Source organism: Rhinolophus sinicus, linkage group LG15, assembly GCF_036562045.2.
Source record: "Rhinolophus sinicus isolate RSC01 linkage group LG15, ASM3656204v1, whole genome shotgun sequence".
NCBI lineage: Eukaryota > Metazoa > Chordata > Mammalia > Chiroptera > Rhinolophidae > Rhinolophus > Rhinolophus sinicus.
The window spans coordinates 45,512,430-45,581,022 of NC_133764.1; the positions used below are offsets into that span (position 1 = coordinate 45,512,430).

Below are 68,593 nucleotides of genomic sequence, written 5' to 3' on the forward strand. Positions count from 1 at the left end.
CTAGCCACAGCTGATTGCCATCCAATCACAGTTGATGGCCATTTACTACCTGAGCCAGCACCTTTCTATGTGAGGCTGAGAGCCTAGAAACTGCTTTCTGGGGCTCTGTCCCCACATTTCACCCCTACAGGCTCTCGCCTCACAATCTACGCGACAAGTGTCTTCCGCGAGGGGCCCTGTGCGAGGAGCCTGGAGGTGAATGCAATATCCTGGACACAGCCAGGCTCTCTGGGCACAGCTAGGGTTTCTCAGGGCACCACCAGTGCTTCTGGGCACAGGCAGACTTCCTGGGCTTCTTAGGGTACCACCAGTCTCCCCGGGCACAGCCAGGGCCTCTTAGGGCACTGCCACTCTCCCTGGGCTCAGCCAGACTTCCTGGACTCAGCCAGGGCTCTCAGGGCACTGCCACTCTCTCTGGGCCTCTCGGGGTACCCTGCTGGAACAACAGCGACTCACAGTCAAGGTGCTTACATATTCTCGATGGCGGCCGGTCAAGACACAAAAGCAAACATCTGCCAGTTCCACTACATGGTGGTATGTTCCCAAGCAAACAGTCAAGCGGTCCATTAAATTAGGGATGGAAGGCAATTCCCCATAGTCCATAGTCATTCACCAGGGCTGTCCTGGGGGTGAGGGATGACCTTGACCTCACCTGCATCTCCCACGGAGGACTCAGCAAGCGTTTCCTCCTAGAACTACAAGTCCTGCATCCGGGCTGCCTCAGCAAGAACTTCCCAGCCCACAGGGCCGCAACGACCTTCGCTTTGTCCGGCCTTTGCTGGTTGGGGAACCGTCCACGTCTTTCCACCCCTCCACGGGGGTCCAGCTCTCCGGCAGCTGCTCCTCCTGGTCTTCCTGAGACTGAGTGTTCACACACACAAACTGCTACACAGTCCTTCGGAGAGCTTCAGCCAGCACCGGCACTGTACCCTGCTCGCTGTGCCATTTGACATGCAGGGAGGCCTGTGGGGTCTCTGCTCCCGCTCCCCACATAAGAACGCAGGATATGGTGAGGCCAAAAAGGAACACCCACGGAGCCATAGGTAGGGGAGTCATACCACTATACTCTCGCTGGCGGCTGGGTGGGAGACACAGGAAACAGGAGCCACACTGTTTGCAACCCTCACTGCACCACTTGCAGGCTCAGCCACCATATTCTTGCTAGCCACCATTTTTTCTGCTAGCGTAGCCACAGCAGTTATATTAGTGGCCAATGGCTCACTGGTTACAGCTGACGGCTAACTAGCCACAGCTGATGGCCATCCAATCACAGTTGATGGCCATTTACTACCTGAGCCAGCACCTTCCTACGTGAGGCCAAGAGCCTGGAAACTGCTTTGTGGGGCTTTGTCCCCACAGCTGGTTATGGAGATGGTTTATAGAGGGAAATGACCTACACCTCCTGGTCTGATCACTTTTTTTTTCTTTTAAAGATTTTACTGGGGAAGGGGAACAGGACTTTATCGGGGAACAGTGTGTACTTCCAGGACTTTTTTCCAAGTCACGTTGTTGTCCTTTCAATCTTAGTTGTGGAGGGTGCCGTTCAGCTTCAAGTTGTTGTCCTTTCAGTCTTAGTTGTGGAGGGTGCAGCTCAGCTCCAGGTCTAGTTGCTGTTGCTAGTTGCAGGGGGCACAGCCCACCATCCCTTGCGGGAGTCGAACCAGCAGCCTTCGGAGTTAGGAGCATGGAGCTCTAACTGCCTGAGCCCCGGGGCCGGCCTCTGATCACTTTTATAGATCTTATTGGGGAGGTGGGTGGGCACCAGCCTGGAACTGTGCCTTTGGAATTCAAACCAGGGCACAAGTAGCTGAGGTTCTATCTTAATCTCCAGGTGTCCCAGCAGTCCCAGCTCTCTATTAAACAAGGCCGGTTTTTCTTTCCTCCCTTTCCACGTGGGCTCCCTTCTACCTCCAGCTCCCACTCCCTACAGTGATCCCCACTGGCGCTGATTCGCAGTCTTTATCCGGCCTGAAAGCTGCTCCCTGGAAGGGCAGGCAGCCAGGCAGGTCTTGGGAGTCCGCTCCACTCCAAGAAGTGGTGCTGGCCTGCGCCCTAGTGGTAGACAGCGGAACTGCAAGTGCTCGGTTCCGGCTCCGCCCCTGTGGGTCAAGGCCTTCTAGGTCACCTGGGAGCCTCTGTCCAATGGGAGGGACCTGTCCCTAAACGGAAGCAGTGGAGCCCGGGACTAAGCTGGGGATCTTGGAGGGAGAAAGGGTGAGGAACATAGAGTATTAGGGAAGCCAGACCAGTGTACAGAAAGGGGGCGTGGGACTCTTGGAGAGGGGCGTGATAGCTAGGAGATCCCACGAAGGGCCAGGACTCTCAGTAGGGCAGGCCCCCGGAGCATGCAGGGTCTGTGCCCTCCTGCTGACTCCCAAGCCTGGAGTTTGGGGAGAGAGTGGGTGCCTTCGTTAGCACACGGCGCATCGAGTGTGTGTGGGGTGCTGAACATCCAGAACTTGAGGGAAGTGTCTTCCCTGAGTGTCTGTTTGCACATGTTGGGAGAGGAGTTCCCTAGGACTGAGTCCTGCCCAGGATGGTGGAGAGGTGTCATGAGAGGGACACACTCATCCCCATTTCTCCCCAGATGGCATTGTGGAGCCCTGACACCCCATGTTCCTGCGACTGCTTTGTCTCGGTGCCTCCGGCCTCCGCCATCCCAGCTGTGATTTTTGCCAAGAACTCAGACCGACCCAGAGACGAGGTTCAGGAGGTGGTGTTTGTACCAGCAGGCACTCACACCCCTGGGAGCCGACTCCAGGTGGGTTAGGCCTTATGGGGTGCCAGGAGGTGGCAGATACAGGCATTCTTCTAAGAACTTTCTCCTCTCCTCTCCACACCTGGGAAACTGCCAGATGTGGTAGAAAGAGCATGAGCTTCAAGTCTACCAGCCTGGACCTAGCCTATTTAACTTTTGTCAGCCTCAGTTTCCTCATCTGCAAAATGGGGATAATAAGACCTTCCTTAAAGGGCTGTGTAGGCCAGCACTTTGTTGTTACCTCCTCCTTTCTAAGTGGACTCTCCCTTTCTCCTCCCTTACTTGCAGTGCACCTACATTGAGGTGGAACAGGTGTCGAAGACCCATGCTGTGATCCTGAGCCGCCCTTCTTGGCTGTGGGGGGCTGAGATGGGCGCCAATGAGCATGGTGTCTGCATTGGCAACGAGGCCGTGTGGACCAAGGAACCAGTTGGGGAGGGGGAAGCCCTGCTGGGCATGGATCTACTCAGGTGTGGCCCCTGCCCTCCCTCATCCTGTGGACACACCAGAAGTCTGGGGCTGAGTACTGACCCAGGCTATTCTCTCCTCCAAGCCAGGTTCACAAGGGCCTCCTTTATGCCCACCTTGCCTTGGTGTCATTGCCAGGAAGGCTGCCCCTGTCCCTCCTCTCTCCTGGCCCCATCCACAGTCTAGTAAAGAGCTCCCAAATGTGGCCACCTCTGGGCCTCTCCTGGCCCAGAAATAGGGCAGTGGTTTTAAATTTCAATAGAAGTAAAGTGTTTGTCACATAGAGTCCAGATTTATAAAACCAATAAAAGTGGAGCAGCTCTGAATGAAGAGAGGTTGGGGGGGCACAACAGTCTCTCTGAGACTGTTTCAGGCCTTTTCATGGAACCCTCGGAGATAGCTTGAAAACCACTGGAATAATTGTGCAATGTTGGCAAATTCTCTATGTGACTTGTGTCTGTCACCAAATCTCTTTGGGTCTCTTTGGTCCACAGTAGTTTCTGCCACCAGCCACTAATATCCCATTGCCCTCTCTTTGTGTCAGGCTGGCTTTAGAACGGAGCAGCTCAGCTCAGGAGGCCTTGCACGTGATCACAGGCTTGCTGGAACACTATGGGCAGGGGGGTAGCTGCCGGGAGGACACCACGCCATTCTGCTACCATAACACCTTCTTGCTGGCTGACCGGACTGAGGCATGGGTGCTGGAGACGGCGGGGAGGCTGTGGGCTGCACAGAGGATCCAGGGTAAGGGGCCCAGTGCTGGGGCCTGTCTCCTAAAAGTGTACCCTTCTCCTAGCCTTGGGGTGGGGGTGGGAAAGAGGGTGGTGACAGGGAAGGCCCAATCCAGATGTAAACCTCTCATGTGGCAGGGCCATCCAGGGAGATGGGAAATGAGCCCACTGGAGAACTTATCCTCCCCCATCACTTAGTTAAGTCTCCTTGTGCTCCAGCCTGCTGCTTCCTCTGGGAAGCCTTCCTGGACTCCCGTGTGGTCAAGTTTCCCCCTTATATGCAAGCAGGGGCCTCTTCATTGCACTCACCAGTTGCAGATTCACATTTATTTCTGTGATTCTTTTGTCTGTCTCCCCCTCCACGAGGGTAGGTTTGTTCTCTTCACCATTGTGTTCTCAGCTCTTCGCTGAGCGCTTGGCTCAGAGTAGGTGTTTAACGATAAATGAGTGACCCCCACCTCCTCCACAGAGGGGGCTCGCAACATCTCCAACCAGTTGAGCATTGGCACAGACATCTCAGCCGAACACCCGGAGCTTCGGACCCATGCCCAGGCCCAGGGCTGGTGGGGTGGCCAGGGCACATTTGACTTCGCTCAGGTCTTCTCCCTGACCCAGCAGCCCGTGCGCATGGAGGCTGCCAAGGCCCGCTTCCGGGCTGGGCAGGAGCTGCTTCAGCAACAGCAAGGTCAGAGAGTGAACGGGATGAGGGCCAGGAGGGCTATGGCAGTGCCAGACTCTCTCCCCTCCTACAGATTCTAGGGGCTTGGTCTGAGGCCGGAGGTCCCCCTTCTGCCCTGGGGGCCCCCTTATCCTGTCCTCCTTGGCAGGGGGCATCACGGCAGAGGTGATGATGGGCATCCTCAGGAACAAGGAGAGTGGCATCTGTATGGACTCTGGGGGCTTCCGCACCACAGCCAGCATGGTGTCCATTCTGCCCCGGGATCCCACACAGCCCTGCATCCATTTCCTCACTGCCACACCGGACCCATCCAGGTGAGAGAATGGGGCTGGGGAGAGTGTGCCAGGCAGGGGAGATGGAGGGACGTGATAGCCCTCAATCCTTCCATCTGTGTCCCATTAGGTCAGTTTTTAAACCTTTCATCTTCGGGGTAGGAGTGGCCCAGGCCCCCCAGGTGCTGTCCCCCACTTTTGGAGCACAGGACCCTGTTCGGACCGTGCCCCGATTCCAGACTCAGGTGGATCGCCGGCACACTCTCTACCGTGGACACCAGGAGGCCCTGGGGCTGATGGAGCGTGACCAGGTAACCCCAAGGGAATAGGAGCCGCCCTGGAGGGATAACTCACCTTCCCCACCCCCTAATGGGACTCTGGAAATATGAAGGGACCTGGAAACGGAGAGACTCCAGGCTGGGGAGTCCCTTCAAAGCCATTTGCCCGGGAGGATGTCCAGCGGTCTGTCCTTTCTCCGGCTCTGTGAGAGAGCAGACATGCCTCCCTTAATCAGGAGGGAAGCCTGTCCTTGGGCCTCATCTCTGCCTTTCCCGGGCAGGATCAGGGGCAGCAGCTGCAGCAGAAGCAGCAGGATCTGGAACAGGAAGGCCTGGAGGCTGTGCGGGGTCTGTTGGCTGGGGAGTGGGCCCCACCCCCCCAGGAGCTGGGTGGCCTCTTCCAGGCCTTTGTGGAGAGGGAGAGTCAGGCGTATGCCTGAGCACCGCCATCCCTCCCAGCCTGCAGTGGGGTGAAGAGGCTGGGGGTGAGCCTTGGTCCCCTGGGGTAGTGGGATCAGAGCTCTCTTCATGCCCCCAGCCTTTTTCTGAGGGGCCAGCTTGGCCTTTGCCTTAATAAATGTGTTTTATTTATTACATGTTTTACTGATTGCTCCCCCTGAGATGCCCCAGTGAGGTGAAAGACATCCTCAGGGCCTGGAGACACTTTATTGGGACAGGCTCCTGCCTCGGATGAGGGCTCTGAGGAGGAGGCAAGGCCCACTCCGCTCCTTGTTCTGGCCCAGTCCTTGTTCCTGTGGCTGCACTTCATTTCTTGATTCTTCTGGTCATAGTTTTGGTTGTGCTAGGGGCCCCAGCCAGAGAGGCCTTGGGGGCTGCAGCTGCTCTGGCCCCCTTCCTTGTCTGGACAGTGCTTTGGGGGCCACTGGAAACCAGACGGCACAGTTTCTTGGTGGCACAGGAGGCTTGTGGCAAGGAGGTGGGCTCATGGGATGTCTCCTTGCTCTGCCTGGGAGTGACTATAGGGCTGCTGTCCCCAGCCATGGACCTCCCGGGCAGCAGGGGGAGCTCAGTGAGGACAGGCTGTGTCTCCATCCTCAGGAGGTGCTCCGTCAGGGCTGCTTGCTGCCTCTGTTCCTTGTGCCTGCTCATGTCCTGCTCTAGCTCCTTGAGGAAGCCTGTGAGGGCCAGGATGGTGGGTGTCAGATAGAGCCTGGTCCCGGCGGGAGGGCCCCTGGGCTGAGGGAGAAGGTCTCTGGCTGAGCTGAGCAAACTGCCATCCCTAACAGGAAGGCACCTGAGGCTGAGGTGGGGAGGACGAGTCACCTGCGTGCCCAGGCTGACACCTGGCCCTGGCATTGTCCTCCTCCAGCCCAGATGCTGATCTGGGCTTGGGGCCACTTTCCCAGACCCCACAGGGCAAGGGTAAGCTCTGGGGAGGCTGCAAGCCTTAGAAATCAGCGTCACCTCGCTCTGAGCAGAACGGGCCACTCAGCTCCGGGAACTCCTCATCCGAGGCTTCATCCTCCTCGTCCGAGGTCCAGCGCTCCGACACAGGCTGCCCGTCCAGGTCCAGGAGCAGTGGCAGGGCTCTTGTCACCAGCTTCCTGCAGAGAAGAAAGCAGAGGTTACGCTGGAGGGCACACAGGGTGTGGAGCCTGGGAGGAGGCGCAGACACAGTTACAGCACCCACAGTGTTCCCCACAGTGAGAGGGAAGATGGGCCTGTGGTCATCCCCAAAGAGCTAAGGGCTGGCTCCATTTGGAGTTACGGGGGTGTAAGAGAAAAAGTGGCTGACTTGAGCTGGGGTGGGGGTGGAGAAGGTGCCATGCGCCAGGACTACACGTTTGTAGGCTGAGAAGGAGCCCACACAGAGATAGTAAGAGGAGTTCAGCCATCACCCCTTTTTTCCCACCTCACCTGTAGCCATCCTGGTTGGTGCAGCAGTTTCCAGCCAGGTTGAGGATGAGAAGGCTCTGGGGGAACTCATCTGCTCACACCAAAGTGGGGGAATAATGAGGTCCTCATACCCACCGTCCAGCCCAAAGCCACTGTCTCTGCACAGCCCCCAGAACCCCTGGAGGTTGTGCCGTTAGTGCAAGCACAGGGAGATGGGGGCAGAGAGGAAGGAGGGCTCTGCATGGAGCCAGGGTGAGGGCATTCCTACCCAGCTTGAGTTGTTCTATCAGGTTCTTAGAAAGGTCCAGAAACTGGAGGTGTAGCAGGTCACGGAGGTTTTCCACCTGCCTGATTTGGTTTCCTGCCAGAGACAGGAAGCTGTAGGGGAAGGGAGGGGTGCAGAGAAAGAGCTGAGTCACAGAACAGCTGAGGAAAGGAAGAGGGCACCAGGCACTTGGGCCCCTGGGTAGGCAGCTGGATGACAAGGTGGGACACATGGCCTTCTGGGATGAGAAGCAGAGCTAGGCTCACTGGATCCTCAGCTGATAAGCTAGGCTTGGAGAGGTTTGAACCAGTTATATGGGGTGTTACCAGGTTTCTTCCCCTTCACCCTCTCCCTTCTCCCCACCACCCTGCCTGAATCTTGGCACCACATACCGCAAGGAGGGGATGCAGGCCAGGTTCTCAATTTGCTGGATCTTATTCTGCGGGAAGAAACCAAGGTGGGGAAACCAAGCTGAGGTTAGCTGGGTGGGGGAACCTTTAAAGGGACAAAGCCCCAAGACCATGTCTACTCTAGCACTGGGGAATGATGACCCAAGTCCCTGAACTGGTTGTCACTGCCTCGATATGATTTGCTTTCTCCAGGTGGATGGTTAAGGGCGTAAACTTGGGGCTAGCTAAACTTGATTAAAATATACCCTGCTCACCCCACAACCAAAGAGTGACCTAGAAATAAGAGAAGGAAACCAAAGCTCCACAGGGAAATGGAAAAGGCCTTGGTAGGGGGAAGATTGCATACACGGAGGGAACAAGGAACATATAACATTTCGATTTGTAAAGTGTCTCTGGGGAAAGTTTCAGGGAGCTGGGTATATTCAACCTGGGTGAGGCAGAAAGGTCAATCAACACCCCACCCCCACTGACAAACAGCCTTCAAGGTTCTGAAGGTTCTGGTTCCCTCTTCTTCAAAATAGGAAATGGGCTTGAGCTAGATAACGAGAGATTTATGGTAGACACCAAAAAGAGCTTTTAGACTAAGAAAAGTGTCTGACAAAAAAACAGTGACTCAAGAACATGATCAAGATCTGTTTTGGGAGGATTGGTCTTTCAATTCAGGAGAATTCCTTGTTTATCTGGGAACGATTTCTATGACAGTCTGCCTGTCCAAACACCAGGGAATGGGCAAGATGACCTGGTTGGCTCCTTTCAGATTAGACAGACTTGAACCACAGGGAGCAAGTGGGGAGGAAGGGCAGGGGGCAAGAAATTACCGCTTGCAGATAGAGGCTATGAAGATTCTGGAGGCCTTCTAGGTTCCTGATACTGGTAATCCCCTCCCGGTCCAGGCGGACAGTCTGTAGTTCAGCGAGAGTGTGAAACCTGGGGGAAGGGGCAGTAGGGTGACAGTGCCACTTGTGTGGTCTCTTAGCAGGGAAGATGGGAAGAGGGGAAGAGAGGTGTTTCAAGGAGGACTGGATGGCTAAGTGACTTTGATCAGATGTCAGGAACACCTTCTTGACTCATGAGCTGGTGCCCAGATCATGAAATTGGATTGATTTGGAGACCTGGGTCTCTGTCAGTAGCACTGGAAGGATCAGAGTGAGAGAGAAGTCAGGGCCCTTTAACTGGGAACCTCGGTGATGGCAGCTTATAGTTCCTGGAGAGACTCGGAGGCAAAGGAAGCCTTCCTCGATGGTGGAGGCAGGGGCTGGGATGAGATGAGACAATCTTTGCAGGAAGACCCTTTCTCACCTCCCTTTTGAGTGGTCCATGGAGGGAAAAATCAGTTGTTCCATCCACCCATTCATTAATTCTACAACATTTACTGAGTGCTCACTAGAGATAAATGAGAGAGCCCCTGCCCATTACTATTAGGGAAGCAGGCCAAACATCTATGACAAGTGGATGACAGAGCCAAATACAAGAGACTAAGGTAATACATAGTCTGTACACTGAGTCCAGAGTAGGGGAATCAGGGAATACTTCCTGGAGGAGGTGACTCGAGTAGGAGTTAGCCAGCAAGATGAGAGGGGGATGAGGAGAAAGCATTTCAAACAGAAGGAATAGTATGTGCGAATCCAGCCCTTCTCGAACTTTAATGTGCCCATGAATCCCTTGGGGGTCTTGTTAAAATGCAAATTCTGATTCAGTAGGTCTGGCATAGGTCTGAGGGCTTTCATTTCTAACAAGCTCCCAGGTGATGCTGATGTTGCTGTGCCCCTCCCTCCCCTCCAGCACCACTCTGAGTAGTAAGGTACTAAGGTGTGAGAACATGGGGTCTTAGAGGAATTGCACACTTGTGGAGAATGGCAAGAAATAAGGCTGAACGGGGAGTAGGGTCAACTCATGCTAAGGTGTTTGAATTTTATTTTGGAAGGTTCTATCAGGGAGTGCCTGATCAGATTTGTCATGTGAAAGGATCACTTTGGCAACAGTGAGGGGAGCCTAGACTATGCTCAGGGAGGCGAATTAGGAGTTTCTCAAGAGGTGATGACAGCCTTATTTAAGGCAGTTGAGTGGGCATGGTGGAAAAGAAATAGAACGATTTTTAAGGAGGGAAAATCAATTGGACATTACCACCGATTAGATGTGGAGTAAGAGAGGGACAAAGATTAGCTGGCAAGACAGCACAGCTCAGGGGACTGGTCATGCTGTGTTTCAATCTTCCAGCACTCTTATCTCGCCCGTGCACTCACATCTTCTCTGACAGATCCTCATCCTCAGGGAAGGTTAAGTTACGTTTCGTGATAAGGGCTTCAGTAATGCACACGCCCCCTTCCTCTGGACCCTGGGCAAGCTTGGCTGTGAAAAGATGGGTCCAACGGTTACATTTCCTTATTCTTGGAGACCTGACCCGACTGTTATCCAACTGTTCTACTCACCATCCCGCCTCTCTACTCACCTCCGGGCATGATGGCCTGGGTCGGGATTGGAACGAAGAGCAGAGCAGCTTGGACAGCTCCTGGGGATGGAATCCAGGATGATATGAAGAGAGAAGCTCAGAAACTTAGGGGACAGGGGTTGATTTAGAGCGAATTATTGAGGTGGGGTAGAAGACAAAAGTAAATCGAAGAGGAGAGTCTGGAGTTTGAGGGGTGTAGAGGGGCTCTGCTGGCCGCAGGCTGCGGGAGGGTGGTGTACGCAGTTGCAGGAGAGCAGCTCAGTGGATTCAGGCGTCGTTGCTAGGAGACAGGACGCCAGGTGGGGCGTGGGGGGAGGGCTCTCAGTTGCGGGGCTCAGCGCATGCGGATTACTGCTCCAGGCGGCGGGTCCGCCCACTACTTCCGGCCCCACAATCCTTAGCCCCTTCCGTCTCGCTGGACTCGTCTATTCTTCCGGTGGCAATGGCTGCGTCGGTGGCTGGGATGCTGCGAGGGGGTCTCCTGCCCCAGGCGGGTAAGGAGCGGCCCAGGTCATCACGGCACGTTACGGCTGGTGCTCTCTAATCCTCGTCTCCCCATTTCTACGACTGATCCCCTCCGTAATCTCTGACCCCAGACAACTCCCGATGACCTCAGCTGGATCGCCGGCCTCCTTCCCCAATCTAATTCCCTGTGACTCCACAGACTCTAGTAATAACCGCGACACAGCAGCAGCGTCGACAACCACATTTGTCGACAACCGTATTTTCTACGCCGCAGTCCCCCTGCCTTCTTTGGGTTTTTGTAACCCACCACCCAGGTTTTGCTCGCTTCCAGTTTGCTTAGACCACTCCCCGCCCCGACCTGTCTTTTTAAGGTCTCAGCCTAAATGTCACCTCAGTCCTGCCCTCGCCACCCTCTGCAAAGCAGGTTTCCCCTGTTAAATTCCTTGTACCCTGTTTATTGACCCCTTAGCCCATCACAAGCTATAATTTTGCATTTGTTTATCTCTCCATTAGCATTTTAACTCCATCAGGGCAGAACCATGTTCATTCAGCATAGCTAACAGGTGTATTCGTGCCTGACATTTGGCATACAATAGGTATTTGTTTAATGAATGATATTGAGCACTTATTACAGGCCAGGCATAGTGATAAACGCTTTACATGTATTATCTCATTTAAATCTTAAGCATCTTATGAAGAGGGCGTTCTCATCCCCTTTTTACAGATGAAGAAACTCAAATTTAGACCAGTCAAGTGACTGGTCAAGGTCACAGCTAGTAAGTGGCAGAAGAGAGATTAAAATATGATTCCACCCGATCTACAGCCTGTGCTCTTAACAGTTAGGTTTTGTGACCGCTGGTACTCTCCAGACTCTCTGACTGTTAGAGCCACCTTCTAGCTGAACTTTTCCCAGAGATCCCACCCTAGTCTTGGGAAGGACTGAAAGGGGGAAGCTCTAGCTTGGGTTTTTTTGTCGAGGATGAAGGGGTCACTTTGGCTCAGTACTTTGCAGCGGTTCCTTTGTCTTTTGAAGGGTGCTCTCCAGCAATGCCTGCAAACAAGTAGAGTGGAGGGAAGGGAGACTTGTTTGGGGGAGCTGTGAGGGCGGCGTAACTTTTTTTCCCTTTTGCTTCAAATCATGGGAGAAGACTTCAGAGCAATGCTTAGAGAAGTGTTTTTCCAACTTCAGCATCAGCATCACCTGGAGGGCCTGTTCAAACACTGTTTGCTGGGCTCCACTCCAGAGCTCCTGATTCAGGAAGTCTAGAATGGGGCCTGAGAACTGGTATTTCTAAGACTTTCCCGGTTGTTGCTGATGTTGCTGGTTGGGGGTGGGGGCACACTTTGAGAACCACTGATTTAGACCAGAGGTTGGCAGATTATGGCAGGGCTAGTCCATGGGTTTTTTTTGTGTGTTTTTTTTTCAGATTGTATTGGTGAAGGGTAACAGGACTTTATTGGGGAACAGTGTGTACTTCCAGGACTTTTATTTCCAAGTCAAGTTGTTGTCCTTTCAATCTTAGTTGCGGAGGGCGCAGCTCCAGGTCCAGTTGCCGTTGCTAGTTGCAGGGGGCAGAACCCACCATTCCTTGCAGGACTCAAGGAGTTGGGACTCGAGGAGTTGAACCGGCAACCTTGTGGTTGAGAGCCCACTGGCCCATGTGGGAATTGAACCGGCAACCTTCGGAGTTAGGAGCATGGAGCTCCAACCGCCTGAGCCACCGGGCCAGCCCTAGTCCATGTTTTATAAATAGAATTTTATTGGAACTTAGCCACATCTATTTGTTTATATATTACCTATGGCTGCTTTTGTGATACAGTAGCAGAGTTGAGTAGTAGTGACAGAGACTGTTTGGCTCTGAAACTTAAAATATTAGCTATTTGGTCATTTAAGAAAAAGTTTGCTCAATTCTCTCCCCATCTCCCTTTTTTTAATGTGTTCAAAATACTTTCTCTTTGGTTCTCATCTTTTTTCCTCATCTCTGTGCATAAAGAAGCACTGGAGTGATGGGAACCTCAAAGGATCAAGCAACTGACCTACGGTCATCCATTAAAAGAGAAGGTTTGGGGGTTCAGTATTTCTGGCAGGAAATGTTTCATCTCACTCTAACGCTGAGTCTAGCTCTGTGAGCCATGGTTATTTCTGCCTAGAGGATGGGCTTTGTCTCCATCTGGGGCGGACTGGATCTCATTGCACTAGCATTTCTCCTAGGCCGGCTGCCCACCCTTCAGACTGTCCGTTGTGGCTCCAAGGCTGTTACCCGCCACCGTCGTGTGATGCACTTTGAACGGCAAAAGCTGATGGCTGTGACTGAGTATATCCCCCCCAAACCTGCTGTCAATCCAAGATGCCTAACACGTCCTTCCAGGCCCCCACAGGAGGTGAGGAGGAGAGTGGTCATGTCACTTGATGGTGGGATGGTGGATTAAAGTGATCTTGTCTCTGTGGCCGTAATGAAGTAGGACTGTAGGACACAATCGTCCACATCATTACTTACTTACTTTGACCCCCGTGACCCAGATGCTTTAAAATGGAATTTGCGCTTGATTTGGCATTAGTCTTTGGGCTCTGTGGATTGGATGGGCCTCCTAAATTTCTTTCAGTCTTTACTTGTCTCCAGAAATATGTGTGTGAAAGCTATCCAAGCAGGTGGAGGGAGGGGATAGTATCTCTGTCCCCTCTTGAAGTACTTGAAGTTTCCATGTTTTCCTAGAAGAATGATAGGGATTTTTCTGTTCTTATAATAGAACAGAAAGACCAGTGGGGAATTTGTGACTTTACGGTGGTTCCTGTTATTGTAGTAACTAAGAAATTCTAGTTTTTGTTTGGCTACTGTTGCATAAGGACTATTTGGCTGTCCTCTCCAGCAGTGGATGGGATGTGGGTAGGTGAGCAGCAACTGCAGCCTGAGTGATTTAGGTCAGATGTCAGACACTGATGCAAGAGGTTAATGAGTTGTTTGGCCGAGATTCCTCAAGGACTTAATGGTTGGCCAGAACCCACGCATCTGGGTTTTCTCCCCATGAAAGCAAAGAGCTATCTGAAATGAGCCCTGAAAGGTCAACCTGTAGAGTGCTTGACAAACCATGTTTTAATGTCTGGAATTCTTTCAGCAGGATTTAGCTATTGCCCAACCAGAAGTGACTGATAGAAAAATGGATTGATAGCCCCCAACTCAGACAACAGTGAAGTCATTAGGTGGAATTTTCCTACACGTTTTCCCCCCCATAATTTTTCTTAAGCCAATAGTGCTTGCTACCTCATAATTATAGAAGACTAGAACAGCACCATGCAGTAGAACTTTCTGGGATGATATTCTACATTTGACTGTCTATTGAGCACTTGAAATGGGGCTAGTGTGACGGAGGATCTGAATTCTTAATTGTATTTAATTTTAATTAATTTAAATGTAAATAGCCACATGTGGCAAGCAGCTACTGCATTGGACAGGGAAGATCTAGAGTCTAGATTTAGCACAATAGTGAATCTTCCATATTTTACCTTGTATGTATTAATATTTTCATGGAATTCTGCAAAGAGCACCATGACTTCCAGGTACTCCACTGGTTCAGTAAATTTTAGAATCATTGCTGTGGTACGAAAATAAATCTCTTACACAGCGTTTATGGAGATCTGTGAATATATTCTCAGGTTCACAAGTTCTCAACTTTGAGAAACAGTGTCTTAAGAAAATGAAGTCTTGTTCTGTGAAAATGCCTCAATTTTGAATTAACACTGCAAAGGAGTTATTTTGTATTTATAGTTGGTAAAGTAACTCAACATGAGTATAGTGTCAGAGGGATAATTGAAGTAATTTTGACAACATTATTGTCAAATAATGTTGACTGGGTCAGACTACTGACCAGTTTGGGGGGACTGAGTGTTCTCAAGTTTGAGAAACCCCATTCTAAAGACTGCAGTTATCAAACGAAAGTGAAAGGATAGAGAGGGAGATGGAACGTGTCTCAGAGTCAGGGGCCCAACTGTCCTGCCTGTACCCTGATCTGCCCCACATTTTGGCATCACTGGAAGTCCAGCACCCAACCCCGAGGGAGTAAGGGGTGCAAGGAGAAGAGGCAGCTTACGTCCCCTTGGTCATCCCTTCCTGACTTCAGGAGACTGGCCTCATCCGGCTCCTCCGTCGGGAGATCGCAGCTGTTTTCCGAGACAACCGAATGATAGCTGTCTGCCAGAATGTGGCCCTCAGTGCAGAGGACAAGCTTCTTATGCGGCACCGGCTACGGAAACACAAGATCTTGATGAAGGTCTTCCCTAACCAGGTAGGGAGCGGCCCTACTCATGGGCCCTGCCCGTGTCCCGCCCCCCGCCAGCTCAGACCCCAGCATCTCTCCCTCCATAGGGCACTTCAGCTGCTCCACTGTACCAGCAAACGTCTAGTCTGGGGCCTAAACTGCAATCCGGGAGGAGACCTTCAGCCTGATACCGTCTGTGACCATGGTGGGCGGTTCTTCCTCCCACTCATCCCCAGTAAACCCTTCTTTCCTGGCCTTCCAGGTGCTGAAGCCCTTCCTGGAAAGTTCCAAGTACCAAAACCTGCTTCCCCTTTTTGTGGGGCACAACCTCCTGCTGGTCAGTGAAGAGCCCAAGGTCAAGGAGATGATGCGAATCTTGAAGGGTGTGCCTTTCCTGCCACTGCTAGGTGAGTAAGCACCCTGCCGCCGGTTGGTGAGGTAAAGGGAGCAGGTGCTACAGGAGCCGGGTGCCTGCTGTCTGCTGGGCATGAGTGAGTGAAACCGTGGACATCCTCTCACAGAGGGGACCTGAGCCCACAGCACCATTTGTCAGGGCGGCCTGTGTCATTCTTACACCTGTGTTGGCTCAGCTGCCTGGCATCACTTCTGCACTGGAGGGAAGATTAGGGAAAGGAGAGAGGGCTCTACTGGGGGGAGGCAGTTCAGACTCTTTGAGTCTAGCAGTGAGGTAGTAGGTGCAGAAACCCACACAAAGATACTTAAAACAGATAGCCCAAGTAAAGGGTGCTGAAGGACAGTGAGCAATGTTCTCCAGAACCCCCTGATTCTAAGAGTCCCCAGAGGTGCTGCTTCTCTCTAGAAGACTGATTTTGTCGGCCTCTGTGGGAGGAGGCAGGAATCTGTGCTTATAATGCCCCAATCTCCCAGACACAGACAAACGCACACTCCATGGTTCTTTAAGAAAGTTTAGGAAACAGTGACTTAGTGGGGGTCAGGCCAGGTAGATGCTTCCTGTAAGGGTGTTCTAGGGCAGAGTTAGGAAGAAGGGGAGGGGATCAGTGCTGGAGTAGGCCTGGGGCAGGGCACTGTGGGAACGAGATGGCGGAAGGCGGGGAGCTAGAGAAGGGCAGTGCCAACGGTCCCTGGGTTGGAATGCTGTTTTCAGAGAAGGGCATTTGCGGGGCGCCCAGCTGACCCTGTGTTCTTCCAGGTGGCTGCATCGATGACACCATCCTCAGCAGGCAGGGCTTCATCATTTACTCCAAGCTTCCCAGCCTGGCCTTGGTGCAGGGCGAGCTGGTAGGAGGGCTCAGCTTCCTGATGGCCCACACCCACTCCCTGCTTCAGTACCAGCCCCTCCAGCTGACGGCCCTGTTGGATCAGTACGTCAGACAGCAACACGAGGGGGACCCCGTCATGCCAGCCAGTGGGCAGCCCAGTCCTCCTGACCCTGTTCCGGACTCATAGCCAGCCGTGTACCCAGCCTGCCCATAAGCACACCCTGCCCCATGGGCTGTGCTGTCCTTCCGGAGATGTGGAAGAACTTGGGGTGGGGGTGGCGTGTGTTCCCTGCCTTCTACTGACGATGACCTCCTCAGACACGGGGCCACTTGGAGATAAAGAAGGAGTCCATTTCCTTGGAGGCTTTTAATCACTGTCTCCGTCCTTACATTTTCCATCTTGGGACCTGACAAGAGCGAAGTCTCAGCTCTCCATGTCCAAGGCAGAGAAGCTGAAGAGATGAGGACATCGCCCCTTCACTGTCCCTTGCACATGTCTCTCCAGCCTGTCCCCTCATGTGTCAAAATAGCAAAACTGAATAATTGTGCTAAGAATGGCTACTTTGGGGAGCCTATTGTGGCAGGCTGCATGCTAACCACTTTCCATATTAGTTCTTTTCTTTCTCACCATGTTAGCCCCATTTCACAGAGAAGAAAACTTAAGAGGCAGAAAAGTTAGAGCCTGTCCAAGGTCGTACCGTTGGTAAGTGGCAGATCAAGGACCTGAACCTGGCTCTCTGCTCTGAAGCTCATGCCCTGGATTTCTACACTAGAGGAAGCTCTCCACCCTGTGCCATGTTGTGGAAACATTGGGAACATTGCTTTATAATAAAAAGAAATGCAGGTTACTTTAGTCTGTTTTTCTGTTTATCAGCTTATTCTCCCTGTAGACTTATTCTCAGGGTCGTCTCTGATTCTCACTTCCCTTAGAAAATCCTCCTTCCCATGTCCAAGCCTTTTACTTCCTTGTCCCTACTTTCACAGATGACATTGCTTCATGCTTGTCCTTTTGAAGGCAGCTGCCAGCTTTGCACAGTAGCTAACATGTCTCAGCTGGTTCTGAGCAAAGGAGCTGGGGAAAAACCGGGATTCTATATTAATGAGGGGGTCTGACGGCTCTCAAGTAGAAGGCCTCGTCGAAGTCTTGGGGAACAAAAGTTCCTGATGAAGGAGAGGGCGTTGAACTAGAAGCCCACCCTCGTCCTTGGAGCTCTGGGTGGGAATGGGCGATGTGGGGAGAGTGGCTGTTGAGCATTCCTCCTGGACTTGGAGCAATGCCTCAGTCCTGGACAGGCACCTGCCTGGCAGTGGTGACCAGCAGCTCTTCCGTGGCCTGGTCCGGGGCCAACCGCCCACAGTGCCCAGCTCCGTGCCGGACACCCAATGTGATGTGAAATGGCGCCTGAGATGCCAGAGTCAGTGTGGCCAGTGCTTCCCGGTGCTCTCCCTGACCCCCAGAATCATCAGTGCTGACAGCATCCTCTTGGGGTAGTCAGAGCAGTGCTGAGGTTCTGAAAGGCACAGAGAGCAAGCAGGCTCTCCTGAGAGATGTGTAAGATCCCAGAGGGTCAGCCAAGGCCATGTGGGGATGAAATGGATGGGGGGAGTAGCCTAAGTCATTTCTGGATCAAGGAAAAACCCCACATTGCACCCTTCCCTGCTGGTGGTGCTTGAGGCCCCACCACTAAAATCCCTTTTTCCAGAAAGTGGCTTCACAGCACTTAAAGCTGTTTGTTTCACATTCGTTTGAATGAATTTTAGACCTTTCTCAAGAGCTGACTTTGAAAATGAGAATGGAGCAGCTGAACACAGTACTCCAGCAGAAGGGCAGAAGTGCTCAGAATGGGAGGGTACCCAAATTGGCTCCAGCTAGCCCTTTAACAGCCAGCTGCTTCCTGCCCCAGACCGGCTCCTGGTGCAGAGACTCAGCAGGTTGGGGTTTTGTCTTACTGCATAGGTGCTTCCAGCCCCCCCACGCCATCAGGCCTGACCAGTGACAGCCTCTGTAGGGGCCACCAGCTGCCCCATTTGAGCCTTGACTGCACTGCTGACTGCTCTTGGCACTGTCTATTGTGGTCCCAAAGGGGCATCCATCCTTTCCCATCAACTTGATACCTATGCTGGTTCCAAATTTTGCAATCTATTTTCAGATGTAAAACGAGAGGCAGGAGTTAATAAGGAAGTGGCCTTGGGTACTAACTGGGGTCAAGGCCATGCTAGTCTGAGTAAACGCTTTACCGTCACTGGCTTGAGGCCAGCAGCTCCCCAGTCCTCTGTGATCCCTTTGGAACTGTGCCCAGTGGGGACTCTGCCCCCATTCCCAAGCTTTGGCGTTGGGGAGTCACTCAGCTCTGAGTCCTCCGGGGAGCAGGGGGGCAGAGCTGAGCGGCCGCCCGGAGCTTGGCGGGAGGAGGGACGGGGGAGGGGAAGGTTGGGGAGATCCGGCTAGAGGGGAGGCTCCACCGTCTCCTTCCTTCCTGGTTCCTGCAGCAGCTGCTGCCACTGCTCAGCTCTGTGAGGAGGGAGCGGGCGACTCGGAGAGGGTGACTCAGAGGCAGACCGGCGCGCGCGGGCCAAGGAGCATTGGCGTCCATGGACCCTGGGGTAAGGGGGCCACGCTGGCATCAGCTGACATTCCTGGCTAGGGCTTCCTCCTACCTGAAGCTGGCCGGTCTGCTCCTCCGGAGACTGGGGGCGGGAATGGAGGTGGAGAGGGGGCACCCACCTGGTTTATCTCGACCCTGCACCCTCTAATGACAGAGCCTTCCCCTCTACCCTCAAGCAGTGAGAGGCCGAGGTCCCACAGGGCAGGAAAAGGGCACAGGGATACCCAAACGCCAGGAGAGTTTCGGAACTTTCAATGGCTGAATGCAGGAGTTTCCTCACCTGGATCGGCTTCTGGCAGCATGGGCCCCTCTGCCCTGATCTCCTGGCCATGCCTGCCCCACCAGTCCCTGTTCCCTCTAGCTTCAATTCCTCAGGTGCTTACAAGCTCCCTCGGACGATCTGAGCTGTTTCCCCAGGCTCTGGCCAACCTTGCCCCTTCCGTCCCCTCCCCCATCACACACACACACACACACACACACACACACACACACACAGTCTCATGCATTATTGATCTCCCTGTGGAGCCAGGATGGCCAGGGCTGGTGCCAAGGGTGCCTGTGGGCACCACTGCAGGACCTGTGTGGACCTCGGCATGTTCTTAGCCGCTTCTCCACCCTACAGTGTCTCCATCAGCTTAGTCCCCTCCCCTCTCTGGGTGGGTGCCCCAAGGAATGGGATGGTAGAAAGGCAATAGTGAGGTTTTGGGGGGGACACTGAGGGTCCAAAGTGGGTATCCTAAGGGGATGTTTGATGGGAGGAGGCACAGGGAAAAATGGGGGCTGTCTCAGCCCTCAGTTTCCCTGTGTAGAAAATGGGAGCCCAAGAACTGGAGGATATGGGGGCCAACTGGTGGGGAGTTGGGATGAAGGGGTTGGGAGTTTCTGCAGGGGAGCCATGACAGGGGAGACTCCAAGCCGTGGTGGTGGGGGTACAGGGGTCTTGAAAGAAGAGCAGCTGGTTTGAGACCTTGCTTTATCTAGTCTCTGAATTCCTCTTCACTCTCCTGCCTCACCTCTGATCACCCCCAGGGGATCCTCCAGAGATAACACCAAGTGTTTCCTGGAGCCCAGGAATGTGTGTTTAGGGTGGGGCTGGGTGGACTTTTCCTGGTTTTCCCTCAGGTCTACCTTTCAGTGAACTAGCACACAGTGGCTGCAGCGGGAGGGTCTAGACTGGGAGGCCCACCCAAGGTGGGGTAGGGACAGACTCAGGAGAGGCGAGACCGGGGAGCAGATGTGTTGGTGAGCTCATCTCAGAGGATGGTGGTGAAGGTGATAGCAGGGTCTATGCTAATGGGGTCTCTTTCTTGCTTTAAGAGCCCCTTCGGGACAAGGTGACATCCTTCCCCGGCACCCGCTCTGGTCCTCAGAGGGAGTAGCCTCTCCCTTCTCCATGGACTTCCAAGAGAGAGACCCTCCCTCGCTGGTGGAGAGAACTCAATCTGCAAAACCCAGTGGTGCTCAGCAGGTCTGAGGGTAGGAAGCAGGCAGTGGGTGGGCCTCACTTGGCCCAAGGGGGCCTCACCAGCGGCTCCCCGACTCTGTCCTGGACTGCAGGCCTCCGAGCTGTGGGAGGTGATGGAGGAGCCTCGGGGCCGGAGGGGTGCAGAGGGTATCATGCCTGAGAGGCAGGAAGGCCACCTGCTCAAGAAGAGAAAGTGGCCTTTGAAGGGCTGGCACAAGGTAGGGTGGGCAGATGCTGGTGGGTTGGGCAGTACAGGGATGGAGTGGGGTGGGGTGGGTGTGTTGCGAAGAAGAAAAGTCCATGTGAGGGGTTGCTCTCTCCCCACACTCTTTCCTCTTGGCTATCCTGGTCCTGTACCTCCTGGGCAACGTCGCAGAGATACTTTGTGCTGGAGGACGGGATCCTTCGCTATGCAACCACTCAGCAAGATGTGAGTCAGGCCCTGGCCTGGGGTGGTGGGAGGAGTCTGGCCCCAGAATGCTCTGGGCAGGCAGGGGGTTTCTGGAATCCTCCAGAGCAGGGCCTGAATCCCAGGCAAACCATTCCTGGGTGTGGGGTCTTGAGCAAGTGTCTTCCTTAGCCCTCAGCTCCCTCGTCTCTAAGCTGAGGAGAGTGTCATCACCCACTTGTAGGGTCATTTTCTTGGCAAGGGCCCTCAGGACTGTGCCTGGCACAAAAGTGTCCACAAAGGGGAGTTGTATTATCCTTGTCCCGTTCTCATGCTGGGAATGAGAAACCGAAGGCCTAGCCTCCTGGGTTCTCTCTTCCTCAGCCTGGATGACGCCTGACGGTGGGGATAGTTTTCCCTGCTCTGTGACTCCCTTGAGCTCAGAATGTGACTTCTGAATTCTGTGCACAGGAGGACAACTGACAAGTCCCTGCAGATACTGTTACTTGGGCATGAGGGTGAACCTACTGCCTGGCCCTGGGCCTAGAGTGGCCTCAGGGAGATGGTAGCTCTGTGGCCCAGGGATCTAAAAGCAGCCCCCTCCTCCCCCCCACCCTTCCACCCCAGATCACCAAGGGGAAGCTCCATGGCTCCATTGATGTCCGACTATCTGTCATGTCCATCAACAAAAAGGCCCAGCGCATTGACCTTGACACCGAAGACAATATCTACCACCTCAAGGTGACATCTCTGGGAGCCAGGTGGTGGCTTGGCCCCCAGCCTGGCAGAGGCACTGGGGCACACAAGAGAGGGGGATGGGCTGAGGGTTTTACCCCTGAGTTTGACAAGAAGGGAATCGTATCTAGTAGCCAATGGCAAACCGCCCGTTGGTTTTGATGTGAACAGGCACAGAGCTAAGGGCTCCGACACTTGGGGAAGCTGGGCACTAAAGGGAGCGAGCCTGCGAGCCTGGGGACCAGAGCCCCGACTTCTTGTCCCTGGAGAGCAGTCCTCCTTTCATGTAGCCTCCCCCTACTCTGTCACCTCTGCAGATCAAATCCCAGGACCTGTTCCAGAGCTGGGTGGCCCAGCTGCGTGCCCACCGCCTGGCCCAGCGCCTGGACATGCCCCGCGGCCCACTGCCTAGCACCGCTCACCAGAAGGTAAGATGGGTCCTGGGCCAGGAGATGTGGGGATTCAGGGGTGGCGGCTTCAGGGAACTGTGACAGCCAGGGAGGCAGGTACCATCCTTCTTGACCCTCGACTTACCCCGCAGGTTCCGGGTGCCCAGCTTCCCACAGTGGTTAATGCCTCAGCTCTTCCTGGGGTTGGACCTCGTGAGAAAGTGTCTTCCTGGCTGAGGGGCAGTGATGGCCTAGACCGCTGCTCTCATGGTGAGGGGCCCCTGGCACCAAGCCTCGATGGGAAGGGTCCACGTTGTCAGGTCTAGGTGACATCTGCAGTCACAAGGAGGAGAAATTGTTACCTTCATCCCTGCCTCAGGGTGCCCCAGGCTGATGGGGGGAACAGCCTCTGTCTCCAATCTGATAGGGTCTACCCCGGCTCTGCCCTGGGAGCCCTAATCTTACAGAGGGCAACTGGGCTCGTGCCCTCAGCGCATGGACAGACACGGACACAGGGCCAGGCTTCATGAAACAGCACAGAATGCCAATGCAGGGAGGGGTCCTGAGGAGTAGTACCTGGGAAGGGTGCTCTGGCATCGGGTTCCTGGAGTAGGGGCTGTGACGTTGGCTGGGGGGAGTGCTGACCAAGTGTTGAGAGAGAATGAGACCCCTCTCCCACCTGTGGGGAGATAGCAGAGGTAAGGTGTAGTCTGGAGACAGTGGAGACTGGGGTGCTGGCCCTCTTGGGAAACCAGTGTGAGGCCAGACCCAGAGGTGGGAACTGGGGACTGCTTTGGGTTCACAAGCAGGGGATGGGGAGATAGTATCAGGATTTCTCTGGTTGCTGGATGAAGTCTTTGGAGGAAGGTAAGCTAGGCGACAGACTTTGGGGTGCTTGGCCAGTGTTGCGAGAGGGTCTTCCTCATTCATTCTTCCCGCAGAGCTCTCTGAGTGTCAGGGGAAGCTCCAGGAACTACACAGACTCCTCCAGAGCCTGGAGTCCCTGCACCGAATCCCCTCAGCCCCCGTTATCCCCACACACCAGGTGAGGTCCAGGGGAGGAGGCAGGCTCCTGCCCAGGGGTCTCTCTCCTGCTTGCTGCCTTCATTCCATCACTTTCCTGGGACAGGTCCCCAGTCCCCCTTATATCACTGCTGTTTTCAGGAGAGCCACATATCTTCCTAGTTGCCTCTCTTTCCATGTCCAGACTGCCTCAGGGTTGTCTCTCTGCTCCGTTGGAATGACCCCTTCCTCTTGGGCCCATGCTTCTGCCAGGGGGGTGGTCTTCTTCCTCTGGGATGTCAGTTGTCTCTGTGCACTCCTCTGTGGCCATCTGCCTCTCTCCAGCTTTGATGGTTGCTGCCCTTTTCCCCACCCTAAGATTGAAACTCCCCTCACCTTGACTTGCCAGGCCTCGGTGACGACCGAGAGACCCAAAAAGGGGAAACGGACCAGCCGTATGTGGTGCACACAGAGCTTTGCCAAGGATGACACCATTGGACGGGTGAGGTGGGGTGTGGACTCGAGTGACGGGGGGTGAGACGCTCTGAAGGAGGCTTCTCCTTCAACCCCTCCCTTTTACCCACAGGTTGGGCGTCTCCATGGCTCTGTTCCCAACCTGTCTCGCTACCTGGAGTCCCGGGACCACTCAGGATCCCGTGGGCTGCCACCCCCAGACTATGCCCACCTGCAGCGCAATTTCTGGGCCCTGGCCCAGAAGGGTGAGTGTGTGAGGGAGGGAGACGAGGGGCAGGCAGGGGGAGGGGGAGGGACAGGAGTGTGACGGCCTGCCCCTGCCCCCACAGTGCACAGCTCCCTCAGCAGCGTCTTGGCTGCCCTCACCGCTGAACGAGACCAACTGAGGGAACTGCACCAGGATTCAGAGCTGTCCAGGATGGGGGTGAGGCCTGGGGACAAGGTGGCCAGTGGGAGGAGAGGCCTTGAAGTTGAGTACTGCAAGCCTGGGGGTGATTGTGGATCTGGGCCAGGAAGGGGGGTTGACAGAGGTAGCCTCTGCATGGCAGGGCAGGGAAGGGCTTCATCCTCCTGGTACCCTGTCCCCTCCCCCTCCCCCGACAGGTCTCTGAGGCCTCAGCTGGCCCAAGACGCCTCCATTCGCTGTCCATCTCCTCGGACACTACGGCAGACTCTTTCAGTTCCCTCAACCCTGAGGAGGTAGGAGCCGGGTGGGCAGTGGGGACCATTTCTGTCCTAGCAGGAGTGAAGGCATGGTTTTCAGACCTGAAACAGCCCAGAAATCCTAGCTCATAACATTGGCAGCAGCTGCGTCTCGGTCATTCCTTCACAGTGTGCAGATTGCTTTTACTTTTAATTCAGAGGCCTGTGGACAGTAATTCCTACTCTCAAGTTCATAGACCAGGAAACAGAGACTCAAAGAGTCTAATTGTTGGGCTCAGCCTCCCACATTTGTGGACCGGCTGAGCTGGGACTCAGGGATTCTGAGCACAGACTCGGGGGCCCTATTCCATGGGTTTGCACTTGGCTTCACTGCATGCCAACTTTGTGACCCTGAGCCTAATCTGCAAAGTGGGGGTAATAAGTACACCTACTTCATAGGATGAGTAGCAGGATTAATTGAGTTAATGCAAGCAAAGGGCTCGGAGCTGGACTCAGAATCAGCACTCAGGAAGTGTAAGCACTTATATGGAACCTGTGTCTCCTTACTCCCAGGCTGGTGCTCATTCCACTATGCTCGCCTCCCCTGCATCTTCTCCTGCTCAACAGGTTTCAGACTCAGACAGTGAAAGTCCTGGTTATGCATCCCTCTCAAGGGAGCTGTCAGGCAAGGGGAGCCCTGCCTGACTCTCCTGGCTTGGCCTCTGGGATCTGACCTGTCCTATTTCCACAGCAAGAAGCTCTGTACATGAAGGGGCGAGAGCTGACCCCCCAGCTGTCCCAGAGCAGCGTCTTGTCTCTCGCTGATTCCCACACAGAGTTCTTTGATGCCTGCGAGGTTCTCCTGTCTGCCAGCTCTTCTGAGAATGAGGTGAGGGAGGAGGGAAGCTGGCAGTGAGCGAGAGGAACCCCGTGAATATAGGGTGGGGGTGGGGCTCAGAGAGACTAGAATGTGTAGATTCCCAAATCCTTTCTATCCGCCTCAGCCGCTATCTCTGGGAACATGTCTAACCCTGCTGGGTTTGAGTGGCCCTGCTCAGGAATCTTTGCTGGCGACCCTTCTTCCAGTTTAATGTGCTTTATCTTTGTTGGGTTCTCCTGAAACTGCTGCCTCAGCTCCACCCCAGCCATCTTCCTGTGACCCCATTTCAGATCTAAATCTCCCTTGATCCCTAACCCCCATCCCTGCTGAATCTTGGTAACTCCCAACTTCCCGTTCCTTTGTCTCACCAAGTCCCTGATCTTTCTGTCGCAGTCGCAGTCGTAGGGCCAGGCCCTCCTTCTCCCAAGGTGGCAGGTGGTGCCAGGCCTTTTGGGGCAGTGTCTTAGGGCTCAGACCCCCCCCAAATATGTTCTCTTCCCCTTCCCACCAAAGGGCTAGCTGGGCAGAGTCTTGCCAGGCCCTGGGCACTGCCCAGCTGCCCGGGGAAGGCCCAGTATGCCCGGCCTGTCATCTTCCCGGCCCAGGGCTCAGAGGAAGAGGAGTCGTGCACCAGTGAAATCACCACCAGCCTGTCCGAGGAGGTGCTGGACCTCAGGGGAGCTGAGCGCTATCAGAAAGGTGCCAGCCAGGTGTTTGGGCAGGGGAGGCTGGAGGTGGGTAGAGAGATAGTGTTGTCCATGGCCCAGGCCCTTTGGGGAGGCAGTCCCTTGTGGTAACTGGTGGGGTAAGGGCTTTGGATGCTGACTCCAGAGGTGACCCCAGGAGGTAAGGAAGGCTAAGCTGTGAGGTACAGAATGTTCCAGCAGTGGCTGCAGAGGTGGGTCAGGCTCAGGCCTCGAGGCTAGCTGGTCTTCTGAGAAGGCTTGCATAGGGCCTGATAGAGAGGGAAAAGATCCCACTTTGGCACTTATTAGCATTGTGGCTTTGGAGATGTCATTTTACTTTTTGGAGCCTGTTTCCTCATCTATAAAGTGGATGGAATAATCTGCATCCTGACTTTGATTTCTGTGTTTATGAAAGGAACGGAAAGCAAGGGTGGGGACTAGGGAAGGGATTTTGGAGTGCAGTTTCCCTGCTGCCCATCAGGGAGCTCATTGAGAATTAGATCCCCAGCTGTCCTGCCCCACAGTGAGTTGAGACTGGGTCTTGGCTGGGAGGCAATAGGGCTGTGGGCCAGCCTGAGGGCCTGCTGTGTCTGGATGCTGGGAGAGTGATGGCTGTGGTGGGCCCCAGGGGTGTGTGTTCCAGGGAGAGCTCCGGGGCCACCCCGTCGCCGCTGCCTGCCTGCGGCCAGCGGGCCTGGGGCTGACGTGAGCCTGTGGAACATACTGCGTAACAACATCGGCAAGGACCTGTCGAAGGTGTCAATGCCTGTGCAGCTCAACGAGCCACTCAACACTCTGCAGCGGCTCTGTGAGGAGCTTGAGTACAGCAGCCTCCTGGACCAGGCCAGCCGCATCGCCGACCCCTGCGAGCGCATGGTACTGGCCCCCACCCACCCTTGTGCCCAGCCAGGCTACCTCTTCCTCCTGAGGGCCCCTGCCTCCCAGAAAATCCTGGCTGGGCTGCTGCTGAAGTTCCACCCCAGTTCCCCAGTCCTTGCTTGCGGTGGGACAGTGTCTCCTTCTCTGATCCCCACCCCCACCCCCATTAGCAGTCTTCCTGCCCTTCCGCCCACAGGTGTACATTGCAGCCTTTGCTGTCTCTGCCTACTCCTCCACGTACCACCGAGCGGGCTGCAAACCCTTCAACCCTGTCCTGGGGGAGACCTACGAGTGTGAGCGGCCTGACCGAGGCTTCCGCTTCATCAGTGAGCAGGTGTGGGCCCTGGAGAACAGGGCTGGCCTCATGGGTGTCTGGGGCAGGATTAGCACCTGGGCTCCAGAGGGGCCAGTGCATGGGAGAGAACACAGGACAGTTGGCTCAGTGCTAGACACTGGGCCGTATGCGGGAAGTGCAGAGGGCTCTACTCGAAGGAGCTCCCCATTTAGTGTGGGAGACTGACTTGAAATAAGGAGTTACTGTGCCATGATCTAGAGCTGGGATCATGGAGGCTTACAGGCGGCTAGTCAGCTCCCCTGGGAAGGCATGCTCTAGGGGGTGATCTTGAACTAAGTCTTGAAGGCTGAATTGGAGTTCGCCAGGAGTGCAAGGTGGTGGGGAAAATGTGATGTCCCAGACAGTGTAAGGAACAGATGAGCATGTTTGGGAGGAGCTAGACACGCGGCTGGAAGACAAGGCAGGGCCAGACGCCGAGGAGCCCCGTAGGTAACGGTAAGGAGGAGTTTGTTTGTTTTTTAAATCCTGAAGGCTATGGGGAGTCATTGAAGGGTTTTAAGTAACAGAGTGACATGCTCAGAATTATAAAGAACACTCGGGCAGTGGTGTACGGACAGGTCAGAGAAGCCCATTAGGAGGCCATTTCAGTCACCTCCCTGAGAGCTGATGAGGACCTGCATTTAGGCCGTGGCAGCTGGATTGGGTGGACGGAGGATTCAAGAGCTATTTATGTGTTGCCCTTGACAGAACTCAGTGGTCAACAGAATGTTCTTACAAGTAAGGAGTCGGGGAGGTGGTTGATGAGAGGGAGAAGTCTGGGGTGGCCTCGAATTTCTGGATTGGGGGATTTGGTGGGTGTGTGGTGGTGCCAGTCAGCAAGATGGAGAGAATGTGAGGACAGTCACTGCGTTAGGGAGGCTCTTTGTCATGGGGACTTGACTTCCAAGGAGAGATGTCCAGTAGGCCCTGGGGGATGTGGGCCTGGAGCTCCCTGGAGAGCTCTGGGTGGGGCTGACAGATCACGGAGTCACCAGTGTAGATGGCGGGGAAAGTCATGGACTGCTCCCAGGAGAGGGTCTGGAGAGGAGGGCAGGCAGGAAAGCTGGAGGAGCTCTGAGGCAAAGGGGGGGCGCTTAGTGGGGTGTCATTGGCTTCCTGACAAGGGAGATTTCAGACAAAGGCTGGGGGCTGAGGCTGGATTACAGTTGGTGTAAATTGGAAGTAAAAAACAAATGATAATAAAATAGAGAAAAATGAAGATTATTTCCAAAAAATTTTACCCTGAGGGAAAAAAGAGGGAGAGAGAGTGGCAGCCAGAGGGGGAGATAAAGGGTTGAGGCATTTTGTTTGTTTGTTTAGATGTTTTTGAAAACAGGGTGACAAGTTTACACAGTCCAATAGTGTACAATAGAAAAATGACCCTCCACCTTACTCCTCTGAGGGGACAGCTGCTGCCACTGTTTGTTTTACTCTTTTTTAAGATAGAAGAAACAGGAGATACTTCTATCCAGAGCGAAAGAGAAATGTAGAGGGAAAGACTAAAGTGCAGGGGGGTGGGGGGAGGAGTGAGGGGCCTGCAGGAAGGGGTGGTGGGCAGCATGGAGGAGGAGGGGGTCCTTGCCTGGCAGCGGGTCGGGGTGGGAGCCCATAAGTTGCTTGAAGGAATTGGCCTCTGTCCTCCCTCTGACTATGCGAGGGAGAGTTCTGCTTTAAGAGGATGGCTTGGGTATCAACCCTCAGAGGAGGGTTATAGGTGATGTGAGGGCCCAGTATAGACATGATGCAGAATTAGAAGTTTCCCAGCGGGTGCTGTGTCTCTGCTACATGGAGGTGGTGATGGGGGGGGTGGTGTTCTGAAGAGCGTGGAGTTGGGGCAGCATGGAGGCGGCCAGTCAGTGCTGGGAGTCGTGGCAAGTGGTGGCAGCAGGTTGTTGAGGGTGCTGGGAGAGGGCTGGACGTGACTGAGCAGTCTCAGCTGGGTGGGAAGGAGATGGAGCCGGTAACAGGCCATGGCAAAGCAGAGCAGTCGGAAGTCTTGGCAGGAGCCACGGGCAACAGTGAACGGAGAAAGAGGCAAGGCAGGCAGGCTTGTGGATGCAGGAGGTCAAGAGTCCAGATGTGGAGCCGTTCATTTCCAAGAGCACAAGGCGAGGGTTTTCCAAGGGGTTGTGTGGAGGAGGTTGCAGGGTGATGATCAGCTTTGGGGGAGAAGGTGGGAGAAGAGGGTACTCGTGAGAGTGTTGGACCCCGCCTGTCACTGCCAGAGGACTTTATAGGCTTGAGCAGGGGCTCTGGAAGGCTCCATAGACAGGGGTGGCAAGGAGGCGAGTGAGTGAGAAGGGAGAATAGAGGGACCTTGTGAAAACAGAGAGAATGATGGAATTTGGGTGGTGGCCAAGGATGACAGGGACAAGAGACCTGCAACTAACTGATCTTCTGATTCTTAGGGGGACTGGGGCTGGAGGTAAGGGACTCTGAGGGGCCCTGGGGTCAGGAGCAGACCTCATGGTCTTTAGGGGCAGCCTCAAAAGAACTTCCTTGCTCACCAAGGTCTCCCACCACCCCCCTATCTCGGCGTGCCATGCAGAGTCTGAGAACTTCATCTTCTGGCAAGGTGAGGTAGGGTCATGGTGGGGTGGGCCTGGGGATGAAGGGCAGATGGCAGAGGGGCTGGAACACTCTGGTCTTATCTCTGCTGTCGTTCTCCTTCTCCCAACCTAACTCCAGACATGAAGTGGAAGAACAAGTTCTGGGGCAAATCCCTGGAGATTGTGCCTGTGGGAACAGTCAATGTCAGCCTACCCAGGTGAGTGTTCCTAAGCGCTCAGCCCCCGGGCCCAGTCTACAGGCCATCCTCCAGACTGGGATGGGGAGGTGGGAGGGATAGGATAGAAAGATCTTGCCTGAAGTGGCTTGGAGTGGGCAGTGTCTGTACACTTTGTACCCAAATTTTCAGCAGTTGCCAATGAAGAAAGGTGAAAAATCTTAGCATGGTAGAGCTGGAAGGGCTCACTGAGGTCATCTGGTGCAGTGGCTTTCACATGTTTTTGACCATGACTCACAGTAAGAAATGCATTTGAGACTTCATGGCAGCGCGCACACACACACACACACACACACACACACACACCTAAATTGATCTCAGGACTGGTCACAAACCACATTTGAAACCCCTTCATCCAGCTCACCTTACAGGTGGGGATTGCAGCCAGAGAAGAGGGACTTACCCAGCGTGGTCCAGGAGTTAGCCAGAGGCCAGTGCAGGGGTCAGGGTCAGGGAGAGCCTGGGCTTCAGGGTCAGACGTCCTGGCTGGGAGTCCTGGTTCTGCCACTTAGTAGCCATGCAGGCGGCAAAAAGACTTGATGCCTCAGAGCCTCAAGTTTGCTCTTCTATAAAATAAGAGTAACGAGTAACACGGATGTGGTCATAGAACAGGCCTACCACCGTTCTGCCCCTCGAGGCATGGGCCCTGTTTGTGTTTTTTATCCCCATGACTTAGGCACTTAGGAGCTTGTGTTAGCTGAGCACTTTCTGGGGAGGCTGCTCTGTGTTATAAATACGATATGTCACCCTTCATGGTATAGCCAGAACCAGGACCATTGTGACCTGTGCCAGTGAGACAGGCTTTCTCTGGCTCAGGGTTGTACTAGGGCCAGCCAGCTGCCCTCCCATGCTCTGTCTCTCTCAGGTTTGGGGACCACTTTGAATGGAACAAGGTGACATCCTGCATTCACAACATCCTGAGTGGCCAGCGCTGGATCGAGCACTATGGGGAGGTGCTCATCCGGAACACGAAGGACAGCTCCTGCCACTGCAAGATCACCTTCTGCAAGGTGGCCATGCGTCCCTGCCCCTGCCCAGCCGCCCCCAGCAGCTCACCCTGGGGAAGGGGAGGGGACACCTCCCTAAGCCCCCCACCCTCACCCCCACCTCCACCACAGGCCAAATACTGGAGTTCCAACATCCACGAGGTGCAGGGGGCTGTGTTCAGTCGCAGTGGTCGTGTTCTCCACCGTCTCTTTGGGAAGTGGAACGAGGGGCTGTACCGGGGACCCCCACACGGTGGTCAGTGCATCTGGAAACCCAGTAAGTGGGGTGGTCATGGAGGGCTGGGCAGGGTGAGGGCAGCTACAGCACAGTCCACCTGCCCCAGTCCCTGCCTTCCCCCCAGACTCAATGCCCCCAGACTATGAGCGAAACTTCGGCTTCACTCAGTTTGCCTTGGAGCTGAATGAGCTGACGGCAGAGCTGAAACGGTCACTGCCTTCTACAGACACACGGCTCCGGCCAGACCAGAGGTTAGTGCCAGGCGGGCGCTGCCCTAGAACTGCCAGGCTTCTCCCCTACGTGGGTGGGTTTCTGTGTAGAGCTGGGACGGTGTCCTTCCTTCCTCGCATTGCCTCAGGGAAATGGGGCCTGTTTGGGGGCAGAGCTGGGCAGGGGACAGAGGCCTTGGATTTGGGGGCTCCTGAGGGGACAGTTCTGCTGACGGCAGTCTGGATGCTCAGGTATCTGGAGGAGGGGAACGTACAGGCCGCTGAAGCCCAGAAGAGAAGGATTGAGCAGCTTCAGCGAGACAGGCGCAAAGTGATGGAGGAGAACAATATCATCCACCAGGCTCGCTTCTTCAGGTGCCTTTGCCTTCACCCTGGGTCTCTGCAATGCAGGCCCCCCACCCGTCCTCCCCCCTGGACCCTCCTGCTTTGAGCGAGGCCAGCAGCAGGAGGTAGCATCTCTGGATCAGTCTTAATTCTGGATATTCACCCTTCTCCCTCCATGGTTCTCTTTCCTCAGGCGGCAGACAGATGGCAGCGGGAAGGAGTGGTGGGTGACTAACAACACGTACTGGCGGCTGCGGGCCGAGCCTGGCTATGGGAATCTGGATGGGGCTGTGCTCTGGTAGCCCTGGCCCCAGGGGCAGTAGGCTCCGGTTCCTCCATCCTGCCCCCACCCCCGCCACGGACACATGGGTGAGGCCAGGCTCCCCCACTTACTGCCCTGGGGACCAGAGGAGCAACCCTGGCTCTAGCCCTCTCCCCTCTGCTGGCCAGAGGGGCTACATCTCAGTGTATCACCCACCCTGTGTTTAGGGTGAGAAGCAGGATTCGTGCTTCCCCAGTCTTGTTGCCCCCATAACCGGCATGTAAGACCCTTCTTGCTCTTCCACCCCCTATCTTCCCCCTTGGGGTACTTGGGGGAGATTCCAGGCTCTCCTGGATCTGCTCCCCATTTCAGTGCCTTCCTAAGACACAGGGAACCCCTTGATGTTCCCCAGGCTTCCTATGCCCAGGGCTCGGGCCCCAGCTGTGTGGACGGGGTGAGGGAAGGAGAGGAGACAGCCTTTTCTTTCACCCTGTCCCTCCCAAACTCCTCTCCAGCATCTTCTCCCCGCTGCCCTGGTCCAGCAGGCCTTCCTTTGCTTGGTCCCTGGTAATCTCTCCCGTACTCCTGGATCCCCTTCTCCCAAACTGCAAAATGCCTGCAGCTTCCCGCTCCTTCGGCCCTGGTCCTCAAGTCGTTTCCTTCAGGATCCCCCCAGAGCAGATAAGTCCTCTCCAAGAGATGGAGAGCAGACTGAGCAGGCAGGGAGCCTGGCCTCAGACCCACCGGGAGTGAGTGAGCACGCGTGAGAGTGTAAGTTTGTGTAGAAGTGTGTGTGTGTGTGTGTGCCTGTGTACTGCTTGCTGGCGAGCAGGATTCCTAATGTAGCCTGGACCTGGGTGTCCACAACTGTTGCTGCTCATTTTCACACAGTCTGCCTCTGACTAAGGTGAATTGCTGACATTCCGAGCCCCAATAAAGACTGTCCCAAACTTTGGCCTGTGACTATTCACTTAAACACACGTGTGCTCAAGTTCAAAGGCGCACAGCTACCCACTCACCTGGGCTAAAAATCCGGTATTGTCTCTCTCCCGTGATCCTCACATCCTGTCAGTACTACCTCAAGTCCCCTGCAGCTCTGGCCCTTCTCTCGACTGTACCTGTCCTAGGCTGGGCCCTTACCAACCCTTGCTTGGGTCCAACGCTTGCAGTAGCTTTGAAGCCCCCAGTCACTCCATTTTAATGCTGGCTTTCAAGGTGAGATTTTAAAAGAGAAAAGATGAGCACCTTGTGCCTACTTCAAATACATCCATCACTCTGAGTGCCTAGAGGAAAACTCCAAACACTTCAACCAGAGAACTGGTCCCTGTCATGCAGGGTGTCAGGTGGGGTCTCTGGTCCCGCTCCCCACAGAAGAACGCAGGACATGGTGAGGCCAAAAAGGAACGCCCACGGAGCCATAGATAGGGGAGTCATACCATTATAGTCTCGCTGGCAGCTGGGTTGGAGACACAGGAAGCAGGAGCCACACAATCCGCAACCTGCCGTCCACTTCTCTGACAACCAACCTCACTTGCTAACTGCAATCCGCTCTTGCTAGCTCAGCCACCATCTTCTTGTTAGCCCCCATTTTCTGCTAGCGTAGCCATGGCAGTTATATTAGTGGCCAATGGCTCACTGGTTACAGCTGACGGCCAACTAGCCACAGCTGATGGCCATCCAATCACAGTTAATGGCCATTTACTACCTGAGCCAGCACCTTTCCACGTGAGTGGGAGAACCTGGAAACTCCTGGCTCTGTCACCACAGTCCCTGTCCTGCTCTAGCAGCGCTGACCCCTATACCCAGCCTCCCTGGTCAGGTCTGTGCCCCGACCCCCACCCCCTAGATGAGTGAGTGTTCAGGAAAAGGTGGGAGGGACTAGAAGGCACTGGAGAACGGGGCAAGTTGCAGTTTCTCCTGCTCCCCCATCACCTAGGCTGAGACAAGCTGTTATTCCAAAGCTGTGTGATCTTCAAGTGCCTTACCTCTTTGTTCAGAGAATTCACTCTCTCATTTAGCTTCTTTTGTGTCTTAGAGGAGACTATATATGGAGTGGCCCAGGCTCCTGAATTCATTAGTTGTCTCTTAGCCCCTGACTCCACCCCACTGCAACAGCAAGCCCCAGACCCAGCCCTGGTTTGATGGATGTCCCAAGAGTAAGTTGTGCTTTCTCTGGGCAGGTAGCAAGAACAGAGGGGACCCCTGAGCTATGGCAGCCCTTCCAATCCTAGTCTTTTTCTTTTCCTCCCTCTCCCAGCCCCTGGGGTGGGGCGGAGGTCCACATTTCCACATTTTATTTACAGAGAGTGTTAAAATGAACACGCTTGCTCTGGCACCACATGCCAGAAATAACCTATGAGGCCTCCAAGAATCTGGCAGTGGCTTGGGCCCAGCTCAGCAGTGATAAATGACAGCAGCAGACACCACTTATCAGCTCACATTCCTGTGGATTGCCAATGTACTCAACTTTTGCCCACCTTCACTTTTCAGAGCAGTCACTGGGTCGGGAAAGCCCTTCTCTGGGAGACCCAGGTGTCCCCAACTACTCCCAGAAGCTGCCCAGGTATTCTGGAAGAGGGTGGTCAGGCCCCCTTTAGTGGTGTCTCCTCACTGCCAGGTAACAGCACCCCGAGGACAGCTGGTCCAGGACCCCCACATACACTTACACACATGGAGCTCTCATAAGAGAACTTTTCCCTAAGTTTCCACTAATACCTCTCCTGTTTGTGTACTGCTTCCCTAGCCATCACACTGGGGGAGGAACACTGAATTTTGTCTTGTACCCTAACTTTGAACTTCCAAAGAGAAAGGCAGGTGGAGTGGAGCGTAGGAAGAAGACCACCCTTAGGTCCAGACAAGAAGTGCCCGTGCCAGGACCCTCTGCTTTAAAAGTTCTTTTTTCTAGCCTTCCTCTGACAATGCCCCACCTCACAGGGCCAGAAATTGGTGGGGTTGAGGAAATGTGGTATCTGACCCCTCACAGAACATTTTGGGTAACTGGGACCTTGGAATCCCTGACCAATTGGCTTCTAGACCACTGTGCAGGCATTTCCCAGGCACTCCTTGTTGAGGGTTGACTGTGCCTGCCAGTGTGCGTGCTCCCTCCCAGTGCATGACAGACCTGGGGGTCAGCCATTGGTGTAGGGCCAGGTCGCCCTACACTGGTGAAGAACTCGGAGGATTCTGAGAATTCCAAATTCAAACCTGGTGTTTCAGGTCATAATAAAGTTATATTTTGTCAAGGCTGGAAGATAAAACATCTTATTGAAGGTGTTAGTTTGGTTTATAATTTAAGTATTTAACATATGTATGGGCCTCTGTTTGTACTCCTGGGCCCTCTAACTGGTAGGGGGGCCCAAGAAGATTCCTTGTGTTGTGCTTCTGAAGGGTGTATGCCTGTGTGTGTGTGTGTCAAGGGGACGTGCATTAAAGGCTAAAATTAAAAAGACATAATATGAAGTGTGCCCTCCTGGGAATGATGAGAATGGGGATGAGAAGGAAGCTAGGCCAGTGCCAGTTTAGCTAGAAATCTTGGCAGATGGGGGAGGCCATCTCACCTAGGACCCCTGGAGAGAGCTAGAGAAGGTGGGAGTTGGGGAGAGCAGGTCGTATTTGCCTGCCTTCCCTTCTCTGCCACTTAGCAAGGTATTACAGACTCGGGGCAACCTCCCTCCTCCAAGCGAGGCCATCAGAGACCAGCATACTCCCCTCTACCCCCTGTGAGGCAGGGTAGACAGGGACCGGCCCTGAACTAAGAGCCAGGAAGTATGAGTTCTGGGCCTGGCTCTGCTGTTTATTCCCTTCCTTTGGTTTTGCCTCTGTAGAGTGGGTGTGGTGATAACCTCCCAGCTCCCTCACAGTTTACCTCCTTTATCAAAGGAGATAGTGGGACTTGGCATTGTCCAAGCAATGATGCATCAGACAAGGGTGGCTTCACATGACCTGGGCAGAGTCACCACCAGCTCTACTGTCCCCATACCTGGGGCCTCCCAGTAAAGCAGCAAGTCCTCCCTGAGAGAGGGAAGCAGAGCTCCGGGGTGCATGTGCAGACACAGTGGGGGCCCTAAGTTTCCCAATGCTTTTGCCAGGAAAAGGAGGATACAGAGCATCTTCACAAAACATGGGGGCCTCAGGCATGCCTCAAGGGGGAGGGGGCCGCCCGCCTCATCTCCGTGGTTCCCCTCTCCATCAATCCCTGAGACCGACACAGCATCTTTATGTCCTTAGCTGACTGACCTCCCTCCCCAACTGAGAGTTCCTGCCCCACCCACCTGAGACACACAGAAACCTGGCCAAAAAAAGGCCAGAAATTTCCGGAAGGGCAGGAATCCCAGGCTGGCAAAGAGGAGGGTAGTGGGGACAGAAATGGGCACCAGTCCTAGGCGTCACCTTCAGCGCGCGCTCTGGCACCGACACGAGGTGGCCCGAGATGAGAGGTGGCCGGGGCGCGTGGGGACAGCCTGCTTCGCAGGAGCATCGGAAGCAGAGCCGCGCCGGCCAGTCAGGCAGCTCGGGTGCAGCTGTCCGGGTGGCCGCGGGGCGGAGCCCGAGGACCGGAGACGCCGGAGCGCGAGCCTTGGTAGGACAGGAGGGACTTGGCGCACCTCAGCCCGGAGCGGCGCGGACCCAGTAAGCCACTGGTGGGGAAACCCTGCTGGGATGCGGGAGGAAGGGCTTGGGGACCCAGGCGCCAGGGCCGGCAGAGGGACAGCTGGAGTCCCTGAGCCCTCCCTCCGCGCACACGAATGCGGGTCCCTTCCCCAACAAGGACACCAGGGCGCTGCCCAACCTGGGACTTTGGCCCCCAGCCTGTAGCCCCTGAAGAGAGGGCAGGCCCAGGGCGCCCCAAACCTGGACAGCCTTTCGCAACAGCCTCGACCACTCTCCCGCTCCATGTCAAGGGGTGTCGGGTTGCCCCAGAATGAACATCTGGAAAAGGGTGTCCCGAGGGAAAAAAGGATGGAAAAAAGGGCATCATGGGCTGGAAGAGTGGCAAAGGGTGAGAACAAGAGGAAGGAGGCAGGGATGTCTGAAGGCAGAATAATTTAGAACCCCTTTGTCATGGAAAGGAGGTGGTGACCGAGTTCTCTTTCTAGGTTGTCTTTCTAGGTTGTCTGTTTCTCCTTGAAGTTCTTTAAAATGACAACAGCATAACACAAGGCTTTTTGTTTTATCCCCTCTTCACACCTATTCAAACAGCGTATTGTTCATTGTTGTAAAATTGACAAATAACAACAACAAAAACCCCATATTACTTTAAAAGTATGCATAATATTCCATTGTAGAATAGGAGGTTTAGATTTATAACCTCTAAAATACATCATAATGACATAACGCAGCAACGGAAATCCTTGAAACATTGTCTACATCTGATTTTTTTTAAGGCTAAATTACTAAACATGAAATTATTAGATCTAATGCAGTGGGTTTCAAGCCCCGCGGCACATTCTATTGCTCTGGGAAGTTTAACCAAACACCCTGGGCCCCGTGGTGCAGTCATTGCTAACCTTCACCACACACTTCTAGACCCTTCTAACTGAAACAGACTCACTCAAACTATCTACTCACTCAGACTACCTACCTTGTGTCGTATTTGACAATAATTTTATTTGTTCAATATTACTCAAATAATAATTGTTTTTCTTTCATCTCTAGTGGATTTTGCTCCTCTGTATTCTGAGAAAATTGCTCATTTAATCCACATTTCCAAGTCAGTATGTAGTTGTATGTGTTGTTCACTCATAATTATTTTCATTAACCTAGTAACTGTTATTATATCCCATTCTTATTTCTCAAAATTTATTTCTGTCTGAAGACTAAAATTAAAAAGACATAATATGAAGTGTTGGAAAGGATATAGAACAATAGATCTCTCATACCTTGCTGGTGGGAGTGTAAATTGGTACAACCATGTGGGAAGCTGTCAATACCTTTTAAAACTAAAATTCATATGCCCTAGGATGAGCAGTTCCACTCCTAGTCATATTCCCAACAGAAATGAATGCATATGTTCCCCAAAGGACATATACAAGAATACTTGTGACATTCATTATTCATTATTACCAAAATACTAGATACATCCCAAATGTTCATCAAGAGGAGACTGGATAAATAAATTGTGGTATGTTTATACAGTGGAAATCAACAATAGAGCAGGGCCGGCCCGGTGGCTCAGGTGGTTGGAGCTCCGTGCTCCTAACGCCGAAGGCTGCCTGTTTGATTCCCACATGGGCCAGTGGGTTCTCAACCACAAGGTTGCTGGGTTAGACTCCTCCACTCCTGCAAGGGATGGTGGGCTCTGCCCCCTGCAACTAACAATGGCAACTGGACCTGGAGCTGAGCTGTGCCCTCCACAACTAAGATTGAAAAGACAACAGCTTGACTTGGAAAAAGTCCTGGAAGTACACACTGTTCCCCAATAAAGTCCTGTTCCCCTTCCCCAATAAAAACAAAACAAAACAAAAAACATATCACCCAGTAACATTTTAAAAAAGCCAAAACAAAACAATAGAGCAATGAAAAAAGAAAGTACTGCTACTTACAACAACATGAATGAATATCACAGACATAATATTGAGCAAAGCCATACTACATAATGAATGACATAGAACTATAGAAAGTTCTATGGTGACAGAAAACCAATTAATGGTAACCTTTACATAGAAGGATATTGTCTGAGAGGGGTTCCAATGGAAGCTTCTGGGGTGCTGGAAATGTTCTAAATTCACCAAGCTATCTATACACTTAAGATTCGTGCACTTAACTGTGTATAATTTTACCTCAATACAAAGTAAAAAAGAAAAATTTGGAAAAAAGTACTTCTGTTTTACAGTGTTTTCCCCAAATATGAATTTCCTTTCTTGTGACCTCTTCATATCCTCCCTTTTGTTTCATATTTTAATAGATACCATTTGGTTATTTTTAAAACTTTATTATTTCTAGAGTGAGCATAATTAAATAACACATGTGCTGTTTGCCCAGAATTGTCATGGCTGGATTTTCCTAGGGTTTTCTCAACTATTACTTGAGGATTATTATGAACCTTCTCTCTAAGTTTTGAAAAATGCAAATAGTAATTTTATGTTATTATTTTTTTCTGAATTTCCTATGATTTCTTACAGATTACATAATGAGTTAACTGAAGTAAAACAGCAAAAGGAAGAGAAAGCAAAGCAAGATGCTTATGCCCAGAACAGAGAAAGGGAAAAGGATTTCATCAGATGAACAGGGTCCTCTACAATTATTTATGTCAAAGGTACAATACAACTGTTAACTGCTAAATTTTATTTTTATTCCCACCACAGAAAACACTAGAGAAACTTTGAGCCAAAAATACATGATGACTTTCTACAAAAAGTGTAAAGTTTTGGTTGTATTTTACGTGTAACATAGGCACAATTATTTTAAGTTAATAAATTTTTATTTAAGGAATTTCTCATGCTGTGATTCCTTCCACTGCCTTAGTTCCTCCTGAGTTTGAGTCTTAATCTCTTTTAAAAATAATTTTTGCTCAATCCACAGTTGTCAAGTCAATCAGTGCCATAATCACTGGGACCCAATTTCTTCAAGCAGTTTACTTTAGGTCCCTAGAAGTTAAAATGTAAAAAGTACATTGCTATTTTGACAAATGATCTAAAATATATTATTCCTTAATTGTTTCTAATATTGAAGTCTTATTACATCCAATTTTTACTCATTGAGCATAGCAAAAAATGTTACAGGTCTCATTGTCACCACTGCAATAAACTTACTGTGATGGAAGCATAACCTGTGTCTCAGAATAGCCACATTATTATTATGTTATTTTTAATTGTGGTAAAATACACAGAACATAAAAATTGTATACTTGTGCAACCATCGCCACTATTTAGCTCCAGAACTTTTTTCATTTTCCCAAACTATAATTCTGTACCCATTAAACAATAATGCCCCATTCTCCTCTCCCCCACGCCATGGCAACTACCATTCTATTTTCTGTCTCTGAATTTGACCACTCCAAGTACCTATATATAGGTGGAATTCCACAGTATTTTGAAGAGGTCATTGTTACCTTAAATATGAATGTTACATGGGGAAACATATGTTTCAGACACTAGAAAATCACAATGGCAACACTGAAAGAAAATAAAATATTTTCTTCTATATTTTTATAAGGCTGCAGAAAGCTTAAGATGACCCTGATCTGTCCAGGGTGCTGATAACTCACAAGCCATCCTGCCAAACAGGTTGGAAAGATTTGATGCTAATTATGATATTAGCTCCAGTGGCTTTATGGCTTCCAGCCTCGAGGAGAACTGAGGATCCAGACTCTTCTCTCTCCATCCTCACCCTGGAGAAAAGTAAGTCAGAGACATCCTGTCTTGAACCCAATAGATTAGAATCCCAAGGAAACTTGAAAGGAGTTACAAAGCTCAAAATAAAGCACAACAAAATGATACCTTGGAGAAGAGTATATGAACATTGGATTGAAAATTTTAAACCAAGAGTTATAGCAATAAACTCACAACTCAGGATAATGGTAAACTCTGGGGGAGACCAAGGTAATTGGGTAGGGAAGGAGGACACAGATAGATGCAAAATTATTGGTATTGTTTGGATCTTAATTTGTGTTTTATTCATAGGCATTTGTTTCAATATTACACTTTAAATCATAGGTATATGCCATATGTATTTTTATATGCACCAAAAATGCAATATAAAAGATCATGAAAATTAATAAGATTCCTTAAAGGAATCTTGAAAAGAGATAAAGCCTAGGGAGGTGTGTATATGCTGCAGGAAGAATTGGGCCACTCAAAGAAATGAAAGTTTTTGGGTTCTCATCTCCCACGTTGTTTGCTACTCTTGAAAACATGTGAATTGTTACTCTTACTACATTTTTATATTGAAAATGACACTACATAAAATAATACAATATTTTATAGATGAGTTTAGAAATACTGCTTTGTCACTCTTTCATTTTATGAGACTATTTGATCCAAATTGCTCCTTTGGTATCTTATGCTTGTTTTCACTACTGGTACTGTTTGAGCACTTCCATCTGAGCTACTTGAGGATAAAAAATTTTTGCATCATGTGTGATTATGTCCCTGGAAATTTTATCCCAAGTTACCTGTTTGCTATTCATGATCTTCACAATATAACCACCTATTGTATGAAATTTCCCTTTTTATTATGAAAATATAAAAGACACTGTAAAGAGCACATACAATGAACCCCTATATTCTAATCCCCTAGAATTAACAATTATCAAACTTTTTGTGAACATGTTTTCACTTCTTTAGGATAAATGCCCAGGAGTGCAATTGCTGAATCCTATGTTAGTTGCATCATCCAGATGTTTTTGCACGTGCAAACTACACATACACACACATATATGTATATATATATACATATATATTTAAAAACAGCGAGCATTGTATAAACATCCTTCTGTGACTTTCCTTTTGTTTCTTTTTTCCCCCTTTTGTTTCTTTTTGAACCTAGACTATATTTGGGCACTTTTCATTTGCATATGTATAGAACTACATCATTCACCTTAACAGGTTCATAATATGTTCCATTGCGTGGATTTACAGAAAATGTGGCCTGCACTGAACAAGACCCTCGGAAGCTGCCACTGTCATCCGCTGCCAAGAACATGACCACTGCTGCTGCCCACTCCCACACTGCGAAACCTGGGGGGTGTTCTCCAGGGCATTACTTTTTTCCCCTTGTTACCAACAATTACTTAGACTTAACTATAAGGATACTAATTTCTTTGCCTTCTACTCTTTACCCACATCTTGCCCTTTTGTGGCTTCACTATTTTTTCTTCCCAAACACATTCTCAAATCATTCAGAGAGAGTCTGTGGGTGATAAAGTTTCTTAGGGTTTGCACATCTAAAATCTTTCTTTCACCTTCTCACTTGAACGTTAGTTTGGATGCATTTAGGATTTCAAGTTTACAATTCTGGGCTGTCCTCAGCGCTGCCCTTTACTACACCTCAGATCAGGCTCCAATTCCCTCTGGTGGTCAGGCAGAGATCTCAACCCTGGCTCCATCACTGTGCACTCCACAGACAAAACACAGTATCATTGTAACATCTATATCTAACAGCCTATGTCTGATCCCCTCCCCAATTAGGGAGCCCCGGGCTGTGGGTAGTACCACTTCAGACACGCAGAGAAACCTGGCTAAATGGGACCAGGTAGTTAGTTCTAGAAGGGCAAGAAGTCTCAGGCTGACAAAAATGAAGGTTGAGGAGGCAGAAATGGGCACCAGCCCCAGGCATCACCTTCAGCGCACGCTGGGGCACCAACGCAGGGTGGCTGGGGATGGGAGGTGGCCGGGGCGGGCACATAGGGACAGTCAGCTTCGCACAAGCATCGGGCGAGAGCCGCGCAGCCCGGCCAGGGTGCAGCTGGCCCGGTGGCCACGGAGCGGAGCCCGAGGACCACAGACGCGGGAGCTCGGGCCTCTGCGGGGCGGGAGAGACCCTGCACTCCATGTCCTCGGTCGCCTCTGCCCAGAGCGGTGCGAAGGTCCCCACCCCTCCGGCTCCCGGAGCGCGAGGGAGGTACGGGGTCCACTGCCATCCTCAGAACGGGTCACCCTCTGGTGAGAAGACCCCGCTGGGATGCGGGAGGGAGGGCAAGGGTACCCAGGCGTAGGGGGTCTCAGGCACCTTACAGGACTTTTTTTTTCTAATCCTTGTAACAACCTATATGGTGAACACTACTGCCCCGTATTACAGGAGAGAAAAGTAGAAATCAAGACGCCTGACTCCCAGGCCAATGTTCTCAAGCCCAGGACTACTTCATCTTTCTGTATTGATAACTATCTTGCCTCCTCATTGATAACTATCTTGCCTCCTCACCAGAATACAAGCCCTGGGTGGCAGGGCTCTGACATCCCTGAGGCCACAGCTGATGCTGTCCCAGCTGTGATTCTAAGTGACAGAAGTCTTACTGAACCCCCCATCCTGAGCCAGGACTGGGCGGGAGCACCTGGAACATGGTGGATAATGTGACTCAGTGGAGGCTTCCAAAAGGATTTCTGGCCTGAAGGGCATGGTCAGAGCTTAGAGAGCTTCATAGGACACTGCCCTTGATACTGGCACAGGGAGTGAGGCCTCAGGGGCCAGTAATGCTGAGACCATGCTAGGCTCAGCTCTCAAACTTTCCAGAGCCAAGCATTCCTTACACACACACACACACACACACACACACACACACACACAGAGCATGTCAGAAAGCCCAGACTTGCCTGTGAGAAGGGGGGGGGGTCCACCTGAACTGACACACCAAGTTCAGAGGGCTGGGTGGCCCTGGCTGACCCTCTGGGTATCTCCGTCTGTCCCCAGTCCTTGATGTAGTTCCTCGAGGACAGTTCTGAGTTTGATAGCCTGGGGGTCCCCTTCACTGGTGGCGCATTGGTGCAGCCTTCCCCAGGACCCTCTTATTCAAGCTGTCATTCAGACTACTGAGTCATCTTAAATGACCTGTAACCTTTCTTTGCCCACATATGCCAAGCCCTGTGGTTTCTCAGCTTGCTGGTCGGGTGGCTGGCATTTCATTGTTCTGTGGGTTGAAGTAGAGGAGTGTGTCTCCGCCCGAAGAGGGTAAAGGAAGCCTCTGGGCCCTGAGACTCCTACAAGAGGGTGTGAGGAGAGCAGTTCCTTCCCAGCTTCATGGAAGAGAGCAATTCAGCCCAAACAACACCACTTGGGTCAGGGGTAGCCATGTCATAGCAGGGAAGACCCTTCAGTTCTGGAAGGCCAGGCCCCCGCCAGGCAGGCCAAGGACCTACAAGTCTTTGTCCCAGGTCCCACCAAAGAAGCTATTCCTTCCCCAGGGCCTTGGGCCCCCTGTCTTCCCAAACTGTAATGGTGCTGGGATGATAGCTTCCAGCCAATCTGCACCAGCCCACTCTGGGGTCTCCCCTCCAGCACCACAGCTTCAGGCCCTCACAGGGAGTGGGCCAGGCTTTGATCACTGTGACCACCAAAGCAGACATGGGAACACTGGGAGGCAGGAACAGACACTCAGGCCCCATCTTTCCCAACTCTGCTTTCTTTCCTAATGTTATTTGATTAGTTGTGGTTGTTTTTACAATGAATGTGGGTTGTTGTTTTTTTGTATTTTTAACAATGTGAATTTTTCTTACAATGACTTATTTGATTTTGAAAAGAGGAAGAAAGGATTATAAGTGTGCTCTGCTGGTCCCCCATTATATACAAATATACACCTTAGGGTATGTGTATCTGTCAATGCACATAGGAAAATCTTGAACAGATTTTACGAAAGTGTGAATGGTGTCACCTCCCAGGAGTTGGGCAAAGAGTAGGGGCTGGACTTGTGTTCTCTTTTGTACCCTTTAGAATTGCTTATATATTTTGCAAGGAGTTAATACTTCTTTTAGAACTAAAATAAATTGGAGAAAAAGTACTCGTATATTTCACTCAATGCTTCAACTCTTAGTTCTTATCCTAAAAGAACAGGCATATGAAATAAAAAAGAAGAACAAGCATATGTTGGCACAGATTCATGTGTAAGGATGTTGGCTGCCGCATGATTTAGAGACTATTTAGAGATTGACAACCTAACTTTACATCAATAAAGAATTGGCTAAATAAGTTGTGATCTACTCTGCCAATTAAATATAAATCATGCTTTTTATAAATTATTTGATGATATGGGAAAATGATCTTGCTATAATGTTAAGTTTTAAAAGCAGGATACAAATTTAAATACAGTAATATATATATTATATATATAATAGATTAGGAGCAATTGACAATTATCTTAATTTTGTTGTAAATATTTCATCTGTACGAAAAAAACAACAGTGATTTAAATAAATACAAAGAGCATTTAAGCCTGGAAAGGGTTGATGGTCCCGCCAACCCCTCCCCCATAAAATGACGTCTGCAGTGGCTTGTGTCTCCAACCCCCACCCCACCTTTACATTCCGACTCCCCTCTCCCTTAATCCAACCACCTCTTGGCCCTCAATCCTTTAATTTATGGAACCTAAGGTACCTCTTTCGTCGTCATCCTATAGCCTCCCCACGTCCCTTAGTAATTAACTATAAGTGATAGAGGGCCACCCTGGGCCTACCCTCTCTGCAGGGGAAGGGCTGCAGGCTGGGGGCCACGGTTCTGGCTCCAGCCCGGGGCAGGTGTTGGGGGAGGGACGCGAATTTGTATGCGTGGAGGGAACACACGGAGACCCCACCAAAGCATTGCCTGGCCCAGAGCCCGCTCCCCAACCCCCTTACCCTCCCTCCTGCATCCCAGCGGGGTCTAAGGAGCGGGTCCCCGGCGCCGTTCCAAACGGAGGCGATCCAGGGCGATCCCGCACTTGGGCATCTCTGGTCCTCCGGCTCCGCCCCGCGGCCCCTGTGCCAGCTGCACCTGAGCGGCCTGGCTGGGCCGCGCGGTTCTGCCCCCAGGCTCCTGCGAAGCGGGCTGTCCCTACGCACCCCAGCCACCTCCGATTCTGGGCCACCCCGTGTTGGTGCCAGAGCGCTCGCTGAAGATGACGCCTGGGGCCGGTGCCCATTTCTGCCCCCTCTACCTTTCTCTTTGCCAGCCTGGGATTCCTGCCCTTCCAGAACTTTCTGGCCCCTTTTAGCCAGGTTTCTGCGTGTGTCTGAGGTGGGTGGGGCAGGAACTCCCCACAGCTGGAGGCTTCTTAATTGGAGAGGGAAATCCCACAACTAAGGACAAAAAGATGCTATGTCTGTCTCAGGGAGTGATGGTGAGGGAGACCACAGAGATGAGGGATCCCATCTTTTGAGAGGGACCTTAATTCCACTATCTGCTCTGTTCCTGCCACAACTAAACTGTTAGGTAATTTTAGGAACTGTTTTCGGTTTCCACCTACAGTTGGCAGGACCCCTCTGCCACTCAGCCTTCCAAGCTCAGATTCCATCTGCAGAAGCCAGTCTGCCACACATTGCCTGAGCTGGGTGGCATCGTTCTTCCACCTTACAGATGAGGCAACTGAGACTCAGAGAAGTGACAACAGTAGATGACAGTGGTAGGCATAGAACCCAGGTCTCCTATAGAGTCCAGTGCTCTTTCCTCTGCCCATGACTCCCTCTATGTGGGGTATTGTGAAGGGGCCAGGGGATCAGGAGTGGTTCTGCCTTATCTGGGGCCCACAGAATTGGCTGCAGGAAAGGTGGCCCTGAGCCACACTCCCTTTCTCAAATACCCAGCCAGCCCTGGGAGGAGCAGATTTGAGGACAGTGCAAAAGGTTGAGGGTATCTGAGTCTCTGAGGATTAAGAGGTGGTGTGTATTGGGGTGCACACAGCCTGAGTTTGGAGATGCATTTACCATCACTGAGCAGCACCTTCAGCCATGATTACACTTTGTGGTCTGGTTCTGACTGACCTGCACTGGGGTACAGATACCCAAGTGGTAATAAATGAAGGCGGTATGTCCCATTGGCTCCTCATTCTGAAGTGGGCTCTTTTGGGAAATTAGGTGCCCTCTTGTGGAAACTTGAGGAATTTCCCTGTATCGTCTTTATCTTCCAAGGGGTTGCAAGACCATTTCCACCCCACCCCGTATCCCACCCACCCCCACTCCACTCAGTCATTTGAGGGGTCTCTTTATTAAGGACAAAAAGGCTTCTGTGATCCCAAATCTGGATTTCAACACATGAAATCCTAATATAGTCTAAACAAACATTTACATAATACTTGTTATGTGCTTTCCAAATATCAACTCATTTATTCCTCACAGTTACCCTATGAGGTAAGTACTATTATCCCTATTTAAGAGATGAGGAAATCGTGGCACAGAGAAGTTAAGTGACTTGCCTAAAGTCACACAGACACTCTGGATGCCAGACCCTCAACCATGCTGCCTCTCACTGGTGTAGGAAGCCTCATACTTCAATACAGAGACATAGCCAGAGGACATACATGCAACAGAATCTTCCCAGGTCCCTCCTCTGAGTCCCCCAAAGCTCACTCTGAACCTCCCGGGGATGAATCTGTCCTGCCATGTGAATGGAGGGTCAGGAGATTTCCAAGAACCTCCCTTCTTTGACCTTATTGGTTTGTTTTTTAATCACTTCTGGGTGGTAGAGAGTGGGAGGAAGCAGGGCTGCTCAAAGCCCTGTGAATCTCAGGCAACCTGGTCCTGTTACTAACTGAACCAGACACCAGTGTAGACACAGGCTGGTCAGGTGACATCTACACTGCCTTCCCACTCTCCACCCTCTTGACATGAATGGGGTTCTGGTGAGTAATCACAAGACTTGCCTCTCTTCTGAAACCTGAAATCTGGGGGTGGTCAAAAGATTCCCTTTCCACTATTTTACAGATGAGGAAATGAGCCTCTTCCTAAGATCCCCACTCACTCACATGTCAGTTGACAATCTACTGTGGGTGTTGGGCGAAGAGGGTACAGAGGTGGATAAAGAGCAGCTCTCTGCCCTTAAGGAACTCTGTCTAGTACAGGAAGGACACATGAGTAAACAATAATTGCAATTCAGTGTACAACGAAGGTGTACAATGGAGGTAACTGCTATGGAAAAGGAGGCTGGACTCTGCTTAGTGGGGCGGGAAGACTTTGAAGTAGGTGTCAGTTGTGATTGGTCGTGGAGGGTGGGTTGGGAGTCCTGGTGGGGGAGAAGAGCATTTCAGGTTGAAGCCAGTGCAGAGAGGCAGTGGTGGGAGACAACAGGGCAAGTGCAGGGAACTGTGAGCATTTTTCTGGCTGGCGCAGAGGCTGCCTGGGGATAGGACCAGAGACTGGCTGGGGAGTTGGGGTCAGATCGCAAAGATCTCACTTGCCAGGCTAGTGAGTTCAGACTTGACACCATAAGTGCAGGCAAGGGATGGTGCAACTTCTACAAAGAACCTCGATGAGGAAGTGTCTTGCCATGCTCAGAGGGAGCGAGGGTGGGGGAGAGAGACTCACCGGAGGTAGTTCACTTAGTTTATTAATGTTTTCATTAAACTTTAACGGGGTTCTCTATTAGTCGGGACTCAAGGCCACCAGAACTCCATCCCTGCTCATGGCTTATTTCTACTCATCTCTGCCTGGCTGTGTTCTGCAAGAGACTTTCTTCACATGGAGGGAAGATGGTCACCCCCAACACTATGCCTGTATCATCTCAAACAGCAGTCCCAACATGAAGAGGACCTCCTTCCCATGTTTGTATATTAATCCCAAGGAAGGGTCTGATTGGTCCTGCTTGGTTAGTGATATCTGTTGGTCTAAACACTGTCGCTGGGGACCAGGGAAACTGAGATTAAGCCATTGTGAGTCACATGTCCACCTCTGTAGTGGAGGCATAAGCAGAGAGAGCACCCTGGACTCACAGCTCCTTAGGACCACATGGAGTGAATGAGGGAGTTCCCCAAAGAACAGGGGGTGCAGTTATCAGGAGGTGCATGGGAAATGAGCCAAACAGAAAATAATATTAAAAAGGAAGCTGTCACTTCTGTGTGCCAAATGTTCTACTAGATGCTGGGGAGTCAGAGATCAGATCCCATCTCTACCATCAAATAGTTCCCAGTACAAATGAGGGTTCCAATGATTAGAAATTGTCGCAGTGATGATGGGATATGGGGATTCTCCAGACACCTTGGGAATCTGAGAGAGGAGCCCCTAACCCTAACGCACTTTTCTCTATCCAGGCAGGAAGAAACCACGTTCCCCAATATGTTGCTCCTCGACTGGGTTATGAAAGATGAATGAGAATGAGCCAAGGAAAGAAAAAAGAAGGAATTTCAGGGAGAGGGAGTAACATAGAAAGGTGTAAGCCACGCAGAGATGGCAAGTTTCTGGCTTGGGCAAAAGGCACACTGTTGTGCAGTGTCTCGAGAGATGGACACGGGAATGGCTGTGAGGTGAGAAGGACTGGAGCCTTCAGACTGACACACGAGCAGCTTGTGGGGGAGCTGTGGGTCAACCTGGTAGATACCAGTAGATGACTGGATTGTTTTGGATCCAGAGGTTGAGAAAAAGGATTAAGCTGTAGAGACAAATCTGAGATCATCCCAATGGGTGGTGGTTAAAGCCACAGGAGGAGGCTGCCACTCAGAGGGATTGACAGGAAAGCTAAAGATACGAAGCTGGAGAACACCCACATTGGCCGAGTGGTGAACACAGAGGGCACAGGCAGGAAGGAGTCTGAGGAAAGAACAGGTGCAGGTCAGCTGCTCATTGTGAGAAAATGATTTGTACTCTCAGGTCCCAAGGCCTTTGCATATGTAATTTAAAATCTTTCAGGGTAAAGAACAGATTGCCTATGAAGGAATGAAAATCAGATTGTCATAAGACATCTCATCAGCAACCCCTGGTGCAAGAAGAAGATTAAGCAAAGCCTGTAAAGGGTGGAGGGATTGGCAAGACTGTTAGTTGTCCCCGCATCTGTGCCCCCATTCTTATTTGGTAAGAGAAATTTGGGATTTTAGCCAGACAAGTAGCCATCCAGAATCAAGGTTACGTCTCCAGCTTCCCTTGAAGCTAAGTGTGGCCATGTGACTGAGCTCTGTCTGTCCTTTCTTTCTTTGCACTTTTCTTTATCCAGCCTGCTGCCTGGAGAGCCAATATGAGGCCATCATTTGGACCATGAGAACAAGAATCACATCTTATGTGAGGCAAAGTAAAAACACTGGGAGGAGCCTAGTCCCCTCTAGTCTTTTCCATGAGAAAAAGGTAAACTTCAACTTATTTGAGCCATTGATAATTTGGGTCTCTTATTTACAGCGATGCTTAATCCTAACTGATATTGAGGGGAAATTATACCCAGCCAAAATATCAATCAAGTATGAGAACTAAATAGTCATTTTTGTACAGGAAACAATTCAAGAAGTCAGGAAGTCGATGTCTAAATACATCATTTAAGGCCCTACAAGTAAACAATAGGAGGAGGACATAAATATCTGAATGGCAGGGATTAGGGAAAGAAGAGAAGCAGTGAAAGCAACTTAAATTCATCATCTTTCATTGCAAGGAATCAGGAGATACTGTTTAAACTTCATGAATTAGGTACAAAGATATTAGAATATTTTCAGGCATTATGGAAGTACTATCAGGAGGGCTAAAAAGATAAATGGTTGAAAATAATTTCTTCTCAGGGATAGGCCTCAGAGTTAATGGGGGAAACTTCACCTTTTCAATTTGACTCTCTTGCACAGTTTAGATGTATGTTTTTACTCGTATGTATGTAGGAAAACCTCTAAAGGATACATACCTAACTTAATGCTGTAACCCTCCAGGGGGCAGGAGTGGACCCAATGGGGGAGAGTCTGGGAAAAGACCAAGGTTTCACTTTATAACTTTTTATATTATTTGGTGTTGTGAAAATGAATGCTCATTATTTTTATAAAAAAATTAAACGTGTATTTTTTAAAAGAGTGGGGAAAGGAAAAATAAAACACAATGTGGTCACAGTTTGAAAAATACCACAAGCAGAAGGATAGGACCTGCAAAGACTCACTGCTCTGGCAGTGAAATCAGATGTCTCTTAGCAAGTCTGATTGTCCCTGAGTTTGGCCGCTGCCTAGATTTATCTTGTCCTCCACAGCCATACCGGAGAGGAGTTTAAAGAGAATTCCCCTCTCGGGAGGTGTCCTGCTCAAGTGTCCCACTTCCTGCTGGCATAGTTAGAGTTGGAATTATCAAAGAGCTGAGCAATCAGAGGCCCCTGCTTGCCAGGCTTGGGATTTCTTTGGTGACATAACTCCTTTAAATCCTAGTTGGCTGTCTGCCATTTCAATTCCTAGGGATGCCATGTGCAAGTAACCAATGCCAGAAATCTTGCCCAGTCACGAAACTTGACTCTGACCCTGGTTCTTGCGGTTTGTCTCTTAGCAACAGGCTTGGGGGCTCTGACTACCCATCTAGGCTTTAGGTTAAGATCCTTCCTTTGTATATAGACATCTGGGGTTCACTGCCCAGCATCCTTCTCCCATTCTCAGCCAAGAGATTTAATCTGGGATTGTTTTCTACCCTCAAATCTAGGGGTGTGCCAATCAGTATGTTCCCATCTCCTTAGCCAAAATAATTGTTCAGGGATGAGCCCATGATCTATGGCAGCCCAAACAGAGTGAATCACAGGACTTTTGCTGAAAATGCTGGGACATGAGCTTGCTCTTTCATGATGATATTGAACAAAAAAGCTTATAGCGCCAGGAGGTAAAAGACCAGAAAAAAAGGCAGCTTAGCAATGCAGGAAACTTTTGGACATGAGTCACTTTACTAGAGCCAAACACCACCAAAAAAATCATGGCCTAAATCCAATATCTGCCATCAAAGGCCAAGTGAGGAGTCTAGATCCCTCCTTGGCAGGCTGTAAGGAGACAACTGACCCTCCTTTCCTTCAGCCCACTGTAGTGTTGTCAATGAAAGGCTGAATAAGGAGTTAGGAATTTTATCCCCGCTAAGAGTAGTGTCCTACCTCCCTCTGGGTCAGAGGAGATGGTGTGGAAAACCTGGGCTTCCACCTCTACCTGGCAGTAATGAGAGTGTCAACCTTTGCCTGAACAGTGTCAGAAGCAGCCAGATAAAACAGAAGGTTTAAATAAGACCTAGAATATTATAACATAATGCCCAAAATGTACAGATTTCAGTTGAAAGTCACTTGTCATATCAAAAACCAGGAAGTTCTCAAACTGAATGAAAAAAGAAAATTAATAGATGCTAATACAGATGACAAGTATGTTAACACTATCTGACACAGATTTTAAAGCAGCCATGATAAAAATGCTTCAACAAACATGCTTGAAACAAATAAAAAAACAGGAAGCCTAGTCATCAATGAAATAGAAACTTTCAGCAAAGAAGTAGAAACTTTCAGCAAAGAAATAGAAGACATAAAGAAGAACCAAATGGAAATTTTAGAACTGAGAAATATAATAACTGAAATAAAAAAAACTCAAAGATACATTAGCAAAATACAGAAGGGAAAGAGAAAAAGAATCAGTGTACTAGAAGATAGAAATTACCCAGCTGAACAACAGAGAGAAAATAGACTGAAAACAAAAATGAACAGAGCCTCAGGGACCTGTTGGACTATAATGAAAGATCTAACACTCCTGTTATTGGAGTCCCAGAAGGAGAGGGGAAAGACAGGGTTGAAAAAGTACTTGAAGAAATAATGGCTGAAAATGTTGTAAATTTGGCAAAAGACATAAACCTACAGATTCAAGAAGCTGAGTGAACTCCAAATGGGAGTTCCACACCAAGACACATCACAGTCAAATTTTTGAAAACTAAACAAAGAAAAAGTCTGGAAAGCAGTGAGAAAGAAATAACATCGTTCTTATAGGGGAAACATAATTCAAATGGCAGTGGATTTCTCATCAGGAACCACGGAGGCCAAAAGGAAGTGACATGTTTTCCAAGTGTTGAAAGAAAGAACTGTCAGCCCAGAATTCTACAGAGGGTGCCGAAAAATATATATACACATTTTAAGAAAGGAAAACTGTATTAAAATTGTAATAATATATAACGATAACAAAAGATGAATACAAGTCACATTTGACTTCTGCAATTACAAGAGGTGCTCAAAGTGGTTACCATTAGCATCCAGACAGTTCTGATTACGGCGAACTACTGCTTGAGCAACGTTGACCAACATGTCCACATTTTTTTGGCCACCCGGTATATTTAGCAAAAATATCCTTCAGAAATGAGGGGGAAATCAAGACATTCCCAGATGAAGAAAAATAGACCTACTCTTTAAAAAACAACTAAAGGAAAGGATACTACAAAAGAAGGAAACTTGGAACATCAGGAAAGAAAGGAGAACATGATAAACAAAAATATGAGTAAATTCAATAAGCTTTCCTTCTTCTCTTGAGTTTTCTAAATTATATTTGATGGTTGAAGCAAAAATTATAACACTTCCTGATATAGTTCTAAGTGTATATGGAGGAAATACAGAGGGTACCAAAAAAAAGTATACACATTTTAAGAAAGGAAAAGAACGGGATTAAAATTGTAATACTCAATATATACCAATAAAAAAAGATGAATACAAGTCATGTGTATATATTTTTTTGGTCACCCCAGTATTTAAGACAATTATACTAAAAATGGGAAGGGTAAAGGGACATATAAGGAGGTAAAGTTTCTATATTTTAACTGGCAAAATGACAACACTAGTAGATTGTGACAAGATATATATATAGTCTGATTGTCCCTGATTAGTTACATATAACTAAAGTGACTACTAAAATAAACTATACAAAGACATATACTCAGAAACACTATAAATAAATCAAAATTAAATTCTAAAATATGTTCAAGTAAGCCACAGGAAGGCAGGAAAAAGAAAGCAAGAGAAATAAAAAACAAAAAGAACAATTCTAAAATAAAAAATGAAATGGCAGGCTTAATCCATAACATATCAGTAATTACATTAATTGTAAATAGTATAAATCTACCAATTAAAAGACAGAGATTGGCAGTATGAATGAAAAAAATATGACCCAACATATGGTGTCTACAGGAAACTCACTTCAAATATAACACTATAGGCAGATCGAAAGCAAAAGGATGGAAAAAGATATATCATGTAAACATCAAAAGAAAGTAGAAGTAGGGCTGGCCCCGTGGCTCAGGCAGTTAGAGCTCCATGCTCCTAACTCCGAAGGCTGCCGGTTCGATTCCCACATGGGCCAGTAGGCTCTCAACCACAAGGTTGCCAGTTCGATTCCTCGACTCCCACAAGGGATGGTGGGCTGCACCCCCTACAACTAGCAACAGCAACTGGACCTGGAGCTGAGCTGAACCCTCCACCACTAAGACTGAAAGGACAACAACTTGACTTGGAAAAAAGTCCTGGAAGAACACACTGTTCCCCAATAAAATCCTGTTCCCCTTCCCTAATAAAATCTTTTTTTTTTTAAAGTAAAAGTAGCTAAATTAATATCATATAAAGTAGACCGCAAAGCAAATTCCCAGAAACAGAGATGATGAAAGGGTCATTCTATGAAGACGACATAACAATCCTAAATGTGTATGCACCAAAGGACAGAACTACAAAATATGTGAATAAAAAACTGATATAAAAGAATAGACAAATCCACAATAATATTGGAGACTTCAAAATCCCTCTCTCAACAATTGGTAGAACAACTAGACAGAAAATCAGCAAGTTTACAGAAGAACTTAATACCATCCACCAACAAGATCTAATTGACATTTACAGAACTCTCCACTGACAACAACAGATGACATGTTCTTCTCAAGTGCCCACAAAACATATAGCAAGATAGACCACATCCTGGGTCATAAAAGCAACTCAACAATTTTAAAAGAATTGAAATCATATAGAATGTGTTCTCTGACCACAGTGAGATCAAACTAAAAAACAATAACATAAAGATAAACAGGAATAGCTCCAAACACTTGAAAACTCAACAGCACATGTCTAAATAATCCATGTGTCAAAGAGAAAGTCTCAAAGGAAATTTTATTTTTGTAAGTAATTATTATTTTTTTATCAGTTTCAGGTGTCAAATGAAATTTAAAAAATACATTGAACTAAATGAAAATGGAAAGATAACATTTCAGAATTTATGGTATGAAGCAGTGCTGAGAGAAAATTTATAGAAAAGAGGAAATGGTCTAAATTATCTAAAGACACCAATTAAAAGACAGAGATTGGCAGGGGGAGTGAAAATATATGATCCATCTATATGCTGTCTACAAGAGACTCATTGTAGATATAAGGACATAAAGAGGTTGAGGTGGAAGGATGGAAAATATATTCCATGCAAATAGTAACCAAAAAAGAGCTGGGGTGGCTATATAATTGTCAAAGTAAACTTTAACTTTTTTCAAAGGTTTCAAGGGACAAAGAAGGACATTATACAAAAGTTTCTGTAACAATTACAAATATTAAAAAAAAACAAAACACAATTACAAATATATATGCACCTAATAACAAAGCCCTCAAAACATGAAGCAAAAATTGATGGAGTACAGAGTAGTGGGTATTCCCCAGGGGCTAAGGAGGGGATGGGGTCTGGAGGGAAGTGAGTGTGGTTACAAAAGGACATCATGAGGGATCCTTGTGGTGATAAAAATGTTCTGTCTCTTGACTATGTCAATGTTGATATCCATGTTGTGCTATTGTACCATAGTTTTGCAAGTGTTACCATTGGGAGAACTGGGTAAAGGGTACATGGGATCTCTCTGTATTATTTCTTACAACTGCATGTGAATCTACAATTATCTCAAAGTAAAATGTTTCATTTAGAAAGTATATTATTGGCCTAATAATAGACAAAAAGATGAATACAATCATGTGCTACTTAATGATGGGCATACGTTCTGAAAAACACACCATTAGGCGATTTCTTCATTGTGCAAACATTACAGAGTGCACTTATCCAAACCTAGGTGATATAGCCTACTACACACCTGAATTATATGGTATAGCCTATTGCTTTGTAGGGCAGGAAAATTACTTTGCCCTTTACCTTTCTGGGTTCTTGGCTGAGACCACATGTAATAAAGGACAGATTAACAAAGAGAAAAACAAACAAAAGTTTAATAACATGTATACCTCCCATATACATGGGAGAGACCCAGAAAAACTGTGTATCTCCCCCAAATGGCCGAAGCCACTACTTTAAAAACCATCTTCAGCTGAAGACAAAAGAAGACGTTGCTGGCAGGTTGTTTATTATGGGAGGTTACCAGGAAAAGCACAGTAAAGAAGGGTAGGTTGTTATGCAGATTTAAGTTATTCTCTTCTGCCTTTGATAAGAGTTTCTAGAGATAAGGTCACCCCCTCTTCCTGGTACAGCTGAGGGAGACACCCTTACAATTGTAATGGAGTTTTCCTTTACAATTTACGAATTGTAAATTTGTCTGCTGTTTCTTAAAATTAACCAGCCTAAAATAATCCTTATGCCAAATAGACATATTATAGGGTGACAAATTCTGTTCCCCTACAGCTCCTAGGCTACAAACCTGCACAGCATATTACTGTACTGAATATTGTAGGCAATTGTAAAACAATGGCAAGTAGTTTTGTAATGTGTTGCACTATGACATTATGATAGCTGATAACTACAATGTTACAATGGTTATGATATTACAACCAGACATCACTAGATGACAGGAATTTTTCAGCTTCATTATAATCTCCTGGGACTACCATCATATAGGTGGCCTGTCGTTGACTGAAGCATCGTTATGTGGCACAAGACTGTAAGAGGAACAAAATATCTAGAAAGATACACATGTGTACCTTGGAATTTCATATATGATAATGATGGCATTGCAAATCAGTGGGGAATTAATGGACTAGTCAACAAATGGCATTATGATAATGACTACCCATTATCTTTCAAGCACATATTTTCCTTGATGACTTAGTGGGAAGCAGGGTGTATTGACTAGAATAGGTTAAGCTGCTGTACCAAAGAGACCTCAAGTAGAGTAGCTTAAAGAAAAAAAATGTATTTCTTTTCCTAGTAGACCTTTAAATTTAGGGTGAGTAGATGGCCCACCTGTGAACACAAGTAGAGGTTATATATTATATAGGCATCCCATATTTGAAAATATGACATCAGTATCTGCTTGAATTTCATTTATAATCCTTCTCACTATAAAGTTGGTCAAAAAGTTCTAGCTGGCCAATCAGACTGTGAATTCTGATGTGATTTCTTATATATATAATTTGTTGGAAATGAATGAGATAGAAGAACAAGTCAAATGACACCATAAAAAAGCAATTGGCCAGATCCAGAAGGTGGGGTAGTCCTCTACAGAACAGTTGATCTGGCTTCTTAGAAAGTCAACAGCATGAGAGAAAAGAAAGGGGCACTATTCCATATTAAAAGATGTTTAAGAGGAATAACAACCAATGTAAGGTGTGGATTTTGGGCACCGTGCAAACAAATCAATTGTAAAAGACATTTAGAGCACAGTTAGGTTAATGTGAACAAGGGCTTAGTATGGGAACTTATTAACAATTGCTGTTGATTTTGTTAGGTGCAATAATGACACTGTGCGATTATGTAAGAAAGTGTCCTTATTTTTAAGAAATGCAGACTGAAATATTTGGAGGTGAAATATCATGATATTCATAATTTACTTTAAAATATGTCTGAAAAAATAGATGAAGCAACATAGTATAATGTTAGCTGTTAAATCTGAGGTATATTTTGTATGTTTGAAAAGTTTCATAGTATAACATTTCAAAACAATAAAGTCACTGGGTATAGCATCCAAGAAAGCTCCCTGGACCTGGTAATATTCAAGGGCTACCTTGGAGAGTGGCCTCTGGTCCCTGTCAACCTGCTGTCAGCCCCACAGGCTGAACTTGGTGAATCTCACTCAGTCCTGTCCTTTTTAAAAGGCAACCTACTGTTCCCCCAAGGTCACAACATCCATCCAAATGCCCACCTCTTTTTCACACACTTGCAGTCCTAGATTTCTCTGGCTGGTATTGAACATGAAGAGTAGGTACGTCCTAGATATGACCCTTCGTTTCAGACTATGATTGTGGTCCTCACCACCACGCTAGAAGCTTTGATTGCTCTCTCTTGCCTTTAACTTCGTATCAGGAATTGCCCATCAGCTAAGCTTTTCGAGCTTTTGCTACACATACAGAACCTGCGCCTTAATTCTTCAGCAAGACCTAGGAATGGCAGGGTCAACCTTCTGATGGATCAGAAAATAATTTCCACAAGGGTAAAATGAGGATGTGGTCTCTGTCCCCCAGGCGAACCCACCCCCACACCTTTTCACTTTGTTTCCTAATCGTCTGATATTACTTTGGGATGAGCTGGATACAAGTCCTCCCACGACAGGAACAAAATGTGCAGCATCGTCTTCATCCTGTTACTCATAATGTTGTGATTTGCTTATTATGACTGGGAAGGGATGTCGTCACAAGGTTCTCGTAGTAGTCCCAGGCTCCCACTCCAAACTAAAGGGAAAATGTGAGCACAATGGGTGTGGCTCAGAGGACAGAGAGGAAGTTCAGTAGGACCTCAAGAGGAACTGGGTCCAGAAAGTTCTTTCTCACTCTCATTCTTGCTCTACCACTCACTCCTTCTCTTATATTTTATCTATATCTCTTTGCACATCTTCTTCTGTTCCTCTCTCCACAAATTGCATTCTTTCCATTCTCATACACTTGGCTGCCCTGTTGCACCATAATTTATACGACCCAAACTCAAGAAATACCCCAAACTAACTAATGACTCTCCACCCTAATTCCTTTACGTGTCAACCCTTTTCCAATCAGCTATGATGACGTATGAGGTGGAGCAGGGTCATATCATATAAAGATGACCTTCAGGGGCTTAATCCCTGGAAAGAAGAAGGTGTGGGTAGAGTTTTCATAAAGTAGTATGGTCTGAAGACAAAATTATTGTGCCCAAAAAGTGATATAGTTCAACTATTCATGTAATTAATTTATAGCTAATAACCCCACACAGTAAGTTGCCTCACTCAATTATCTTGCCATTTCAAGATCCAAAAGAAAATTCCAGGGAGCTATTCAGCATCCTCAATGAAATAAAGAAATCTGTTAGGAGAGAATTGAGATACAAAAATAATAAGTCAGGGGGGTGGCCGGTTAGCTCAGTTGGTTAGAGCGTGGTGCTGATAACACCAAGGTTGCCGGTTTGATCTCCATATGGGCCACTGTGAGCTGCGCCCTCCTTAAAATAAATAAATAAATAAATAAATAAATAAATAAATAAATAAATAAATAAATAAATAGGTCAGGATGAGATAAGACAGAACTGAAAAGGAGATTAAAATTCAATGGCAGAATTTAAACTTCCAATGAAGTCTCTGAAGAGCACAACTGAACTGAGGGAAAACCAAATCAGTGTAGTGAAAATCCATTATGATTTGGTGTGTTTGGATATGATTCAGCCATATATCTATGCCACAATTTCTCTTTCATCACATAAGGATATTTGTCACTTAAGGATATGAGCATAGGCAGTTGTGTTTCTTCAGATATTTCCTGAAGCAATTCCTGTGTCACTTTTCCCTGCTTGGAGGAACCTCTGGTAATAGATATAAGTAACTCAAACCGGCTGGGTTTTGCTGAGTCTGAGAAAAGATTAAACTAGTGTTTAATCGTTGGTTTCTAATCTTTAGTGTGAATCTCTGGTTTCACATCTTGACCCCAATAGTTACTTTTATGCCCAGTTATGTATAACTCTTGTTATTATTAACTCTTATAAAACAACATTTTAAGACACAGCTAGAACTATATACATTCACAAAGGCATTCAAGTAAATCATAAATATAGGTATTTAAGCTTCTGGATCATTCTCTCTTTAGAAGTTAGTTTTCAGTCATCCCCAAATTAATACTCCATTACTAAGATAAATTTGAAAATCCCTCCCAGAATACAGAATACAAGTTTTAAAAGATGAACATAAAGTAATAGGAAAAGAAATAGAGAGTAGTGATCAAGTCAAAGAGTTACAGATGCCTCTGAAAAACAAAATAAACAGTAACTGGATGAGAAGCAATCAAAGACAAAATGAAATAAAACTTTTCTAAAATGGGGGTCGAGGGGTGGAGGGTGGAGGTCAGCTTATGAAGGTTAAAAAGATTTACAAGGTTTCATTCAAAATTGATGAAGGGTATTTAGTTTAAAATTTGTGGGCGGCTGGATGGCTCAGTTGGTTAGAGCACGAGCTCTGAACAATAGGGTTGCCAGTTAGATTCCCACATGGGCCAGTGAGCTGCACCCTCCACAACTAGATTGAAGATAATGAGCTGCCACTGAGCTTCCAGAGGGGCAGCTGGATGGCTCAGTTGGTTAGAGTGCGAGCTCTCAACAATAAAGTTGCCGGTTCAATTCCCGCATGGGATGGTGGGCTGCGCCCCCTGCAACTGAAGATTGAAAACAGTGACTGGACTTGGAGCAGAGCTGCGCCCTCCACAATTAGATTGAAGGACAATGACTTGGAGCTGATGGGCCCTGGAGAAACACATTGTTCCCCAGTTAAAAAAATAAAAAATAAAAAAATTTGTATAATGGTTACTAAAATAATAATATTATTATTATAGGAATATAATAATAATAATAATGGAAGACTTAATAATATAGGAATTTTCTTTTTTTTATTGTGGCCATGCTAATCTTCTCTGTATTGTTCCAATTTTAGTATATGTGCTGCCAAAGTGAGCGCAGGAATTTTCTTAATATATGGAACCACAGAAGCAAAAAGAACAGTAGAGGAGGAAAGGGCAGACAATAAATTTCAACAAATTTTTGGAATATAGAAAGCAGATAGGGAAGTAGTATCTGATTAAGCAAGATGGAACAAGAACAGCCTGAAATTACTACAAACAGGATTAACAATGAGTGGACTGACTTACCACCAAATAACCCTTAAAAGGCTCAGGCCTGGGAATATCAGGCATAGTGGAAGGTAGAGTTGAGGCATGTTACTGAAAATTGGCAGATTGGCTAAAAGTCTGAAATCAGAGATATCAAGATGCTCATGACTGCTTCCCACCCTGAGTAGCCAAGCAATCATCTCACTACCAACACCACCTAAAAGAACAGAGTATTATTCTCTGAAGAAAATAGGAATAATAGACATGGGACTTGGGGATACCAAAGACAGTGGCTGAGAGGGCTGAGGCAAAGCTGAAAGCAGAAAGTTTACGTGAAAGTTTGTAAAAGCAAAAACTAGACCCCCAATTTCCCTTCTTATATCCCAATCCTAGAATGCCGTCAACCAGGGAGAGATTTGTAAGTCTCCTTAGCAGAACTGAATAATAGCTCAGGAGAAAAGCTCTCTATAGACTAACATTGTGGGGGCCCCAACCTAAGAAGGCAGTTCCCAGTGGTGTGGTACTAAATGTTTAACAACCAGCAATCTGAGAGGAAGTGTGCCCTTGCTTGTGGCATTTGCTGATTTCCATGGTGTAAATACTCCCACAGACAATTTCAAGCTACCACCATGATGTCACTGAATGCAGAGTTAGGAAATATGTGCACATTCAGCTTTTGCAAGCTGCTATGAGGCAGCTCTAATATACCATTGCCAGTTTTCCCATCTGATCATCCTTTCATATGACCCTGACAAGAGGCCCCCCTGGTTGATTAACCCTTCCCCTCATATACACACAAGAGCTCTTATGTAGACTTTTAGTGTATTATTATTATTCCTCATTCTTAAATATGAACAAACCTCCAAGAGTCACCAAATATTTGAGCAAAGATGCCCATGTGAAAGGAGTCCAAAATGAACAAAGTGAAAAAAGGAACTTTAAAAAAAGCAGATACTGCAAGAAGAAAAAGAAAAACTTCCCTTTTCAATTAATACAAGTATATTTAAAGTATATATGAGAAGGGATTTCCAGTCAAGATGGTGTAGTAGGTAAACACGGTGCTTACCTTCTCTCACAACCACATCAAAATGACAACTGAACTACAAAACAACCAGTATTGAGAATCACCTAAAATCTTGCTGAACCAAAGCTCTACAACTAAGTACATGCAGGAGAAGCCACCTTGAGACTGGCAGGAGGGGCAGAGATGCGAATGAGGCTGGTCCCACACTCGCGTGTGACTATTAAAAATTGGGAGGGATATCTCGGCTGCGGAGGTCCCCCTGGAGGAGCGAGGGGTCCCAGCCCTTCCCCAGCCCGGGATTCCAGTGCTGGAGAGAGAAGTCTCCATAATTTCTGGCTGTGAAAACCAGCGGAGATTGTGACTGAGTGAGACAGAGGGCAGCTGGAGTCCTAGGTGCTCCTCTTAAAGGGACCGCGCAAGGACTTACCGACATAATCACTGGCTCTGAGCTCCAGCACTGGGGCAGCACCTGGAGAGGTGGCGGGGACATATGGTGGGGAACTGAGCTGTCTGGCTTCAGGACGGGGGCTGGAGGGGCAGCTTTCTCCTGGATGGAAGAGCTGGTGGAGGTTGTTGTTTCTTTGTTGAGTCTTGCATCTTCCCAGCATGCAGACGCAGGCGGCCGCCATATCTGAATCTCAATCGAGCTGGCTAAAGCCGTTCACTTGCCCCGCCCAACTTTCTGGCGCACCCAAGCCGCCTCCAGTGGCTTTTTCATACAAACCGCCTGCCTTGGCTCATGCTGCAGAATTTCCTAGGGTTTCCCAAAGGTTCATGGAACCCAGACAAGCGGTATCTGGCTTGAGGGTGTCCTGTACCACTGGCTGAGCAACTCTATGCCCGGTACTAGCAGCAGCCTGCCTTGGTTCCTGGCTTGGCCTCTCAAGGCAATTCCAAGCATGGCACAGGTGGAGGTCATCTGTGGATTTCTTTGTGGCTCCTGCTGGGAGGCCATGAGTGGGGCACGGCCTGCAGCTGTACTTGACCTGCAGCAAGTCCTCTCCCAGGTAGCCCTGAGGCTGGCGCCCCCAGTGGCCAGCTTCAAAATGAGCTGGAGCATCAACCAGCCACTTCCAAGGACAACACACCCAAGGGGCAGATTGGGCAGGCTCCAGAACGCCGAGGCAGATCTTGCTCTGTAGTATCAGCCCCTGCACCAAAGCTCCTCACAACCAACGAGCCCTAGGGTGAATCCCTCCCACTGATATGCAAATAGCAACCAAGGCTCAGCTACCAGAGGAGGGCACACACTCACACACACACCTGGAGTGCACAGCTCAAGTGACCAGGAAAACTGCCAGTGAGCCCCACAGCACACCCACTAATACACTGGTGCAAAAGTAATTGCTGTTTTTGCAATTATTTTTAACCTTTTAAACCGCAGTTACTTTTGCACCAACCTAATACATAAGGCCACTCTACTGAGACTGGGAGATATAGCAGCCCTGCCTAATACACCGAAACAAACACAGGGAGGCAGCCAAAATGGGGAGACAAAGAAACATGTCCCAAATAAAAGAACACAAAAAACCTCCAGAAAAAGAACAAAACAAAATGGAGAATGGAGACAAGTAATCCACCAGATTCAGAATTCCAAACACTTGTTATAGGGGTGCTCAATGATCTCAGGGAAAACTTCAATGAAGAGATAGGAAACATGAAAATAGAGATAGAAAACATAAAAAAGAACCAGTCAGAAATAAAGAATACAATAATGAAAATGAAGAACACATTACAGGGAATCAACAGTAGATTAGACGAAGCAGAGGATCAAATCAGTGATTTAAAAGATAAGGTAGCAGAAAACACACAATCAGAACAGCAGAAAGAAAAAAGAATCCAAAAAATTGAGGAGAGTTTAAGGGGCCTCTGGGACAACTTCAAGAGTACCAATATTTGCATTATCGGGGTACCAGAAGGAGAAAAGAGGAATTGGAAACCTTTTTGAAGAAATAATGAGAGAAAACTTCCCTAACCTGGCAAAGGAAATAGATATACAAGTCCAGGAAGCACAGAGAGTCCCAAAGAAGATGAACCCAAAGAGGCCCACACCAAGACACATCCTAATTAAAATGCCAAAGGTTAAAGACATAGAGAATCTTAAAAGCAGCAAGAGAAAATTACCTACAAAGGAGTTCCCATAAGACTGTCAACTGATTTCTCAACAGAAACTTTGCAGTCCAGAAGGGATTGGCAGGAAATATCCAAAGTGTTGAAAAGTAAGGACCTTCAACCAAGATTACTCTACCCAGGGGGCAGCCGGATTACTCAGTTGGTTAGAGCATGAGCTCTGAACAATAGGGGTGCTGATTCAATTCCCACATGGGCCAGTGAGCTGTGCCCTCCACAACTAGATTGAAGACAATGAGCTGCTGCTGAGCTTCCGGAGGGGTGGCCAGATGGCTCAGTTGGTTTGAGTGCGAGCTCTCAACAACAAGGTTGCCGGTTCAGCTCCCTCATGGGATGGTGGGCTTCACCCCCTGCAAATAAAGATTGGAAACAGCGACTGGACTTGGAGCTGAGCTGCACCCTCCACAACTAGATTGAAGGATAACAACTTGGAGCTAATGGGCCCTGGAGAGACACAATGTTCCCCAATAATAATAATAATAATAATAAAATTACTCTACCCAGCAAAGCTATTATTTAGAATCAAAGGACAGATAAAGAGCTTCCCAGACAAGAAAATGGTAAAGGAGTTCATCACCACTAAACCAGTGTTACAACGAATGTTAGAGGGACTTCTTTAAGATGAAAAAAAAAAAAGAATAATAAAATGGCAATAACTACATACCTATCAACAATTACTTTCAATGTAAGTGGATTAAATGTTCCAATCAAAAGATGGGGGGGGGTCTGAATGAATAAGAAAACAAGAGCCTTACATATGCTGCCTACAAGAGACTCACTTCAAATCGAAAGACACACACAGACTGAAAGTGAAAGGATGGAAAAAGATATTTCATGAAAATGGTAACAAACAAAAAAGCTGAGGTAACAATACTTATAACAAACAAGATGACTTTAAAACAAAGACTATAACAAGAGACACAGAAGGACCTAATAATCCCACTTCTGGGTATTTATCCAAAGAAACCCAAAATGTTACTTCGAGGGGACATGCTCATCCATACGAGGTCAGACAATTAAGTTTGCGAACACATCCTAGAAAAAGTACTACATACCTCATTGCTGAATATCACTACTCTCACCTTTGAAGTACTCTCCTTGAGAAGTTATGCACCAATGCCAGCGCCTAGTCCACACTTCAAAGTAATTTTGAAACTCTTTTTCTGGAATGGCCATCAGAGCTGTCATTGTATTACCCTTTATGTCCTGAATGTCATAAAAATGTCTGCCTTTCAATATTTTCTATATCTTTGGGTTAAAAAAAAGAAGTCATTGGGGGCCAGATCAGGTTAGTAGGGAGGGTGTTCCAATAGTTATTTGTTTGCTGCCTAAAAACTCTCTCACAGACAGTGCCTTGTGAGCTGGTGCATTGTCATGATGCAAGAGCCATGAATTGTTGGCAAAAAGTTCAGGTCGTCTAACTTTTGCATGCAGCCTTGTCAGCACTTCCAAATAGTAAACTTGGTTAACTGTCCAGTTGGTACAAATTCATATGAATAATCCCTCTGACATAAAAAAGGTTAGCAATAATGTTGCAACAAGTACGCAAACCTAATTGTCAGACTTTATATGTTCACTGCAGCATCATTTACAATAGCCAAGATATGAAGGCAACCTGGTTATCCCTGAATGTATGAATGGATAAAGAAGAGGTGGCACATATATACAATAGAATATTACTCATCCCATAAAAAAAAAAAAGAAATCTTCCTATCTGAGACAACATAGATGGACCTAGAGGGTATTGTGCTGAGTGTAGTAAGTCAGACAGCAAAAAACAAATGTCATTTGATTTCACTTATAAGTGGAATCTAAAGAACAAAATAAACAATCAAACAAAACAGAAGCAAACTCATAGATACAGAGAACATTTTGATGGTTGCCAGATGGGAGGGGGTTTGGGGGTGGATGAAAAAGGGGAAGGGATTAAGAAATACAAATTTGTAGTTATAGTCATGGGGATGTAAAGTAAACCATAGGGAACATAATAATATGGTAATAACTATGTATAGTGCTATGTGGGTACTAGTCAGTGGGGTCACTTTGTAAATTATATAAATGTCTAACCACTATGCTGTACACCTGAAATTAATATAAAATAATATTGAATGTCAACTGTAATTGAAAAATAAGGAAAGTGGGGGGAAGATAAAAGGGAATAAGAGGTTCATAATTCCAGGTATAAAACAAATAAGTCTTGGGGATGTAATATACAGCATAGGAAATATAGTCAATAACATTGTGATAGTGTGGTATGGTCTCAGATGGTTGCTGGACTTATCATGGTGATCACTTCTTTAGCATAGGGAATATAATCAGCAATATGGTAATAACTTTGTATAGTGCCAGATGGGTACTGTTGACTAACTATGATGTATGCCTGAAACTAATGCAATATTGTATGTTAGCTATATTTTAATAAAAACCTTAAGAAAAAAAGAGCAATATTGAAAACTAAGAGACAAGGAAAAATACTGAAAACTAAGAGACAAGGAAAATTCCAAGAGAAAATTATTTCCAACCTAGACTTTTATACCCAGTCAAGCTATCACTTAGATGTGTAAGTGAAATCAAGACATGCTCACACATATTAAAAATCCAGAAATTTTACTTCTTGTGAACCAGAAAACAACCCCAGAAAGAAAGAAGAAAAAGATGTCCTTCAGAAAAATAAGAGAATAAACAAAGAAAGAAAAAGACATGTGACCCAGGAAACAGAAGATCCAACACAAGAGAGAAGTGAAGGCAATGCCCAGGGTGATGGTAAAGGAAAGATCCCAAGACAATGGCTAGACAGCACATGACACTCCTTCTATTCAGAGAAGACATTTTCTCCCCTCCCTTTGTATATGTTTTGACCAATAGATTGTCGTAAGAGTGATGCTGTCCCAGTTCCAGGCCTAGCCCTTAGAGGCCTGGAAGCTTCTGTCTCACTCATTTGGAGCCTGAAGCCAAGAAGATCAACTATACTGCTGAAGAGAAAAGTACAGCCACAACTTGGTGTTCCACATCTGTTGACTCAGAGGCAACATCTGTGGTAGAAAGTTTCCCCAAGTTAGTCTTATAGGACTTCCATGGGCTAAAAGTCAAACATAACCTTACAAGTAAAGACCAGCAAGTGCGCAAGAAGGCAAACTCACTATAAGTAAGAGTCAGGAGAAACAACATATTTAGATAATACCCCTACCACCTCCCTCCACAAAGACAGCAAATGTTAGAAATGTCAAATACAAAATACAGAATGGCTGTGTATAGAACGTTTATAGAAACAAACGAAAAAATGCAATCATAAGGGAAAACATACAACAGGAAATCACCAGGATTTTACAAAATGGGAAAAAATAGAAGTTATAGAAATATAATACAAGGCATAACATTGAAATAAAACTCAGTGAAGATATATAAAACACTGATGAAAAGTGTTTTGTAAACTGTGAAAAAAATCTCAGTGGATGGGCTAATCAGCATATTAGATACAGTTGAAAGTAGAATTAAAGATATATCCCAAGAATTTATCCAGAATGCAGCAAAGAGAGACAAGTAGAAATAAATATAATAGAAAGTTATAATAGAAAGACATAAATAATTATAAGATGAGAATGTCTGATATCCATTTGATTGGAGTCCCAAAGGGTGAAATGAGAGAGAATGGAGACAAGCAATATTTAAAGAGAAAATGACTAAGAATTTTCAGAACAGGTGAAAACCATGAATACACAAATCCAGGAAGCACAACATATCCCAAATATAATCAAGAAAAATAAATTCATACCTTGTCATAGTGAATCTGTTGGATATCAAATATAAATAGAAGACCTGGAAAGCAGAAAGAAAAAGATGACCTAGAAAAAATAATTAGAGTAGCAGTAGGTTTCACAAATAATAATGGAAGCCAGTGGAATAACTTCTATAAAATGTTTTAAAAAGTACTGTGCACTTAAAACTCTGTACTTAGCAAAACTACAATTTAATAATGGAGGGGAAAATAATAATCTTTATAAGAAACAAGCACATGAGGAGTTTACAAAGAGACCTTTTCTGAAAGAACTTATAAAGGATTTAGTTCAAGAAGTAGAAAAATGATCCCAGAAAAAGAGGTAGAAATGCAAAAATGAAAAATGAACAAAAAAAATGGTAACATAAAACTAAACCCAAGTAAAAACAAGTACTGTCTCAGTAAAGTAACACAGAAATCTAATCTGTGGTAGTTAAGAAAAGACAGTATTTAAATGTTCAAAATCAGTTAATTGGGAGGGAAAACAATAGTAAATCAGGAAGAAGATGATCAGAAATAAAGGGATCTAAAATTCTTTTATTGGATGAGAAAGGTAAAGGGATTAGGAAGTACAAATTGGTGGTTACAAAATAAGTCAGGGAGATGTGAAGTACAGTATGGGGAATATAGTCAATAATATTGTAAAAACTATGTACGGTGTCAGATGGGTACTAGATTTATCAGGGGGATCACTTTATAAATTATATAAATGCCTAATCACAACACTGTACACCTGAAACTAATATAAAGTAACATTGAATGTCAACTATAATTAAATATATATATAATCACAGGATGTAAAGTACAGCATAGGGAATACAGTCAGTGGTATTGTAATAGCTATGTACGATGTGAGATGGGGTTGTGGACTTGTTGGGGTTATCACTTTATGACGTGTGTAAACATCTAATCACTATTTTGTTTTGTATACCTGAAACTAATAATAAAAAATTAAATAATATTGTTTTATTGGCCAGAATGGAGGGCAAAATATCATTCACATTTGTTAGGTTAAATGTGCATATTAATGTATAGAATCACTAAAATAATAGAAATCGATTACAGAAATGCCAAACCAGCATAAGGGAAAAAGTGAAATAAATAGGGGGGAAATCACCCATCAAAAGGCAAGAAACTAGCAGTTGAAGTTCTGGGCAGCACAATAACATAAGAAGAAATTAGAAGCATAATTATTAGAAAGGAAGAAATAACACTGTCATTGTTTGAAATAATCTGACTTGCCATAGAGAAAATAATGAATTTATAGCAAACCAGTGAAAAATAATAAGACAGTTTAGTAATGTGGCTGGATGTTACGATCAGCATACACAAAAATCAATTGTGATTCTATATACCAACAAACAATTAGAAATACATTTTTAAAAGATAGCTTTTATAGAAAAAAAATACCTAAGAATAAATCTAATATAAATCTAATAAAAGACGTATAAGACCTATACCTATAAATTGTAAAACTACTGAAGGACCTTAAGGTTGACCTAAATAAAATGAAGAACTATTCCATGTTCTTGCATAGAAAGATAACAATAATTTTTTATATATATGTATATACATATACTTTTTATAAAATCCAAACAATTAAAATGAAATAATGCAATAATTAAGTATATAAAGTGTTAACCATAATTTTAAAACCAAGAAAAAGATAAATACGAAATTCAGGATACTGGTTATCTATAAAGGAAAGTTAGAAGATATTATTATTATTTTATTAATAATAATTATTATTACTATGATATTATTAGTGTTTTAGTTTTTGAGTTGTGTGGTGTGTTAATGAATGAGTATTATATTTATAAATAAACAGAAAATATTTTAAGTAAAGAGTCTTCAAATGTGTTTTTAAATCCATTAGTTTGCTGCTTGACAAGAACATAACTACAACAAATATGAAATTCAGTCATTATCAACTAAA

At 48.0% G+C, this 68,593-nt stretch overlaps 4 protein-coding genes, 1 long non-coding RNA gene, 1 other non-coding gene and 1 pseudogene across 9 annotated transcripts; 4 read left to right on the forward strand and 3 right to left on the reverse strand.

Annotated features, from left to right (window-relative positions):
- Positions 1-1,940: 1,940 nt before the first annotated feature.
- Positions 1,941-5,777, forward strand: SCRN2 (secernin 2). 3 transcript variants are annotated; one of them, XM_019740680.2, is made up of 8 exons: positions 1,941-2,214; positions 2,588-2,761; positions 3,047-3,228; positions 3,771-3,970; positions 4,427-4,642; positions 4,785-4,950; positions 5,071-5,219; positions 5,468-5,604. In XM_019740680.2, exons 2-7 carry the CDS (start codon positions 2,588-2,590, stop codon positions 5,213-5,215), a joined length of 1,083 nt encoding a protein of 360 aa, XP_019596239.2. In that variant the 5' UTR covers positions 1,941-2,214; the 3' UTR covers positions 5,216-5,219; positions 5,468-5,604. The 3 variants fall into 3 exon arrangements, with proteins under 3 accessions (XP_019596239.2, XP_019596238.2, XP_019596241.2); XM_019740679.2 differs by having other exon boundaries at positions 2,119-2,214; positions 5,039-5,219; positions 5,468-5,777; XM_019740682.2 differs by lacking the exon at positions 2,588-2,761 and having other exon boundaries at positions 2,128-2,214; positions 5,039-5,219; positions 5,468-5,777.
- A 5-nt stretch (positions 5,778-5,782) lies between these two features.
- LRRC46 (leucine rich repeat containing 46) lies at positions 5,783-10,570 on the reverse strand. The gene is made up of 8 exons (XM_019740684.2): positions 10,168-10,570; positions 9,962-10,067; positions 8,537-8,645; positions 7,701-7,747; positions 7,312-7,421; positions 7,065-7,134; positions 6,612-6,751; positions 5,783-6,322 (listed from the first exon to the last, which is right to left on the reverse strand). Exons 1-8 carry the CDS (start codon positions 10,175-10,177, stop codon positions 5,952-5,954), a joined length of 963 nt encoding a protein of 320 aa, XP_019596243.2. The 5' UTR covers positions 10,178-10,570; the 3' UTR covers positions 5,783-5,951.
- On the forward strand, positions 10,543-16,980 carry MRPL10 (mitochondrial ribosomal protein L10). Its single transcript, XM_019740686.2, has 5 exons — positions 10,543-10,661; positions 12,845-13,014; positions 14,749-14,913; positions 15,149-15,293; positions 16,058-16,980. The coding sequence occupies exons 1-5, from the start codon at positions 10,610-10,612 to the stop codon at positions 16,312-16,314; spliced, it is 789 nt and encodes a 262-aa protein (XP_019596245.2). The 5' UTR covers positions 10,543-10,609; the 3' UTR covers positions 16,315-16,980.
- Positions 16,981-18,559: 1,579 nt separating this feature from the next.
- OSBPL7 (oxysterol binding protein like 7) lies at positions 18,560-32,387 on the forward strand. Of its 2 annotated transcripts, XM_019740659.2 has the most exons (23): positions 18,561-18,731; positions 20,051-20,201; positions 20,291-20,416; positions 20,575-20,628; positions 21,214-21,327; positions 21,639-21,749; positions 21,863-21,980; positions 22,652-22,755; positions 23,122-23,214; positions 23,299-23,431; positions 23,516-23,610; positions 23,790-23,885; positions 24,580-24,717; positions 25,314-25,407; positions 26,023-26,270; positions 26,470-26,607; positions 29,119-29,182; positions 29,296-29,374; positions 30,258-30,402; positions 30,511-30,655; positions 30,741-30,867; positions 31,078-31,200; positions 31,364-32,387. In XM_019740659.2, exons 2-23 carry the CDS (start codon positions 20,127-20,129, stop codon positions 31,470-31,472), a joined length of 2,529 nt encoding a protein of 842 aa, XP_019596218.2. In that variant the 5' UTR covers positions 18,561-18,731; positions 20,051-20,126; the 3' UTR covers positions 31,473-32,387. The 2 variants fall into 2 exon arrangements, 1 of the variants encoding a protein (XP_019596218.2); XR_002138080.2 differs by lacking the exon at positions 31,364-32,387 and having other exon boundaries at positions 18,560-18,731; positions 30,785-30,867.
- A 3,549-nt stretch (positions 32,388-35,936) lies between these two features.
- LOC141568851 (uncharacterized) lies at positions 35,937-39,765 on the forward strand. Its single transcript, XR_012492083.1, has 3 exons — positions 35,937-36,061; positions 38,554-38,687; positions 39,587-39,765. It is a non-coding gene; the product is annotated as an uncharacterized LOC141568851 (long non-coding RNA).
- Positions 39,143-39,250, reverse strand: LOC141569049 (small nucleolar RNA SNORA1). The gene has a single exon (XR_012492443.1). It is a non-coding gene; the product is annotated as a small nucleolar RNA SNORA1 (small nucleolar RNA).
- A 19,720-nt stretch (positions 39,766-59,485) lies between the features above and the next one.
- On the reverse strand, positions 59,486-59,577 carry LOC141569022 (U6 spliceosomal RNA; annotated as a pseudogene).
- Positions 59,578-68,593: the final 9,016 nt, after the last annotated feature.

What these genes read in the sequence shown, in the direction of transcription:
- SCRN2 (XM_019740679.2), top strand. Translation starts at nt 2,588, where the DNA reads ATGGCATTGTGGAGCCCTGACACCCCATGTTCCTGCGACTGCTTTGTC. An exon ending in CTGGGCATGGATCTACTCAG is followed by an intron (nt 3,229 to 3,770) that starts GTGTGGCCCCTG and finishes TCTTTGTGTCAG; the next exon opens with GCTGGCTTTAGAACGGAGCA. An exon ending in GGCTGATGGAGCGTGACCAG is followed by an intron (nt 5,220 to 5,467) that starts GTAACCCCAAGG and finishes TTTCCCGGGCAG; the next exon opens with GATCAGGGGCAGCAGCTGCA.
- LRRC46 (XM_019740684.2), bottom strand. An exon ending in GCCTGCATCCCCTCCTTGCG is followed by an intron (nt 7,422 to 7,700) that starts GTATGTGGTGCC and finishes CTTCCCCTACAG; the next exon opens with CTTCCTGTCTCTGGCAGGAA. An exon ending in CCCGTTCTGCTCAGAGCGAG is followed by an intron (nt 6,323 to 6,611) that starts GTGACGCTGATT and finishes TGGCCCTCACAG; the next exon opens with GCTTCCTCAAGGAGCTAGAG.
- MRPL10 (XM_019740686.2), top strand. Translation starts at nt 10,610, where the DNA reads ATGGCTGCGTCGGTGGCTGGGATGCTGCGAGGGGGTCTCCTGCCCCAG. An exon ending in CTTCCAGGCCCCCACAGGAG is followed by an intron (nt 13,015 to 14,748) that starts GTGAGGAGGAGA and finishes TCCTGACTTCAG; the next exon opens with GAGACTGGCCTCATCCGGCT. An exon ending in TGAAGGTCTTCCCTAACCAG is followed by an intron (nt 14,914 to 15,148) that starts GTAGGGAGCGGC and finishes CTGGCCTTCCAG; the next exon opens with GTGCTGAAGCCCTTCCTGGA.
- OSBPL7 (XM_019740659.2), top strand. Translation starts at nt 20,127, where the DNA reads ATGGACTTCCAAGAGAGAGACCCTCCCTCGCTGGTGGAGAGAACTCAA. An exon ending in CTTTGAAGGGCTGGCACAAG is followed by an intron (nt 20,417 to 20,574) that starts GTAGGGTGGGCA and finishes GCAACGTCGCAG; the next exon opens with AGATACTTTGTGCTGGAGGA. An exon ending in CCGTTATCCCCACACACCAG is followed by an intron (nt 22,756 to 23,121) that starts GTGAGGTCCAGG and finishes TTGACTTGCCAG; the next exon opens with GCCTCGGTGACGACCGAGAG.